Source organism: Pogona vitticeps, chromosome 2, assembly GCF_051106095.1.
Source record: "Pogona vitticeps strain Pit_001003342236 chromosome 2, PviZW2.1, whole genome shotgun sequence".
NCBI lineage: Eukaryota > Metazoa > Chordata > Lepidosauria > Squamata > Agamidae > Pogona > Pogona vitticeps.
The window spans coordinates 248,194,571-248,266,659 of NC_135784.1; the positions used below are offsets into that span (position 1 = coordinate 248,194,571).

A 72,089-nucleotide genomic window follows, 5' to 3' on the forward strand; every position below is an offset into this window, starting at 1 on the left:
GAAGTACCTCATCGTCCAGTGAAGATTGCTCATAGAGAACCGCCAATCAGATGTTTAAAATCGCTGTCTTCCGAAGCAGGGATCCAGAAAACAGCCATTTTGCGAAGGGAGGGAAGCCATTTTGCAAAGGGAAGCCATTTTGTGGAGCCAGAAAGAACATCATTTTGCAAACAAACGATTCGCGAAGCAGGGACCTTATTGACATAAAGCGGATTTCCCCCATAGGAACCATCGTTTTGCGATCGCAATAGCAAAAACAGTAATCAAACTCCTAGAAGCCTTCCATCCTGTTAAAATTCAAGACTGGTTGACCTGATGTTCCTGTGGGAAGCAGTCATGTGAGCCTCTGACCTTCATGTCATGAGTCTTTGCCGAGGCTTCTCCCTCTGGCTACTTGGGGAGGAGAATCTGGTGGTGATTCAGCTGTCTTTGTTTCTAATTGCCCAGCATTTTCCTCAGCTGTAATTAACTCCTCAGATTCCAGTTCTTCTTCGGCTGAACACATGACACTCTGGTAGGCTTTGAAGCATCAAGAACTGCAGAGGGCAGCGCAGGGCAGGGGGAAATGGTCTGCTGTGGGGCCAGGGCAGTTTCAGCACAACCTTGGCTATAGGCCATATAGGCGTACCTCAGTTTACGTATGCCTCGGTTTACATAATGTTTGGTTTACGAGCCAAAATCCATAAGAAAGAATGCCTCGGTTTATGGTTTTATGGGGGGGGGTGTTGTACGAAAAGGACTCATCACGCCTGGAGGTTTCCAGCACTGCACCCGTTGCTACAGCAATCCATGTTCCAGTTTAGGTAATTTCCGCATTATGTAACATCCCGGATAACGGATTACAGTGGTGCCTCGCTTAGCGAGCGCACCGTATAACGACAAATCCGTATAGCGATACCCTTTTTCGGGATCGCTATACGGAGCACCCAATCGCCGCACCTCGCATTGCGACGATTGGGGAGTCCAGCCGCCATTTTGGAGCCGCGTTCGGCAGCTCCAAAATGGGCGCCGGATGACCCGAAATGGCCCTGCGCTGTGTTTTCGCACCCTCGGCAAGCGAGGGGAGGGCCCGAAAACGTGGCACGGGGCCATTTCGGGTCTGTTTTGAAGCTGCAAAACAGCTGTTTTGCGGCTTCAAAACGGCCGCGGACGACCCGAAATGGCCCCGCGCCGCGTTTTCGCGCCCTCCCCTCGCTTGCCCAGGGCGCGAAAACGCCGCACGGGGCCATTTCGGGTCCGTTTTGAAGCCGCAAAACAGCTGTTTTGCGGCTTCAAAACGGACCCGAAATGGCCCCGCGCAGCGTTTTTGCGCCCTCGGCAAGCGAGGGGAGGGCATGAAAATGGCTGCCCGGGGCCAGGAAACTTCTCTAAGTGGGAAGTTTAGGGCCGATTTGGAATGCATTAAATGAAGTTTAATGCGTTCCAATGGCTTTTTACTTCCCGCTTAGCGAAGATTTCATATAGCGAAGGTTAATCCGGAACGGATTAACCTCGCTATACGGGGCACCACTGTAATTTCATAAATCGAGGTACTACTGTATGTGTATTCATCACACATCACAAGTCAACTAGACATATCTTACTTTCCATATCAAGCAAAAGTATGGTTTCAGTATATTCTGAGTTTATATTCCTAAACTATTAATTTAAGAATGCCAGCTTTATTCTCTTTTGTTCCCCAAATTGCTTACTCTTGTTTGTTCTGTGTATTGAATTACAACACAACACAGCTTCAGGCCTTCCTATTTCAGTTTCAGTTCTTGAAACATTCTAAATAGGGTCAAGTGTAAAATATGCAGAATGTAAGAATGACAAACTTTACTCATTAGATGCTTGCTGGATCACTAGAATTATTCCTAAGCAGTAATCATGTGACACACATCCTGTAAATTGTTGCTGCTACATGCCTTCAAGTCAGAAATCACTTAGAATGACTCTAATCAGGCCTTTAAGGTAAGTGAGATGTTAAAGGAATGGTTTTATCAGTTCCACACATCCCATGAGTCTCCATGGCTAAACAGGGATTTGAACCCAGGCCTCACAAGTCCTAATCTATCACTCATACACTATAGCAGACTGGGTCCCCATACTGTAAACTTTGCTTGGCTCAAAGAGCATTTGTACTGTCCTTGATATGGATACTGGATGTCTTGCCCAGTCCAGGTAAGGAGTCTCTGCCATCAGTGGTTCTTTGCCTGGAAGAACATCACACAGCCCTCCTGGTCCCTTTGGGTGGTGGTGGCAGCTGCTCCTCCTGGGCATCAACCCAGATTCCTTCTGCTGCTGCTGGGCATGTCCAGCAACCTCCCAAAAACCTCTTTGCATTTCTTCTTATCAGGCTCCTGGCTACCTCAAACAGGTGTTGATTATCAGGCTATTGCACCTTCCCCAACTGTCCTCTTTCCATCTTTCCCCATCCTGATGCTTTGCCCCCTGGCTGAGCTCTTTCAGCCATCTTAAAGGGGCACAACAGCTCACTGTGAGCATGCCAGCTACATGTCACAGGGCACAAATTAAGCAACCATATAGAATGCATAATAGGATAACCAGGCATGCTCCTAATTGCACCAAATACACTGCAGCCCCAGGACTGTGCCAGAAAGGAGCAGAACAACTCACAAGTGGGGCAGAATTGGATCGTTTGCATACCAACAGAGGATTCTGGGTCAGTGTGGAGTTGCTCACCATGAGCAGTAAAGCAGAGGGGCTTGGTGTTGTCTGACCAAGCTAGTGACCTCAGAACTATTTCATTGGGAGAATTTGCACATCAGCAAAGGAATCTGGGAGAGCAGGGAAGAGCTCACTATGACTGGTAAAGCAGAGGGATTTGGCCTTGTGGGATCAAGCTTACCCCCAAACATCTAAGTTGGGGCTATAAAAGAATATCTATTTGCAGTACACTGGAGTATCTGTTGTCCCTGGAAAATAGTGGGAGCCAAATCAAAGAGAAAGCAAAACAAATAGTGAGCTATATGTTCATCTGGTTGCCCCCCATAGAGAGTCAACAAATAAAAAATTCCATCTGCAGAGTGTGTTCTGTCATAGCTCAAAAAGATATCCATAAAAATCTGGAGTTGAAAGGTGGCCAGGGATTTTTTAGGGTCAAGCAGCTCCAAAGCTACTGGGCTGGGATACATATGCATGACAGTATCTTAGAGGCCATGTAAGTCTGGAAGCTGTACTAAAACTGCATTGGGTATTGACTTGACAGTTGTCTGTGCATTCTACCAGCATTATATGGAGCCAGTGAGAAAGACATAAAGTACAACATTCTAAACAGTCAAAATAAGGCCAAAACAACTTTATGTGCAACACTGAAACAGCTGTTTGTAAAGTAAAAAACTCTTGGGCTTATCAAGGACATAGAAGAGGGGACATAGAAGAAGCCTCCCTGATGAGTGGGAAGGCATTGTGATTACATTTGAGTATTTCCTGGGCAACATCACGCAACTGGCAAATCTTTCACTTCCAGAAGCATTGCGCTGGAACAACATAGAACCCACCCACTTCATGGACACTGACCCTCCTGGATGATGCCTGAAGTCAAGGAAAAGTTTCTTTTCCTCCCAAGTTCTAGTCACTTCTAGTCAGAAATAGTCTGACTGTCTTGACATTTTAATTAGTTCTTTATTTTGCCTATACTTTATCTGCATCCAGATTTTGAATTGTGCATACTCTGATATGAATAAAGAAAGACCTGTAAGTGAAAATATTGTTCCCTTCACTAATGTGCATGGTGATGGAATCTAGAGAAAATGACATCAGTTGACATCCATGTGATGAGCTCAGCACAATCTGATCCATGTTTACTCAGAAACATAACCCCATAAAATTCAGTGGGATTTAATTCCTAGAAAGTGTATGGTGTATAGTGGTGTGTGTCCCACTGGTTTAAATAAGACTAAAGCATATACTACATTCTTTGGATTTGTTCCATTGTGTCATCCTGTGGTTTTCTTTAGCACCAGTCACCAGACTGATTCCATCCATGTCTTTTGCATATAATAAAGGAATTTAAAATTTTAATTGTGCCAACTTTTATTTTTTTTCTGCAGATCTTTCTAGCCTGAAATACTAATATTGATAGCATACATTTAAAGAATGCCTTTTAAAATGTCTGCCATGTTTACCTGACTTATCAGATGATGGTTGCTTAACTTGTGTGTCTTTTCATTGCGGCCGTACATTACTATAGATCTCAAACATATTAAACATCCATTAAACCCTCGTTACTGCTCACCCAAAGCTGAACTTTCAAGCAAAAGCTAGCAAATCTAGCAAATAATTTTGTCTGCAAGGTCTGTTGCTTTTGAAGGGAGCTGTCTTTCCAGTCACTTCTTTAAAGTCACCATTTAGTCTTTGTAGGCTATTAAAATATACTAATCCTTAATGCTAACCACATGTTTTGGATCATTAGTTCAGAAAATTAGCTGCTTTAATTATCTTATTGAAATCTTTATTGAAGTAGAGATGTTCTTGTTTGCAGCCTACCAAATGCAAGTGTTGTCAATTGTTGCAAACCCAAAGCTTGAGATTCGATTGTGATGTCTAGTGATATCACAAGGTTGACAACTTATACATATAATAATAATAATAATAATAATAATAATAATAATAATAATCATCATCATCATCATCATCATCATCATCATCATCATCATCATCATCATAATTCAGTTGGAAGGGGCTTATAAGGTTATTGAGTCAAACTCTGCTCAGTGCAGGAATACAAATCAAAGTAGACCTGACAGATGATTGTCCAATTTTCTCTTGAATGCTTCCGTTGTTGGAGCACTCACCACCTCCCAAGGTAATTGGTTCCATTGTCACACAGCTCTAACAGTTAGGATGTTTTTTCCTGTTATTCAGGTGAAATCTGGTTTCCTGTAACTTGAGCCCATTATTACATGTTCTGTGCTCTGAGATGATCAAGAAGAGAAAGTATGACAAAATTTGATCCTGCTTTGCAATTTAGGCCATAGAGGAAGAAAATAGCTAAAGATGTGAACATCAGAAAAATTAGGGAAAACGCATGAAAAGGGAAGCCCATTTCTTTCTTCTTTCTGGATAATATATTTTTTTTTAGATGTCAAATAAAGGAAACATGAAATGGTTTGAGAAGCTAGGAATTAATGATTTCCAAAAGGTGCTATCATTCACAGTCGTGCTCAGGTCTTGAAAATTACAGGTCGTGGCTTTTTTGTAAGACTTCCATAAGTTCCATTGTTTCAAATGGGCCTACTCTACCTATGGCTTCGTTTAATGTAAATGCCCATCTCTAGATGAAATGAATACATGGGGGAAGGATCGTACTGTCCCATTTTATCATTCTTTGTGTGCTCCAGTGAACCTGCACTTGGAATATCTCTATATGAAGAAAGACTTTGATCTTTTAGGGATCCCCAATCACATGGAGAAGCTCCACATGTAGCAAACTCTCTCCTGTTCAGAATGTCAATCTCACACACTGAAAACAACAACAGATGAGGGATTAATATTGTCTCCCACCCCCACCCTCACGTTCAGTTTAGTCATTTTCGAAAGGCCTGCACAGGCATAAAAATGCAAAGAGAAAGAAAGCTAGTATTTTTTTTCTGGAACATACTCCGGGTGTTGCCTGGACAGCTTCCCTGGGTTCCAACGGAGGACAGTAGTAGATCTGCTGTTTGATAGCAGTGTTAAGGCATCTGCCTCCACTAGTATAACTCACTCTGTATGGTTGTAAATCAACTCAAATATTTACACAGACACACCCCAAAACACCTTATTTTCTTTCTAGTTTAGTCACGTCTCTGGACAACAAGAAACAAGTAAGCACTCTTCCTAGGACATTCTTCACTCAGAAAAATGAAAAGTATTTGAAAACGTGCTGCTTTGGTCCTCTTATGTCCCTTGCTATAGGGCAGTATTTCAGACCTGAAACTTTTTCTGTGCCTATGGTTAATTGCAGAAACAATGTCATAATTTACTTTCTTTTATGTTATTCTCCATTTTAGATGTATCAGAACAAATCTGTGACTCTATGGAAACGATCCAGTGGCAAAACTGTGGGAGCAATCCATTTTCCCTTGAGCAGCTCTGTGTGCTCCCAAAGCAGGTCTGAAGGGCTGAGAAACCCTCTGGAATTCAATTTTGGACATGAAGAACTACAATGGACAGTGAAAGAGAAGGTCCATTGCACTAGTATTAAAATTCCAGTCTAACCTTGGATTTAGTCCAATAGATGGAATTTGTCACAAATAATGTGTGTGCTTTTCAGCACTTCTGTTTCCAGCATTCTCAATCAAGGAGACTAGAAACTTGTGCAAGACATGGGAAACGGAAGGTAGCTCTCATTGACACTGCAAATCACATCAGTTTGCAAGGACAATTAAGTAGTATAAAGTCAGTTCACAGAACAGTGCCTCCCTCATTGGTCAGAGGTGCCCCAAAGCAAACCAGAGGTGTGTCAAACATGCATTCTTTAAGACACTTTCCGAGTGAGAAAAATATTCAGGAGCCACAGGTGGGAAAAGAAACTTGGTCATAATGAATCCACCTTTTTTTTAGAATATAAGAAGTAATCTTAAGTGACATTACAATTAGCTTAGCCCTGTCTACTATGACATGCTGCAGTCCTCCAACATCTTGAACAATGTTATTTCTAGATAAGAGTTAACATTTTCTAGAGGAGAGAAGACAAGGCTAAAACAAGAATATTAGGGAAGAAAAAACTGGAAATTTTGTAAAGCACAGAGAATTTGGGAGGTGTAAGTCAGCCACCATTCCCTCTACCCAGAATGCCTTTGGAGCAACGCTACATCTGGATTTGGGGGGTTTGCCCTATAGGCTGTCTGGATGAAGAAGAAAACAATAAGGATATTGACCCTTGTAGAAACAGCCAACCTCCTTAGGAGAAGAAATGACAGAGGGAAAAATATGCCTAGCAGTAGTTCCCAACCTAGGGTCTCTGAAAGTTCTTGGATTGTAGCTCCCAGAAACCTTAACTACTAGTTGTGCTCTCAAGAGCTTCTGGAAGTTGCAGTCTAAGAACATCTGGGGACCCAAGGTTGGGAATTACTAGCCTACAGCAAGGACCACTTACAACATTCGCAAATACTGATGCTATTTTTAATGCTCTAAAATCTATCACATTTCCCTCTTCACTTGCATCTGCCTCCCTGCAAAACCACTTTAAATTAAGGCAGCCCTCAATATTTCCCCCCCTCACTTTCACTGAAAGACCCCTTCCAACAAAAGTGAGCATGAGGGTTTGGAGATGTTTAGGAAGGAGAGTGAGAATTCCAGTCAAGGATTCATTTGAAAATGTAGTTAGGAGACAGCTTGAAAGCTGCCTTTCAAAATTTTTCCTATTTTTAAAGACATAAAACCACAGCCAATTCAGATTGCTAGAAAAGTCTGCTGTGACCAATACATCATCCTGTGAGAGTACAGGATGATTTGTTGGCATTCCTAAGGATATTATATGGGGGAAAGTGGCTGTCCCCCAAAAGCCATCCATCTTTTTTCTGTGCAGTGGTCTTGGAAGTGTCAGTATGTTCCCCATCACGCCTTGAACCATTTGTGTTGTTATTCTGAATGTCTGTAGCATGGGTGACAGCCATTTATACTAGCTTTCTAAGGAACAAACAGAAACAGACAGAAACAGGACACCATAACTATCTATTTTGAAAGTTAAACCCAGAAGCCCATCCCCATATGCCAACTCTCTCTCCCTTGCTCTGAAACAAACAAACAAACAAAACAAAAAAACTCCAAAAATACTCCACTGTGGTGAAAATTTTTCAATTTTGTTAATTAGTAGAAATCCTAGTAACAATAGCCCCAAAATTTCATAGGCTTCAGAATTAAGGGCATTTTTGTTGTTGTTCAGCGCTATTTATTTCTGATCATGTGCTACCCGATCCATTTCAATCTATTTGCCAGGATGAAATTGGGCCTCCGCTCCAGAAAGTTGGCACCCTATCCCTAAGCTAAGATCTTTTCCATATGGATCTCAGTGCATATTTCCATATACGTAATGTGCTACTGTTCTTTTGGGTTTTTCCTGTGCCTGAAAATAAAATGATATAATTCCAATAGGCAAAACAAACTCTATTAAGTCAGATGGCAGGATCTGTAAAGCTACTGCTGAACAAAACTATGACTCAACACAAGCCTCCACTCCTGGGCAGCATCTTTGGTTATGCTATGATTCTGTGATTCTCACTTGGTTTTTGTGGAATGGTAGTAACACTTTACCTCTCTACTGGACTGAACGGAGAGCCTGACACCCTGTCCTGTTATGTGGCTCATTTGAATACGCATCTGGAACAAAGAACTTCACTGACCGTTTTGCTCCAAATCATTCGGCTTCTAGCATCCGTTTGCATCACAAGCTCCAAATGCTGGTTCTCAGATGTAGAAATAAAACAGAAAAGAAAAAAAACTGTCCTGTGAGCCTCGCTGACTCATTCCAGGTTTACAGGGGGTCCCCCCCCCTCCATTCTCTGATCCATGACTCTGACACTCACTGCTTTGAACAAATGAGGCTTTATTGTTCCTAGAACAGAGGTTTCCAACAAGTTGTCAAGAGAAGATTTCAACAGGGATTTCTCTATGGGGCCAGTTATTTTCACCGACCCCATGTATTTGGCTTCACCTGCTTCCTCCACCCAGTTGACAGCATTGAGATGTGTGTGGCTTGAGTCAATCTCACAGGAGTGTACCATAAGGCACCAAAGCTGGAGGCACAAAGTAGCAAGAGCTGGTATGTCTGCAATGAGGCCAGAGGCCTCTGTTCTCTCATGCCCCTCTCTGGACTCCCAGGTGAGTTGGCTGGGTTTGCTATTTTAGCTTCCTCTAGCATTCTTTACCCCTCTTTGTCTACCAGCATTGGAGCCGCATAGAGGTTGGCTGTGCTCGTCTGTCCCTGCTCAGTAGCTAGGCCAATGTATTGATGCTGGTTGACAGTGTGTGACAGTGTGTCTCTCTCTTGCTCTTGGGCACCCTTAACTCGGCCAAGGCCCTGGTTCACGGAACTTTCTTGATCACATAATTCCATTCACCCTCCAGCTCTGAGGTTTCTTTATGTTGTAGGCTTCCTCTATGTTCCCTCAGGCATCACCCACAACCCCCTTCTTCCTCCTGCCAGAGTGCTCCCCCTACTCCTCTCTCCCTTCTCTAGCTAATTTCTCCTCTAACTTCATGGTACAGTGGTTAAACTGCAGTGCTGCAGTCAAAACTGCTGGCTTGAGGTTCACTCAACCTTCCACCCTTCCAAGGTCAGCAAGTCGAGTACCCAATTTGTTGGGGGTGGGGGGAGCCATGTGTAGCCTGCATAATTAAATTGTAAACTGCCCGGAGAGTGCTTTCACTGCTATAGGGCAATATATAAGCAGTACACTTTGCTTTATCTCTACTATAGCCCCTCTTACATCCTTTAATGCACTCCACTGGCATCTCCTTACTCTATAGCATAGGTCGGGAAACAGGGGTAAATTACCCCAAACTGGGTAAAAGTGAAAATCCTGGGGGTAATGAGCAGACTGCTACCCCCCTCCATCCCACTCACCCCACCCTCTGCAGCCAAAGCTCAAATTGTAAGCCTACTTCCTTTGTTGCAGCAGGGCACTTCTAAATGCTCCGTTCTTTCAGTAGATCAGGAGATAAGCCTCCCTAATTGGTTACAGGTGGGGATTAGCCTCAGGCAATCAATCAATCAATCAACTGGGGGCTTCTGAATGACTGCTTCCTCCGGAAATGACTGCAAACAAGCAGGAGGATAGAGAGGATCAAGGAGCAAGCAAGGGAAAGGAGGGAAGAAAGGTGCGAGAGACCCAGAGGACTTCATCAAGATTATTTAAATGTACAAAATGGAGGGAGAAAATAGAGGGAGGGAGGAAATGGAGGGAAGGTGGGTGGATGGATGGAGGTGTGTATGTTTGTGTGTGTGTGTGTGTGTGTGTGTGTGTGTGTGTGTGCGTGTGAGAGAGAGAGAGAGAGAGAGAGAAATGACTCAAAAATGTGAAAATGAAAAGGCAAGAAAAACTTTGAATTAAGGTGGGGGAAAAGGGTGGCTTTTAAATGTGCTGTCTAGGTTTATCATTACTTTCCTTCCAAGAAGCAGACTTTGAATCTTGTGGGTGCTGTCACCCTCTGCAGTGATCATGGAGCCCAAGAAAGTAAAATCTGTCACTGCCTCCATATCTTCCCCTTCTATTTGCCAGGAGGTGATGAGGCCAGTGGCCATGATCTTAGTTTTTTTGATGTTGAACTTCAGATCATTTTTGCACTCTCCTCTTTCACCTTCATTAAGAGCTTCTTTAAGTCCTCCTCACTTTCTGCCATGCTTTTGCGTAGTCAATGAAGCAGAAGTAGATATTTTTCTGGAACTCTCTGTCTTTCTACATAATCCAGCGCATGTTAGCAATTTGGTCTCTAGTTCCTCTGCCCCTTCGAAATCCAGCTTGTAGTTCTGGGAGTTCTGGGTCCACATACTGCTGAAGCCTGCCTTGGAGGATTTTGAGCATAACCTTGCTAGTGTGTGAAATGAGTGCAATTGTATGGTAGTTGGAGCATTCTTTGGCACTTCCCTTCTTTGGGATTGGTATGTAGACTGATCTTTTCCAATCCTCTGGCCACTGCTGAGTTTTCCATTGATGATTTTAAAAAAAGCACACTGGTCCTTTGATATTGGGCTGTGGCACCAGGGTGTGTGACATGATCTTTAGCCTGGTTTGTTCCTTTTTTGCACACCACACATAGAATGATTAAAGTGGTAGGGAAAGCCCCTGCCCCCAATTCTGCGTTGGCTGTCTCTAGCAAGCATGTCATTGCTAGCACCACTCTGGCAGCCACTGATGATTAAATTCTCTGTAAGCTAGCAAAAATTTAATGCAACTTGCTAGGAACGTTGGACACCTTACTACTCCCTATACCACACCATGGCTGGAGTGCAATGTGTTCCAGCAAAAATAGTGCACATCTTTATCAAATTTGGTGCATCCTGCTAGTTTGGTACACAGCCTGTGTAGATGCAATAATATTTTTAATTCAAATAATGTATGATTTCCTTCCTTTCGAATCAAGGGGGTAATATAGGCATATATAAATTTGGGGGGGGGGGGGGGTAAAAGGTAAAAAAGTTCCCTGACCTCTGCTCTATAGGGTTCTCTTCTTTCCCCACTCCCCACTTGCTGCTCTATCACTCTGATCTACCCTACCTCTGTTGGGTAACGCTGTCTTGTTAGTGTGTGTTTGTCCAGAGTTCTGCTCTCCTCTAGCCCTGTCTCCATTGGGGTCTCCATTGTATTGTGGGCCCCTGGGTTCAGGATAGGGCTAGATGATTTGCAAGGGCCATTCCTCTCAGCAATTCTCTCGCATGTCTTCTTCTCACAAGTGTAATATCCCCACTGAAAACTTTGCAAACTTTATATTAAAAGAAAGTTCATTTCTAGATGAAAGGTGGATTGTAGCAAAATTAATGAACTAGATAATATTTTGAAAAAGAAAGATTACATTCAATGCAATTTAAAGTCCCCTTTTCCCCTGACGACCACAAAAAATTAATTATCCTCAACTTAATGAAACATCAACTCTTCTGAAAAGGTAGGAGTAATTTTGACACACTCCCGTTGACGTTTCAGCAGTAGCTGAAAAGCAATTAGCAAGCAAGGGCTCCAATAGTTCAATGTTGTTGTTGTTTTGTTAAATAAACAAGTTGAGGTCCTCACCGTGTGTCTGTGTCCATGCATGGATGAACACACACACACACACACACACACACACACACACACACACACACACACACACACACACACACACACACACACACACACACACACACACACACACACACACACACACACACACACACACACTGGCCCATTACTAATGCTACCAGGACAGAAGAGATGCTTGATTATTTTGCCTCATTTTCAAGATGGACATGTCACAAATCCACAAAAATACCACTTTACATATAACAAAATCCATTAATGAGAGACAAGAGGAAACATTTCAGCTCTGTTAAAGGGAAGGACAGATCATGTAACCACACTGCAGATGGCAGGATACTGCTTTCTTCTTTTCTCTTCTTTTTATAAGCCAGATTGACAGCTTCATTCCCTATTTGCATAGCACATTCAGCCATCATCAGCATATCAAGTGTGTTGTCATTCAAGCATTAGAAAATCCTGAAGAGGCTTGCAAGATTGCAGCAGATGCATAAGGCAAATGTTCCAAGGGATGTTAACTGTATGTCAATGTGAAACGATGAAGAAGTGACTACGTCCGTGGAATACAATCACAGTAAATGCTCATCCCAACCATTTGTGCAATATGGAACCATGGATCTCTGTAAATTAAAATATTGCATGTTCAGCAAAGAATATATACAAGGTAAAGCTGCAACTTGGATAGGGAATGTGTGGTAGGGACATGGCCTTTGGGCTTTTGGGATTCCAGCTCCCAGAATTCTCCGAGAATTTCCAAGGCAAATGCTTCCTGGGGATGGCAGGTTAGCTGTCCTTTAGGCTCTAGAGATGGCACCTCCCAAAGAACTAGCACTTCCAGGAAGCATTGCATCCGATTCCCTATTTTTGTACTTTAACAACAGGAAGCAAAGTTGGAGCTTGGCCATGATCCAAGTGAGCAAAATGTAGGTGTCTATAGGTGTGGACCTGGGGGCTGGAACACTCAAAATTATCCCTGGGAAATTTTGAGAGTTGGAATTAAATTAAATTAAAAATTCCATCCTTAATGTGTGCCCCTCTCAATGCTGGCCTGCAATACTCACCAGTCCTAAGGAGCATACTTAATAGTGAGGGAAGTTGGGAGTTGTCATTCAGCAACATCTGGACAGTAATCATCACTCCATACCTAAGCTGCATGATACATTTGAAATATATCATGCAGATGGCTATTTCTTTCATACTCAGATGTAAACATTCTTGATCAGCACAAACAAGTATGAGGTGAGGTTGGTTTAAACCTCCTCTTCTCACCGCCACTTAAAAAAAAAGTACTGTAACTAGAAAGGTACATCAGAATCCTCCACTGGCACCAACAGAGTCTTCTTATTTTTATAGGGTAGAACAGTGGTTTAGGAGGTTTGGAGTTTGATTCCCCACTGTGCCTCCATGATAGAGACTCGATGATCCATAGGGTCCCTTCCGGCTCTGCAGTTCCAAGATTATTATAAGCTATTATTATTCAAAAAGTTTAAACTATCGTTACTCCAGTAGAATGCTCTCACATGCCTGCTTGTGAATCAGAAGTAGAGATGGGGATGAATTTTTAAAATGGTGATTCGTTTTGATCTGTTATTCGTCAAGGTTAACAAATCAATAAATATGAATATATGAATATTCTTCGACGAATCGATGAGTCAATCTGTTGATTCATCTGCATTTTAAATGACTATAACTCTGCTCTCCCCTGATGATCTAGAGACACCACATTTGCAGGAAATCTTCCTCAGCTGTTTTTTACAACTCCTGAAGGTTTGATAAACATTGGAACACAGAGCCCTGAGTTATATAGTCAAAAAGAGGAAAAAACCCCTGGAAAGCTCTCCTCAGGTACTTAGAGACTCCAGAATCACAACCAAGCTTCCTATGTCTTTCCCCAACCAGCCTGCCAAATTTGGTGAAGATTGGATATCAGAACTCCGAGTTATTCACCCACAAATTGGGTCCCCACAGAAGAGTTTACCACACAACACAGAAGCCCATGGCATTGAGGGAGTTATACTGCTCTGACATTAAAATGCACCAATATTGATGTTCTCTTATCCAAGATGAAGCAACATCATTTCTCCAAAACCTGAAGTTTTCAAGTGAGTTGAAGCTTTCAAAATAATTTTGAATAGCTTCAATAAGATTTTGAATTCAAATAATGTATGGTTTCCTTCCTTTCAAATCAAGGGGGTAATGTCGGTGTATATAATTTTTGGGGTTTGTGAAAGGTAAAAAAGTTCCCTGACCCCTGCTCTGAGGCAAGTGCCAAGATCACCACACAGCTCCAGTAATGTTGGCGGTAAATGGAGCCTTCACCAGGTGAAGTCCTTCCCTGTGGTTTGGGCAAAGCACCCTGCCCCTTATGGCCTGACGTTCCCATCACCCCACGCAAGCGTTGTGCCCCCAACGCTCTGCGGACCTCAGTGGAGAGCTCCGTTCTCCATTCCTCGAGGTCTGAGGTGCATGCTGCCAAGCCCCCCTTGATTCGAGAATCACACAGGCAGGCCATGTGGTAAGCTCTTTCACTGTAGACAGGATGGAGTTGCTTCTGCACACCTGCCTGCAACCTCTTCACCAAAGCCTTGGTCCATGGAAGGAGGGAGGAACCTGGTGCCACAGCAGTCTCCAGGGACCGATCGAGGGCATGAATCAGGGGGATGACCTGCCCAAGGCTTGCCTTATAACCACACAAGATGTCCATGGTTTCCAGGAAGGGCTTCAGCACCTCCACAATCTGGGATAGGGCCAGCCAATCCGTGGCACTGATGCCCACCTCTCTCCCCCTGGGTAGAATAGTCATGGAGGACATGATGTCCTCCAAAATGGCCTTCTGCTCCACCAGGTGGGACACCATGGTGTATGTGGAGTTTCACCTGGTGGGCAGGTCTGTCAGGAGAACATGGATCTCCTCACCCAACTCCTCCTGCCTCTCACGCAGCCAGCAGTCAGCTTTCAGGCTGCAGGAGAAGTGGCCCACCAGTTGGCGGCATTGCTTCACACACACACACACACACACACACACACACACACACACACACACACACACACACACACACACACACACACACACACAAATAAGTTTTTTGGAGAGAAGGAATGATGGATCCAGCCACCCACCAAATTGCCCCCACCAGATCACACACACATACACACACATACACACACACACACACACACACACACACACACACACACACACACACACACACACACACAAGCCTCCAGGGGAAAAAAAGGCTTGATTGATTTGAATTAGAAATGAAATTAAGCCCTTCCAAAGAAGTAGCCTAAGCTACCTGAAATCCCTCCCCAAATTCCCAGTAAAGTTGATGATGATTGATGAATGATGATGAAAAAGAAAAATATAAGTCTTTGCTTTGCTGCCGGAAAAGTGAAACCGCAAGAGCACCAGCAAGCCAGCGAGCAGCGACTATTCTCATTCCAGAGAGCACAAACAGAAGTGGGGAACGGCTGGACGGGAAAAGCTTATATGAAGCGTCTGTAAAAGCAGATACACCTTTCAGCAGTGCTATTGGCTGCCAGACATGCCAATCCAGGATCTCTTGGCTTTGAATTGGTGCCAGCAAGTTCAGAGAGGCCTCCAAAAGGGGTAATGAATATAGATGAATATGAACAGATTGATGAATAAAACTGAGGAACTATTTGCCAAGCCATATTCATCCTGATTTAAAATGTAACAAATACGGATCAACAAATATATGACAAATCAGCTATATTCGTCAGAAAAACTGATCCATTTTTATATTCATCCCCATCTCTAATCGGAAGCAAAGAGTGAATCAGCTTCAGGGTATGCCATGTATTTAACTTATTGTGTAGTTTGAGCCTTGCCTAGCACTAAATTTAGTGTATCAACTACCACTGCTCTAGGCCAAGAAAGGCGACTTCCCAGCTCTCAGGCCTAATCCAGCCCATGCAGAGACTCTCTCATCCCAGTTCTCACCCTCCTCCAAGCTCCACCGGTTCCCTCAATCCCTGTTCCAGTTCCTTTGCTGGTATTCCCTTGAGCAGTCCTCCCTTTTTCCGGGGTTAGGGTGGCCACTGCCATGCCAACAGAAAAGAAGACGTGTGATTGCTGAACAGCAGGATGCTGTAGGTGCTGTAACATATACAGTGGTGCCCCGCATAGCGAGGTTAATCCTTTCCGGATTAACCTTCGCTATGGGGAAACATTGCTAAACGGAACGGGGAAACCCATTGGAATGCATTAAACATCATTTAATGCGTTCCAAATGGGCACAAAACTCACCGTTCAGCGATGTTCCTCCATAGCGGCAGCCATTTTCGCGCCCTCGGTAAGCGAGGGCAAGGTGCGTAAACTGTGCGCAGCCATTTTGGGTTGTCCAGCGGCCATTTTGGAACAGCCAAACAGCTGATCCCCCGACGTCGCAATGTGAAGATCGGTAAGCAAAACGCTTACTGATCTTCACAATGCGAGTTTTGCCCATTGCAACCGTCGGTATGCCTTCGCATTAGCGATCCCAAAAAACGGATCGCTATGCGAATTCACCGTTATACGGTGCACTCGTTAAGCGAGGCACCACTGTACAATATCTGCAACCTTGAGAAGGTGTGATTCTTGCACCAGCCTGTGACTTGGTTTTATGATTGACTATGTCGAGGGGACCTCTGACAAGGCTAAGGAAGGAAGGCATGGCCAAGGATTGAAACAGGACCACATACTGGAAGAAGAGGGGCTGGGGAGGCTGAAGGAGGGTGTGTGTGTGCTCGGGAAGCATAGAAGGAGCCTAGATGTGAATCATGATGTCAGTAACCCCAGGAAAAGCACACACACATACATAAAAAGTCTGTTTGCTGCACTGATGTTGCCAGTGCTATGCTTCATTCCAAGCTAATCCTCCAGCCTAACTGACATGCTGTGAATTCAATAGGAGAACAGTATGCTAATTGGAGAGATGTCTGGCCCAAACTGACTAAAAAACAACAACAGACCTATCCCCTTTCTGTTCCAGATCAAATTATTGTCCATAAGACCACAAGAAACTGGCTTTAGATATTCACTGTATTGCTCCCCTCCCTATACAGTAAATTCTTTCTTACCTACATCTGAGATACAGCCATTTCTGCTAACTGAAAAAATTCCAACTCCTCACCTGAGTAGTATTTCGAGAAGGTACCTGTGGTGTGTTCAATAGCATTTTAAATTTAATTCCACGGTAATGTATATGCAGCTGTCCCTTGTGAACCAGATTTGCAACCCTCCTCAAACAAGGGTTTTAACAGCATTTTATTTGCATTTAGATAAATGTGTGAGAACCTTGAGCAGCAGCTTTTCATCTCTGCTGTAGAATTACATGCCCCAGAAATCCATATTACCAGAAGGCAATATGATTCAAAAGGAGTATCAGGAAAGATATTTCTGCACAAACACTTATTGAATTACGAGGCCTTCAAAACCAGTCCTAAGGGACAGATTGAAGATGCTGTTGCCTCTTTCATTTCTGAAGCAAAAATGTACCCATTCCACATGCCATGTCTATGCAGGTGCTTCCCTACTCCCAGTCTTACCTGCATTCTGTGTTCTGTCGATCACAAGCATTCCCAGTTCACAGTGTCACAGCCCAGTTTTATACATATTTACTTGGAAACACATGCTTCAGGGAGTTTTAGGGCTCTTTACACATACATCTGCTGCAACCAAAGACAACCCTATTTTGATTTGTATCCGAGGGCAGACTTTTTCTCATGTACAAGAAAAGCCCTAGGAGGAAAGACTGAAAGAAATGAGCATGTTTAGCCTTGAGAAAGGTCACCTACAGTCTGATCAGAAGAACACCATCTCTTGAAATATAGGATGAGGTTTCCCCCCTTTTTGGACCAGGAACCACTTCAAATACCACCTATGGCTTTCAGATCTCCAAATGCTATGTTTCATCATTAATTTATTTAGGGCATATCCAGACGGGGGAAGTTGGAGCGGTCTAGTTCACACTTAAAAAGTGATTATTTTTAGTGCTTAGTAGTGTAGATATCTGGCTGCAGAGGCAGAGTTTGATCCTGCACTGTGTCCTCTGCGAGTACAGCCACGTTGTGTGGCATTGGGGAAGTTGCATAGTCCAAGGATGCCCTCAGAAGAAGGGAAGGGTAAACCACTTCTGAGTATTCTCTACTTAGAAATCAGAATTGACTAGATGGCACATGAATTTTATTCAAATGTTAGTCAAAAGCCATTGAAATATTGAATCAATACGCAAAACCAATAACAAGTCAATAAAACAGCATCATAACCATATATAACAAGTTCCAAATTGGCTAGAATTTAAAATATACAGTATGTATACAAAAGACTCTTATAAAATAGAGAACTCTGTTTTTATACAGTATCGTCATCCTTTAGTGATCCTGAGGGGCTTTTGCTAGCCTAAATGGCTATGTCACCATACGCTACTCAATGGGTTTTTTATCCATTTGATTAATCCAAACTTGCCTTAGCTTGATGGCTAGACGGCCAAATTTGGCCACATTGTAAGTTGTAGCCTTATTTCTGTCTTCTAGCAAAGTCTGGAGACAGCCCTTCCTGTCACCTCCATCCCTGTCCAAAATAATTGGACTGATGTAGCTTTCCTGGATCTGTTTGTAAATTTTGCAGTCCAAGAGTACATGCTCCAAAGTCTCTATACTTCCTTCCCCGCATATACACAGCCGATTCAAATATGGAATTTTCTTATATCTGCCCTCCAAGACGGCAGAAGGCAACATGTCCATACGGATTAGCATAAGCACCCTTCTACTTTCAGAATTTTCAAGTTCACTTATGCAAGGCATTGATGTGTTTCTATTGATAGCGATGATATCCCTTATAAGTGCTTTAACTCTGTTCAGATCATGTTGCCTTTCTATGTCTAAGATCCTTTGTTTGATCAGACTTTTGGCTTGGTCATAACTCATAGACATTAGATACTGATGTGAGAATCCATAGTACCACAATTTGTTCTCCAACAGTTCCATCCACAGGGAGACAGAGTTGTCCTTTAATATCAAATGAGCGAGCCCAGAGTTAGTGTGGTTTACTTTTAACCAATATGACAGGACAACTATCCAAAGTCTAGCCTCTATAGTTACTAGTCCTGTTTCCAGATGAACCATTGCATTTGATGCATTGGTTGGCGGCCATAGGATGGCTTTTAAAAATTTAGTTTGAAGTTTTTCCATTGTGGATCTGTTTCCTACAATACTAAAAGTAGCACTGTAGATCAATTGTGGTAAAGATTTTGCCATAAATAGTTTGATGGCTGCTGTCACATTTCGCCCCCCCCTTTGGTCCAAAAGCATTTTTGTATTGCACTAGCACTTTTTTGTGCATTAGATACAACATACTTTATATGTGAGTTTTTCTTCCCATTTGCCTGAACAGTAACACCCAAATATTTGTATTGTTGTACCTGTTCAATGTGGACTTGATTTAAATACCAGGTATGCCTCTTTGGTCTATTAGCTAAGGATATGACCTTTGTTTTATCATAATTATTATCTTAAATTCACATTTTAACATCTTGGATTTATTGCATTGCATGTTTGTTGGTTTTATTGGTTTTACTGTTTTAAAATTTGTAATGTCGCCCAGAATAGACCTTTGGTCTACATGGGCGGGGTATAGATAGATAGATAGATAGATAGATAGATAGATAGATAGATAGATAGATAGATAGATAGATAGATAGATAGATAGATAGATAGATAGATAGATAGATAGATAGATAGATAGATAGATAATCTCCAATTGGTTTTGTTGGCAATATTTAGAAAGTGTCCGCAGCATTCTCTTAAGTCCTATCGGTGACCATGAGAGAAGCACGGCATCGTCCTCATACAATAGTATAGCAATATGTTTGCTTGCCAGTTTAGGGAGATGATGTTCCTGAAGATTTAACTGAGTTGCTAAGTCATTTATATAAAGGTTGAATAACAGGGGAGCCAGTATACATTCCTGTTTTACCCCTTTCTCATTCTTAATAGGAGCTGTAAGATAGCCTTGTGAGTTGGTTTTAATTTGTAGTGTTTTTATGTAGAGCTCTAATCGAAAATAAGAGGCATTTGTCAATAGTAGAACCTCTTAATTTAGCCCATAGAATATTCCTTGAGATTGAATCAAAGGCGGCTCTAAAGTTAATAAAAGCTGCATATAGAGACACAGGGTTCTTAGAAGAATATTTTGAGATTAAATGCTCCAGAATCAAACACTGATCCAGAGTTGAATGGCCCTCTCTAAACCCCTCCTGTTCTTCAGCCAAACAGTTATCTTGATCAATCCAATCTCGTAATTTCCACTGCAGGCGTCTAGCATATAGTTTACTTAATATATTAAGTAGGCTAATAGGTCTGTAGTTTGATGGAAGATCTTTGTTTCCTTTCTTATATATAGGAACAATTATCTCCAGCCCCCAGTCCTTGGGAATTCTCCCAGTATTATCGATTGCTTTAAATAAAGATGTTATAATTGGTACCCACCTGTCAGAGTTTTTCTAAATTAATTCTGAAGTTATTAGATCTGATCCTGGGGCTTTACCAGGCTTCAAGGTTTGAATAAGATCCTCACTTCTACCGAATTCACTGGTGGCCATTGAGGGAGACTATCCAGTTCATCAATTTCATACTCTGTAGATTCAGAACTGCTATACAGTCCTCTAAAATGTTGTTCCCAAACTTCTGGTAGGATGTAATTGTTCATGGCCATGGGGGAGCTAATTGGATGGTCAGATACCAGATGCCAAAAAAGGGAAGTGTTCTTAGTTTTAACTGCTGAGCTTAATTGACTCCACATTCTACCTTCAGCAATTGAGAGTCCCCTGGACTGCAAGGAGAACAAACCTATCCATTCTAAAGGAAATCAAGCCTGAGTGCTCACTGGAAGGACAGATCCTGAAGCTGAGGCTCTAATACTTTGGCCATCTCATGAGAAGAGAAGACTCCCTGGAAAAGACCCTGGTGTTGGGAAAGTGTGAAGGCAGGAGGAGAAGGGGATGACAGAGGATGAGATGGCTGGACAGTGTCATCTAAGCGACCAACATGAATTTTACCCAACTCCGGGAGGCAGTGGAGGACAGGAGGGCCTGGCGTGCTCTGGTCCATGGGGTCACGAAGAGTCGGACAAGACTAAAGGACTAAACAACAACAACAAAGATGTGTCAAGGCCTGGCTCCAATACTTTGCCCGTCACTACTACGTCCTTATTTATTTATTTCCTTTTTGGCTTAGGGACACATTGAGGGGAGCTTTTGTTAGTATTCCACTTCGTTCTATTATTATCAGTAGCAGCATCCTCGTCTAATAGTTTAAAGAGTGGTCTAAAATTAATACCTTTCTTTACTTTCTTTACCTTCCCCTGCAGCGGATTGGCCACCTTCTTACGACCAGACCTCACAGTGTTTTTCCTTCTCCCCTTCAGCCTAACTATTGATGCACCTATACCCAGGCCTTTTCTGCCACTGTTCACAGCTGAGCTTGTTGTTGTTCCACTTGGGGGCTCCGTGGCTCAGGTTGGTCTTTCCTTGTCATCCAACGAAGTCTGGTAATGGTCTTCTATACCTGCTGCAAAGGTTTTTAAGGATTTAGGCCCTTGATGCTCTACATTCTTAGGATCCACACATAGCAGTAACTCCTCCAGGGACAGACCGGCAATTCTGTTTACTGTGCTCAGTGACAGATTGTGGTAGTCTGTGTCAGGCTCTTGTGTGGAGTTGTCCTTTCTCTGCCTCTGCGGGAGTTCACTTTCCACTACAGGAAGCTGATTTGTTTTCATCAGGTAGCCTATGAGTATCATAAATTCTTTCATGTCAAATATGAAATCCCTGATTTCTGATAATTGGGTCTGGTTATGAACATAGGGGTCATCTCTTGTGGAGGTGTTGTTGTATAACCCTCTCACTTTGGTGGGCTGATCTGGAGTATTCTGGGCTTTCTCTGCATCAGTGGCTTCTACCACAGTGTAATCCTTTCCAGTATTCCTTGGCTCTTTGATGCATCCGACAGCGCTCTTCCACCTAGAAAAACATCTGGTAACGGGCTTAAGTCTAGTGATCTCATATGACCAAAATCCACACCCAATTTACTAGATAGGCATATGGTGTCCAGCATCTGAGAATTGTCGGCAACAGTCCAGGTCAGCAAAGCTCTCTTATCCTCCTCCTTCCTTCAGAAAGGAGCTGACAAAAGACAGTGAGTCCTCACGCTGTCTGTTTCATTTCCAAGGCCAGAAATTTTATAGCCTGACCTTATCTGCACTCTACCTGCATGAGGGAGCAAAACTCCAACGACAGGGAATTTGTCACCAACAGTAACAACTATGAAGCTTGTTTATAAGACTAATTAAAAATTTTGAAGGCTAAAATAGATAAAAATAATATAAATAGTAATACAATAGTGATTAAAATTAAAAGGGAGTGGAGCTCAGCACAATGTCCTTCTTCCAGATGGCACATGATTATCTGCTTGCTTGCTTGCTCAATTTGTATCCTGCTCCCATTAGTGTCACAGCATTACTCTGGGCCAGTTACAGTGGTGCCTTGCTTAACTATTGCCCCGCATTACGACGAATCTGCAAAACGATGGTCTAAATGGGGGAATTCCGCTTAGCGATGATCGGTTCCCTGCTTCAGGAACCAATTTTCGCTTTACGACGATCAAAAACAGTTGATCGTTGGGTTTTCAAAATGGCCACTGGGTGCTTAAAATGGCTCCCCACTGTGCTTAGGGACCGATTCTTTTCTATACAGGCAGCGTAAATGGCTGCTGTATTGAGGACCTTCACTGGATGGTGAGTTTTTACCCCATTGGAATGCATTGAATGGGTTTCAATGCGTTTCAATGGGTTTTTAAAATTTCACTTTACAATGTTTTCGCTTAACAGCAATTTTCCTGGAACGGATTATCGTCGTTAAGCGAGGCACCACTGTACAACTGATAAAATAGGGAACAAAGATAAAAATAGAGATATTAAAGCCAATAGCAAGACCGCCCCCCCCAAAAAAAACAGTTGGAATCAACTAATCCCAGAGCAGATTGATGAAAAGAGGGGAGGGAAGAAGAGGAGATGAAAGAAAAAGGGGTCGGTGTGGATCAGCTGGGGTCGGTGTGGAAAGCCTCCATGAACAGCAATGTCTTTAATTGCTTCCTAAAAGTCCACAGGGAGGGAGCTAGGTGGAGCTGCTCTAGAAACTGGTTCCATAAAGTTGGAGCCACAACAAAGAAGGCCCTACCTCTTGTAGAAAATTTATGCCTCCCTCAGGGTGGTCACCTGGAGGAACCTCAACCAGAATGATCTTGTGGGTTGGGCAGATGACATTAAAGAGAGGCACTCTGACAAGTAACATGGGCCCAAACCATGGAGGGCTATGTATGTGAATGTCAAAACCTTGATCCATGACTCCACAGACAGCTAGTAGAGGTGAGCCAGAACTGGAGTGATGTGGTCAAATGTACTTGCACCAATCACATCTGGGTGCCATATTCTGGACCAGCTGAAGTATCTGAATCAAGTTCAAGCAGAGCCCCATGTAGAGGGCACTGCAGTAAGTGATCTGGGAGATTACCAAGGCCTGTACCAAAGTCCCGAGGGAGTCCTCATCTATGTAGGGATGAAGTTGGGTGATTAGCCCAAACTGCTTAAAGGCTGATCTAGACACAGCTGCAATCTGGAACTCCCAAGAAAGAGATGGGTCCAAAAGAATGCCCAGATTATGCACTTGGTCCCTAAACGGGAGTGGAATACCATCCAGCCTAGGGACCATCTCCCCTAACCTATCAGAGCTTCCCCCACCAGGAGCAAAATCTCCATTTTGTCTGGGTTCAGTTTGACCCTATTAGCCCCGGTCCATTCCAGTATTGCAACCAGGCAATGCTCCAGCATTTGGATGGCATCCGCTGCAAAGGTGGTAATGGAGAGACAGAGTTGCATGTCTTCAGCATACTGATGACACCTTATTCCAAAACTCCTGATGACATCCTCCAATGGCTTAACATAGATATTAAACAGCATTGAGGATAGTGTCGATCCCTGAGGAACCCCATGCCAAAGGGTCCAAGGTGCTGACACCGCTTCCCCTAGCTGAACTCTCTGGACACGGTCCGTGAGGAAGGATCGGAGCCAGCGCAATGCTAATCCCCCAATCCCAACCTCAGAGAACCTGTCCAGGAGGATACCATGGCAGACGATATTAATAGCCACTAAGAGATCCAGGAGTACCAACAAGGTGCATCTGCCCCTGGCAGCCTCCCCTAAAAGCTCAACCTGCAGTGCAACCAATATTGTTTCAGTACTCTGTTGCTGCCTAAATCCAAACTGGAATGGGTCAAGGCAATCCTGCTCCTCCAGGTATGACTGCAGCTGATTTGCCACCACCCTCTTGATCACCTTGCTCAGGCATGGTATGTTAGTGATGGGACCAAAATTGTTAAGGTTGTGTAAGCCAAACAGCCCCAAAAGTAATCCAAATAGCAAGATATTCTGCCAGTGTGGACGTGCCCTGCATTAATTTTTGGCACAAAAGGAAAGGAAATTATTGGTTTCTTATCCCATCAGTCAAACAGGATATGGGCATTGGTGTTTGTGGCCTCTTGACTTACAATCCCAAAGCAGCACTGGTGAGAATCCAGCTATTTCATCCTTTCTATATACGTATATAATTATTTCTATAATTCCTTCCATTGCTCTAGATTTGCCATTGAGCAACAAGCTAAGCAGCAGCTCTGTCAGTATTTACTATCTTGTGACTCTCTCACTCTTCAAGAAAACAGATTTCTCTAGTTAAGCTAACATATCCATTAATCCAAGGAACTTCACAATATGTTCAGTCTTTGCCCGTTAATAGCTCTGAAGCAATCTCCCTCCACCCGCATCAACTTGGAGATAATAATTTTTTTAAAAAAAATGCACACTCATAATTGCTTTTTAACAGCAGTAGCTGTAATTGAAGCAATTACTGGTACCACTTTTTTCTTTTTCAGAGGGATCAAGCTGAGAATCTGGAAGAGAATCAGAAGCAAAAGAAGATGAGAAGATAAACAATAAGCACCAGGATGTGTCCCATTCCTCCACCATCAGGAGAGCCTCAAGAAAGTTACCTGCATGTGTTCCAATTCAAAACTGAGATATCCAGTGTGGTGCAGTGGATAGAGTGATGGACTAGGATTCAGGATGCCTGGATCCAAATCCCCACTCAGCCATGGAAACACACTGGGGAATTGGTAAAGCCACTCCTTCAATATCTCACTTACCTTGACAGCCCTATTAAGATCACTATAAATCGGTTTCAACTTGATGGCACATAACAGCAACCTCTATATACAGTGGTGCCTTGACCGATGAAATCGCTTTGCGATGGACTTTTGGCCATTGCTGGAGCGATCGCTTAGCAATGTCCTCTATGGCTAAAATTCGCTTTGCGATGATCGCAGGGGAGTGATCGTGGCAAAGCGAACTTTTTAAAACAGCTGATCGGTGGTTCCAAAATGGCCGCTGCAAAAAATGGCCGCCGCTGTTTTGCCTTGCTGTAGAGGCATCCAAAATGGCCACCGCTACGGAGGAATTTCGCTTTAAGGTAAGTTTTTAGCCAATAGGAACGTATTAAACGCTTTTTAATATGTTCCTATGGGTTTTTTAAATCGCTTAGCGATTAAATCACTTAGTGATATTTTTTCCGGAACGGATTAACATTGCTAAGTGATGCACCACTGTATTTCACTTCAGAATACTTCAGTAAGAGCAGCAACTTAAATCTCCAAAGTGCACAATAAAAGAGAATTACGTGAATTATGATTCTTATTTATTTATTTATTTTAAATCTCCATTGCTTCTTCTCCTAAATGTTGAATAACTTTTCCCCCACCTCTGTGCCCCTCAAAAAGAAGAAGAAGAAGAAGAATTAGTATTTGTATTATTAGTATTAGTATTAGTATTAGTATTAGTATTAGTATTAGTATTAGTATTAGTATTAGTATTAGTATTAGTATTAGTATTAGTATTAGTATTAGTATTAGTATTAGTACAAATTCCATAATCCTCAACTACTGGCTATGTTGACCGGGGATTTGTTTTTTCAGGTTTTTTTAAATACTGCAGTTCACTACATGTTGGTCGCCACCCCAAAAAACTTCTTAAAAGGCTGTTTGATTACTTGAGTACTTCAGAAATACACATTTAAAATATGAATCCCATCAAGTAATTGTAATTTTGCTAAAGGGGAAAGAATAGAATTTTGCTTTGCTTAGCCTTAGTGTTGGGGCAGGGCAATCAACAGAAATCAAAATTTCAATAGCCAAATTCATGGTTACTGCCTTCGAACAATTCCATGACAGAACAATATCTGACAAGTAGCAGTATATTTAATATATCCTGTGGTCAGTCCATTGTTACCTTGAGAACAAGAATTAAGATTTTGTAATTTCTTTTGAAGCAAGCTGAAACACACAAAAAATGTATTTTTTTCAAGATTACAAGTACTCAGGAGTGGTTTACCAGTCCCTACTTCTGGGAACACCCTGGGACTGCGCAGCTTGCCCATGACTACACAGGCTGGCTCTTTTCTTTGGGGACTCAAACTCTCAATCCCATTAAGCTATCTAGGCACCCCAGGTAGCATACAAAATTGTTAAAAATGGATGCCGCCAAAATGTGCACTAATTATTTACATGTAGCTAAATGTGTTATATTAAAACCACTCACTTAAACCACAACTATGACTAGGTTAAGTGTTTTTTAAAAGTCTCCTTAAGGACAAAGAGGCAATTATTTAAAGACAATGGTCAAAGTCCTATTGCAGAACTATGCATGTGCAACTCAAGGTTGCGTGCATGGTAGCTGTGCCAATGCTGGGAGGGAAGGGCTGTCCCTGAAACACTTCCACCAGTGCATTGCGCAATTGGTTGTTCTAGGGACAGCATAGATAGACGTTACAGCAGCATGAACAGGATACGAACTATTGCCAGGGTAGTTGTTCAGAGAATGGAAACACCTTCTGTTCATGGATCATCTACACACTTAGTCCCTGTAAATGATGACCTAGTTGCGATCAAGGGAATTGGTGATCACACTGCTCTTTTGAACACAAGCCATAAAACTGATCGCCTATTCAGGAACGGAATAATTAGCGTATTTGCCGGCGTATAAGACAACTGGGAGTATAAGACACCCCCCCCAACATTTCCACTCAAAATATAGAGTTTGTTATATACTCACCATATAAGACTACCCCCTCTTCCGCACACCTTCCACACACCAAATAAAAGGTGCTATTCATTGTCACCATTGTACGGCCGCAGCACGACTGCAGCACCTCTGGCCCGCCCCTGCATCTCCTGTGACCGGCACTAGTGTGTATGTGTGAGCTCTGCGTAGACAAGGGGTGGGCTGGAACGCCGCTGCTTCCCGCTGAGCAGAATGGGCTGGTCACGTCGAAAAGGCTGGCACCCCTGTCTCGCTGCTGATGCTTGCCACAGCCGCGCTGGATACCGCGCGATACTGGATGGTATGTAGAATGAGGTGGGCAGGCTTCAGGAGGCTACTATGGGCACCGGGCAAGCATCAGAAGGCCACCATGGGCAGCTATATCTATCCCAACTAAAGTGCACCCGGCGTATAAGACGACCCCCCCCCACTTGGAGGCATGTTTTTCAGGGCAAAAAAGTAGCCTTATACACCAGCAAATACAGTAGCAGAAGAGATCCGGTGAAACATACAAAGAAAAATCTAATGGGCAAACATAATAGCTTTGACTGTTCAGTTGAATTCAAAATAACACTTTATATCAATTTCTTCCAAATTCATGTGGTTGATCTCATCACACTGAACAAAGCTTTACTAATCCATTGAGGGGGGGGGAATTTATGTCCAATGATTGATGTGGTAATTGGTGTATTAGCCAATGATAGACAAATGATGTATATCAATTTAGCAGGTTCAGAAACGCAGGATATGTGGGATGGAATCAAACTGAGAATGACTGGTTTGCACTTGGAACTCAATAACAAGTGGCCTGAGAAGCCCCGTGGTGAAGACGTGTCTTGGCTCCATGGCCATAGAATTTCTCTCTACATTCACCCCAGTTGTCTCACAAAGGATTCACATAGTAGGAAATGATTCTCAGTTACAGGCTGGCCAGCACAAATTTCACCACATTAAAAGGACAGAGCATTGAGCACAATACAAAATTCCATCACCATTTTTGGTCTTATACCACCAAAATGGGTTTGTGGATTGAACACAGGCATTTAGACATTTATCACCATATTTTAGGGATAAAAACTATTCGTTATAGCAAGTCCATCATTACAACAGGTGATCCATTAACTTCCAAAGTATGAGATTGTCATAATAGGAGCTTTTGTCACCTTGTAATTTGTAAATAAGGATGCTTTCGGGTTTTTTTGTTTGTTTTGTTTTGGCAGTCCTTATGCTTTGTATGCAAGTCTGACTTCTGTGGGCCAAAACAGACGAATGAAATAATATGATCTCAGCCTTAATTATAGGCTACCTGTAACATGTGTGCGTGTGCGTGCACATGCATGTGTACGCACGCACCCACGCACATGCACATACACCCTATCTAGTCCATTCCAGGATTTTCTAAAAGTAAAGAATTCAAAAGTAGTTAACCCTTCCCTTCTTCCAGGGGCATCCTAGGACTGTGCAGCTTGCCCAAGGCCACACAGGCTGGCTGTTCTGGGATGCCCAAGGGGGAACTGAATTCCCAACCTCTGACTCTTCAAAGAGACACCTAACTTTCTGAGCTATCCGTGTAACATATAGTTTAGCTGGTATTCCCTTCAAGCTCCAGGCCCTTCCCATTTGGATGAACAAGCTGGCTAGAGGATATAATACTGGTTCCTGCTCTGTTCCTTCCCCCATTTCTGCCTTCTTCCTCATTCATATGAGATTTTCACGAGAATTGTGCAAAGAGAACACGAGGCATTCTGCATTTACAAATCCATATTTGTGATGCACTTACAAATGACACTTGACAAACACACTGTGCTCGTTGTTTCATTTCTGAACGATTACAATGTTTTATTTTCATAACAAATTTGCAGTTCTAACAAATGAGCAGTATAATATTTCTGGAAACATACCTGACTATCTACAAAATGAGCAGCTGCAATAGGCCAGTGCTCTTGAAGCATTTTCAAATGTAAGGCCTCTGAGCAAAACCATTATTATTATTTCCTGCTGTTTTATTTCAAACATTGCACGTGGCATTCAGTTTTGAAATGCAAAACCATTGACAGCTCACATTCAAAGAGAACCAACCCTTGCCAACATATTAGCAGACTATTTTCTTTTTCCAAAATATATTTTTCTTCCCTCTTTTAGAATATTCAAAAGACATATTTTTCCCCCTGAAGCACAAAAGGTTAGATTGATTGGGTGACATCTCCCGCACCTGAACCAAAATGAATAGCTAGATTAGCATTTTCCTAGCAAATGATGTCAATTATTCTTGCCTGTAGTTAAAATAGAACCCCCTTCCTTTTTTTTCCTGGTGTCTTTTTATAGTAAAATTGAGGAGTGCTACCTAGACCTTTGCAAATAAAAAGCATTCTATTGGGAGCTTGTACTTCTTAATCAGTGTTATTTATATCACTCCATGCAATTTGCATCAAATAATGCAATGCAATTGCCCATAACTCAAATTAGCTTTAAGTGGCAAAGCTTTTTAAAAATCAGGTAGTGGGTGGCGTAACCTATTAATTTCTCCTGGGGATCAAAGAGCTTTCCTCAGTGAAATGAAGGAGGGGCAATTTTCTGGCTATCCTGCACACCTTCAAAATCTGCTTAAAATGGTTGGAGGATACTCCAGAGCAGATTTGGGATAAGGGTAGTCTTGGGGCTCAAAGATGGGCCATCTCACTGCACAGGCTAAAGTCCATTCGTGGAACTATGGGTTTTTAAGTTGTGCAAAACTTGTCATGGACTTCATTCCCTCCAACTGACTTCCTCTGTATTGACTGGGAAGGCCTGCAACCCTGCTGCAACCATATCTGGCTGAACCTGTTTACAGAGCTCTGTGTGAATTGAAAGCCTTGGACTCCAACTGTACAGAACTCTGTCATACCTTTCGGACATATGAGCCTTGTAGACTCTCTCCATCAGTGCATAGATGCTTCTAAGAAGAGCTTGGGGACTTTTTAAAGGATGGCATGAGGCAGTTGCCCTGGGCTACACATACATGTCCAGACATAGTCAGCATTTTCTAGTATTTCAATTATTTATCTTCAGCACTTTCCCCTCCAAAGAACACTATATTGAGCCATTCTTCCCCTATTTATGGTACACTGGAAAAAGGATACAACAGCTTTCTTGGGAGCTTACCTAAAGGAGCTCTGAAGTAAAACATGATATTCATTTCTTGGACATTAAATTGCCCAGCATTTTCCTCAGCTGTAATTAACCCCTCTGATTCCAGATCTTCTTCGGCTGAACTCATAACAGGAGAAGACCTGGCAGTAGGTAGACAGAGTTGTAGGCATGCTACTCAAAGTGAATTTTGACTCCCACTCCCCCCACAGCATTTTGACACTGAAGACTGCCTTCAAACACAGGCTTTTGGAGAGACAGGTGGCTCTAGAGAGAGATGGCCTTTGATGGGTGGAGAGAAGACAGTGCATGCCCATGCACAACACAAGGTGTCAGGGTTGCTTGCTGGCTGTTGACCACCAATTGCTGCTGCCTCTTATCTTCATTTCAAGCTCCCTGTTTTTGGCTTAGGGGATAGGAGTGTGGAGAGCCTTTTTTCCTGTTCCTCTTCTTGCTGCCCCTTCCATCATTGCTATGCAAGGCAGCATGGGAAAATAGATGGTCAGTCATAGCTCCTAAGCCCTGAAAGGTCTCTTCTTCCTTGTGGAAATATGTTGCAGCTCAAACAGCAGGTGAGGATGAAAGGAGACAGATAGCTAAGGCCATGATCATCAGCAACAACATCCTAGAACTGCAGAGCTGGAAAGTACCCTATGGATCACTGAATCTAGCCCCCGTCAGGGAAGCACAGTGGGGAATTGAACTCCCAACCTCTGGCTCTGCAGCCAGATACCCAAACCACTGAGCTATCATTTTATGCACATTCACTTGGGAGTAGGTCTCTTCTACTATCTTGTGAAAGAAACTCCTTCACATCCACATCTTCCTTCACCTGTTGCACCACCACCATCAGAGCTTACAAAAATTCAGCTGGCCCAGAACATTGAGTGTCATGGATTGTAAGTCCTGAAATCCGCCAGTAAACATGGATTGTATTAGGCATAGCAGTATTAGGCATAACAGACAATGAGCAAGTGCAGGGAAACAAGATGGTGATACTACAGATGTAGGAAGGTGAGCCAGAAGATCAGTTCTGACCATCTACACCCCTGAAAGGAACAGCTGCCATGCTTTGTTTCCCTTTTAAAATCATAATCTGGTAGTGCTTCCCCAGGTAACAGTGTGTTCAGATCAGGTCTTGAGACAGACTGATAGATTTCGTAAGAGTATGCCTGTTCTAGCCCTAATCACGACCCCGTCCATGCCTTTTACAATCTCTTTTTAATATTGAGACTGAGAGGCATCTCCAATTCAATCTGAAAAACTCTTCCTGCATCCCAACTCAGGAACTTGTGTGTGTGTGTGTGTGTGTGTGTGTGTGTGTGTGTGTGTGTGTGTGTTCTGTGCTGATCCAACTTATAGCAACCCTAATAGGGCTTACGAAGTAAATGAGATATTTAAAGAATGGTTCCACCAGTTCCCCTCCCCCAATGAATTTCCAAGGGCAAGTGGGGATTCAAACTCTGATCTTCAGTGTCCCACTACACCACACTGGGAATCCCTATGACAACCTGTCGACCAGAAAAATGATTGTTGCTTATCTTTAGTGCTATGGTTTTCGTATTTGTTTTTCATCATAAATTATGACTGTAAAATTTGAAGGGCTGGAACTAAGAAGAGCTGGGTAGACATGACGGTTTCTCAAAAATCCACACCGGGGTGGTGGTGGTGTTCTGAGGTGCCAAAATGTTTGAAAAAGTCTCCTGCAAAAGGATGCAGTGAATCAGAAACTACTCCACATAGTAGTTTAATAATAATTTACAATAAGAATCTATTGGGCGCATTCCAAAATGTTATTATAGTTCTCCATCTTTGTCGGACTCTGCCAATTTCAAATTGTGAAGGAGAAAAAGTGTTTCCCAAATTAACCTTTATTACAAGTGGTGTAGATGTATCTCTTCTCTCCACAGAAAGGGATCTTCTGAGAAAAATATATTCCGATAATCACATACCTGAATTTGCCAACAATTGAGAAAACAGCATGTAGTTTGTCATTGTGTGTAAATATTTTCTTTAAATTTGCATATAAAATAGTAACCTTTTAATGTCAAATGCAGCTAGGCTTTGAGGTAGGTCAGTTCAGAAATTATACGCATACCTGTACTCCCTTTTTGCTGCAGATGATGGGAGGCGTAACACAAGGTGCTGTGAGAATGAGATGTTGGGGGGTGGGGGTGGTTTCAAGTGGCCATTTTGCTCCAGAGGGCTCCATGTCTTTAAAAGGTCCTTGAGGCCTACATGTGGATTTTCATTGCCCTCCATGCTTACATCACTAGGATGTGTGAACAGGGAGACATTTCTGAATTGTGATAATTCTGCCACTCACGCTAAAGTGTGCTACATGACTGGATGTTGTTTTTTCATCTGTAACTTAATCTGGTTTTAGTATTATTTGTTTCAACATTGTGAAGCACCTTGGGTGCCCTCATTGGGGGAAAGGCAGCCTACAAATGATAGAAAATTAATAACTAATAAACAAATAGTCACTACCCATTCTGCTTTTATTTACAAGTTCAGACATTTCAGCACTATTCTCAATATTTTTTAAAAATCTCTTCCTCCTACTGTTTACCATTCTTATTCCAATAGATTTACATTCTGTTCAAAAGCAATTTATTTATTTTAAAGAAGACATTTCAAGAACATTATTGTGCACTATGTTCAGAAGTCTATGTTACCGGTACTTGTACAGTGGCCAAGATGTCTGTGAGTGTTTTCATCTGGAAGTCAGGAACCTTCCGAGTTTCCTGCATTTTTTTTTAAGTCCGGGAAAAGACATTGTAAGTTAATTCTTTCCACAGGGCTTTTTCAGACTGGGAAGTGTGGCGGTTAGGGAAGCTGCAGGGTGATGCCAAGGTGTTTAACCAAAAAGTAGGGGTGGATGGAACAAGTCCAGCAGCATTGGCCATCTTCCAGTGCTCCAGAAAGGTCAGCATCAACACCAAAATAAATTCTCACAACACCCCTATCCTTAAAATGAGGGAAAGAAAACTTTTGGGAAACAGGAGAAAAGCCTTGTTCCAGAGATGGATGAAACTGTGACCTGCCTCATACTTGCTATAGGACTAGAAAGGAAGAAGCTGTATTATACATTAAAGACAAGGTGTGTCTATAATGATATATAATTTAATATTTGTGTGATTGTGAAGAAGATGCCCAGTCATGAAGAACATCAACAAGTGCTGATGCTAGTTAGAGGGCATTGTACAGGGTGCAAAATAGCGGAGAGGCTGCCAACACAGTTATTATTAATGCCACTTAGAATGGCAGTGCAGAAATCAAAACCCCATGTGGGGGGGAGGAAGAGGAGAGACTAACAAAACCTCTACTTTATATTTCAGTTACCTTGAAAGCCCTCTTAGGGTCACTATATGTCCATTCTGGCTATATAGCAAATAACATAACATGTCCGCCTTTGGACATATCATGAGACAATAGGATTCTCTGGAAAAGACGATCATGCTGGGGAAGGTTGAAGGCAGCAGGAAAGGAAGAAGACCAAATGTGAGAGGGATTGACTCCCTAAAGGAAGCCACAGACTTGAGTTTGCAAGAGCTGAGCAGGGTTGTGGAGGACAGGACATTTTGGAGATCGTTGATTCGTGGGTTCGCCATAAGTCAAGGGTGACTTGATGGCACATCACAAGAACAACAAAACATATCCAAAGAATCTGCTTATGGTGCCCTTTCCTTGCCTCTGCAGTCTTCTCTTTCACACATAAGCAAAGCCCTCATGGGAGTGCGTGTGCTGGTGGGTGTTCTTTTCCACATTTCAGAGGAACCGAGCCCAGCCTTGCCCTATAAGTCCCACTAATAGGAAAAGGAAGTGAAGATCCTCAGGATTTGTATGAGGGGTTGTGGTGTTATTTGCAGGGCATGTTACAAGTTGTCATTCTGTCCATAAAGGAAGGAAGGAAGGAAGGAAGGAAGGAAGGAAGGAAGGAAGGAAGGAAGGAAGGAAGGAAGGAAGGAAGGAAGGAAGGAAGGAAGGAAGGAAGGTTGGGCCATGTACATAAGGTGCTCCTCACCCTCAGAACCTATCTATGCAGCCTCTTCTTTTCAACTCTTTAATAATGCTCAGCAGGCACCTCTTTTCAAGGGGTGGACATATAAAAACAGTGGAGGAAGTGAAAAACAAAAGAGGTAAAGCTCAGCCCAGCTCAAGTATGTCATACTGTTTTTGTGCATTTTATGTACCAGAAATTCAGTGATGCAATTGGCCCTTCTCGAGCACTTAGGAGAGAAGGTGGCCATCATGTCAATTCCCTCCACTTTTTAAAAATCCCAATCAAGAGTCATCAAGCTATTTTTGCAGTGGTTTTGTAAAAATCAGTATGTAGAATCTTAAGTAAAAACGGCGTTCTATCCAGATTAATAGAGTGTGATCGTCCATTAAGCAGATGGCACATGTGTTCCAGATGCCAGGACTGTAGGACAGCCCAAAAAAGCAAGGCTGCTGCTAATAAATAATGATACTCTGGAGAAGAATGAGCAATGGCAAAATATTCTTCTGTAAGCCTGGCACTTCCATTAGAAGCTGTAGGGCAGACATTCCAGGCAGTGAGAGTATTGAATACTGTGCACATGTGTGTGCATGTGTTTGCATACACACATGCAAACATGTACTCACAAATTGTTCAGACCCCAAACACCTTGCTCTGAGTTGTCCTCACAGCTGGTAGCCTTGCGTGAGGATACTGTTCTTTTTGCATTAGGCTCCTTCAGCCTTTCTGGGATCAGATGGCAAATGTTGGGATGCCTGAATGGCCCTTCCTGTAGTGAGGTCATCTGGTGTCCCACCTCTCTCTGGCACTTCCTGCAGGTGAACTAAGAAGGAAATTGTTTACCAGAAAGCAGACTGATGACAGGTCTCTGGCCTGATGCTGCACCAAACGTGTTAGTTGTAGCCAAAAAAGCTGTGGCTGTATTCAGAACACTTCCTGACCCAGTGTTGGCTGTTCTCCCAGCTTAGTTGCCTCCCCTTTCCCCACCCCATATTGGCATTCTTGGTGCAATCAACAGCTTGTGTACTGTCTTGTGCTTTTTTTAATGAAATAAAATTAAAATAAGTAAAATTAAAACTAAAAAATAATTAATTAGAAAGGCATTCATAATGCAATGTAACATGTGAAAAACTCTTCAAAATCAATCTGATGTCCATGTGTATATCATTTTAATAAGCATAAAAATGAACCAAAGACTGATGGCAAAACAAGCTTCAGTGGACATTATCAATAAATACATGCAGAAGTGACGCCGATGTGAAATGGCATGATCTCTCCAACTCAGGCCTCCCAAGGCAGGCAGTGCGCTTTACACAAACCTAGCCTTGTAAGCATTACGCAACTAGGGCTCTCACAGGGAAACAGGGAAACATTCCCAACAAATTCTAATCAGCATTTGCCAATAATTAAATCTGTAGAAATGTCCATCACACTAGAACCGACAAGGTGGAAAAAAGATGGAAAAAGAATTCAACAGGGATTAATTCCCACTAGTCACTGTAAGTACTGTTCCTTCCCATTCTGTTCTCTCTCTCTCTCTCTCTCTCTCTCTCTCTCTCTCTCTCTCTCTCTCTCTCTCACACACACACACACACACACACACACACACACACACACACACACACACCTCTGTTGTCACTGCCTATTAGGAGCAATTCACAGGCTCCAGAGACCTCTGTCAAACAAGGATACACAAATGAATAAAAAATAGAATAGCAAAATTTTCAGGCTGTTTCCCCCCTATCAAATGTGCTAGATCCCCTCCCAAAGGGCCACGTGGCCACTATTGAGAATGGCTACTCTAAAGGAGCCTCTCATTAAATTCCCTACTCAGGGATTACAAACTAAAAGGCATGGCTTCCTTTAGTGAATCAAACCATCTCATGTTTGGTCTTAATCTTTTCCTACTCCCTTCAACTTTTCCTAATGTTACTGTCTTTTTCAGTGAGTGTAGTTGCTGGAACTCCGCTCAACCTAGGGATGTTGAAGATGTTTAAGATTACTCTGGTCCTGGCTTAACTTTGTGCTAAGCTGAGAGTTTAGATTTGATGGTGGAATCTGACAGCATCACATTACCTGCTGAGGCCCATTCTATCATCTGCCTCCTGCCTCCTCTTTCACAGCTAACAGACTGAAGACAGGCCTTTCTCTCTCGCTTCGCCCTGCTTACTTCTGTAAAGGAATGCTAATCTCAGAATAATGCATACCTTTTATGCCTTTTTGGTTAGTTTAATAAAAATTAATGAGTACCTTTAAACCAGAAACACATTTTACTTTCATCTCGCTTTTATTGTGAAATTTCAGGCTGGCTGATAAGCTGTGAATTAAGAGATCCCAGCTATTATCAGACCCAAAGAGGGTGGTTAGAAATGATGGTACTACTAAGAAAACTTCAGTCGGAACACGGCAGGTCTCTTTTCCCCTTCTCCAGCACTAATGTTCTAAACGAATGCACACACAGTGAAGATCAGCAGAGACTAAGGACACACTGGGTAGATAAAGACGGCACAAAAGGGCCTTTGGTCTGATTTATGGCAAGCCTATTCAAAGACACTGTGAAGCAATTATTGGTAATGAATCAAAACAGCTTCTGACTAAGCCACACGAAAACTCCCATTACTTTAAGTAAGGATAAAATCTGGATCTTAAGAAGTAAAGATCTTAATAGGTGCCAAGACAAGTGGACAGATTTAAGCGTATGATCAGCTCCAGTTCCCACAAAAGAGCATTTTACCTTTCAATGACCTTTGATGTGTTCGACCACAACTCTCATGATCTCCTGCCAGCACTACAGTGGGTTGCTGCCATTGAACTTAAACCGTCAAATAAGTGTTTTCCAACAGGTGCTTCTTCAGATGTGTTGGAGCTATCATCCCCAGCTGGCAGGATCATTGTTGTGTTGCCTGGGGATTATGGGAGTTCTAGTCTAACAGAACTAGAGGACAATCAGATGGGAAATGCTGATTTATTGGGAAGAGTACCAGAGACTGGGTTCAGCAATGAAGATGACCTGAAATTATGCATGCTACCCACAGCAAAAAAAAAAAGGTACAGTGGTGCCTCGCATTACGATGTTAATTCATTCCAGCGAAATTGCTGTAGAACAAAAACGTCATAATGCGAAAATAAAAAGCCCATTGAAATGCATTGAAACCTCTTCAATGCGTTCCAATGGGCTGGAAACTCACCGTCCAGTGAAGATCCTCCATAGGGCGGCCATTGTTTGTGCCTGTGCAGCGAGGAATCTGTCCCAGAAAACAGCGGGGAGCCATTTTATTTACCTGGTGGCCATTTTGAAACCACCGATCAGCTGGAGGAAAATCATCGTTTTGTGAAGAATTGGTTCCAGAATCAGGGAACCGATCATCACAAAGCGAATAAACCCATTCAGACCATCGTTTTGCAATCGCAAAAAGATCGTTGTAATGTGGTTTCGTCGTAATGCCGGGCAATCGTAAAGCGAGGCACAGCTGTAAACATTTTATTGAAAACATTCAGTCTATACTTGGAAACAAATCCAAACTGTGCAAATATCACTACAAGCACAATTTTAAGAGACCAGGAACTTTATTTTTAGAGGCATGCCTTTTCAACTATCCTTCTTCCTCTTCCTCCTCTCCTATTGGAGGTTGGACAATGTCATGGCTGTTCTGACTCTAGATGTGGTTGTTCTAAAAATGATGTGTTGCATCTAAATTAGTATCCTAGATTCTCCGAGTTCTCTCTCTCTCTTTTTCTTTCTTTCTTTGAATTATTTCTTTGTCTTGAATAATGAACTGCAATAATCTGTAGTTGTAATGAGCTATAACAATCTGTACCAATCATGACCAAATAATTCCAAATTTCTGAATTTTGTGAGATTTTTTTTTTTTTGGCCCTTTCCTCTTTGTAATTCATTGGCCACCCTCTTGCTCTGAGAAATTCTTAGAATGCTGTGATAAATATTTTTTTATAGTAGCCTGATGATTCCACGCTATACAGGAGAAGAGAGAGTGCATAGCACTGTAAAATGCACATTCTTGTAACCAATTTTAAGGCAATTCATGCATAGTATATTATACGGACTTATCTAAGATAACTGCTTTGCAAATATAGTGTAGATGGCCCGGGATGATATCTGTGATATAATACCTAAGAAGTTGTGATGTGATACTCATAAATCCTCCATTAAACTACAGTGGGGTCTCTACTTAAGAACGTCCCTACTTAAGAACAATCCAACTTAAGAACAGCTCCATTTGCTAAATTTTGCTTCTACTTGAGAACAGAAATCCAAGATAAGAACAGGGAAAAAAAACCTTTCCTGCTCTTTTTTAAACCTTAGGTCATCTTAGGTTAAAAAAAAATTCTCCCCCTAGTGGTAGAGTACGTATTAACCAGCTTTGCATTAGTTCCTATGGGAACTAATGCTTCAATGTACGAACACACCTCTACATAACAAAAAAAACAGCCAGAACAGATTAATTGGTTTTCAGTCCATTCCTATGGGAAATTTTGCTTCAACTTAAGAACGTTTCAACTTAAGAACACCATTCCAAAACGGATTACGTTCTGAAGTAGAGGTTCCACTGTAGTTTCTATGGACGGAAAAGAGCAGATACGGATTAAATGGTTTTCAATGCATTCCTATGGGAAATGCAGATTCAACATAAGAACTTTTCAACTTGAGAACCACCTTCCAATACGGATTAAGTTCTTAAGTAGAGACCCCACTGTAACTGCTGGAGAGACTATGGGCAGCATGGATCATACTATCACACACAACTGTAACTAGGGCAGAGTGAAAGCCGCTTTTGACCTAGCATGCTCAATTTTATAGGGTGCAAAACTGTGTTGCTGGAAGAGTACAGACTTCCCCCTACCTCCGGCATATTAGAGGTGTGCGATTTACAGTTATGGACTGCAACTCCGAGAATACCCCAAGCAGCACAGCACTGTTGCCTGGGGAATTCTGGGAACTGCAGTCCAAAAAATACAGATCTGTATACCGCTGTTACATATACTGCCTCTAACCCTCCCCACTAGGTAGAAAGAAACATGAAACAGTTGAGATCAGCATACGGAACCAAGATGGCTGCTGAATGCTGAGCCCCTTTCCCATTCCTTCATCTTCTCCCTGCATATGCCAATCCCAAGCTTAACCAATAGGGCAGTGCTGCCCTATATGCCACTATGGTTAGTTGCAACTCGGCTATCACATCATGCCCAGTCATTGGCAAGTTTTGGGCACCAGTTCAGTTGGAAGTAAAGGTTTTTACTGGGAAGGCTTTTGATTCCTGACCTAGCCTGGGTGAGGCTGTTTGCTTTTAGCACAACAACGTGAATGCATGTGTATTCATGCATGTACTGTATATTAAAGGTAGCAAAATGATGGAAGGAGGATGGCTTTTTATTGGTCAACATATACTCTTAAAACGTAGCACTCTTGAAAAAAATGGCCTACAAATGCAACAAGTCAAGTCAATTTTGACCATTGTTAAGAAATATGGCACATAGACACACCTTAATAATAATAAAACACTGATACTCCCACCACATCATCTTCAGTCCTGTTGCTATAACTCTAAGAGCAACATTAGTAATGCTATATACTTTACAAAAAAGCACTAATGCCATGATGCCCAGAACATATTTTAAAAGACATTGTTGGTGGTAAAACAGATAGAAAAGTTGCTTGAGAAAAAGTTGAAAATGACAACCGTAACAGGTGCGTTTCTCTACACTGTCAAAAGTATCCTTCTTTGCCCAAGTTGTTTTTTTATAGCTGTCAAATCTGCAATTAAGAAGAGTGCTTGCAATCTGCTCTCCTCCATTAGTCGTTCTTTTGTAGCCTTCTATTAGCAGTGACTCCCAAGCATATTTTGTGTGCTCTACATGCAGTACAATTTTTCTCCTTGTTTGTAGTGTACTAAAACTTGATGCAGCTGTGAAGGAGAAAGTGGAAAAAAGGGTCAACTCAGACATTATGGGAAATATCATTTTCCTGCTACTACAGTGGTGCCTCACTTAACGACAATAATCTGTTCCAGCAAAATTGCCGTTAAGCGAACACATCATAAAACGAAAATAAAAACCCAATTGAAATGCATTGAAACCCGTTCAATGCGTTTCAATGGGGTAAAAACTCACCGTCCAGCGAAGATCCTCCATATGGCTGCCATTTTCGCTGCCTGTATAGCGAGGAATCCGTCCCTAAACACAGCGGGGAGACATTTTAGTTACCCAGTGGCCATTTTGAAACTGCTAATCAGCTGTTTAAAAATCATCATTTTGCGAAGAATCAGTTCCCGAAGTAGAGAACCGATCATCGCAAAGCGAAATTCCCCCATTCAGACCATCATTTGATCCTATCAAAAAGATCATCGTTAAGCAGTTTCATGATAATGCAGGGCAATCGTAAAGCGAGGCACCACTTGTATACTATTTTCTCTTCAAACATACAATTACTTCAAAGCACCATTCATCTTGGAAATGAAGCTCATGTTTGCCACCTAATGACCAATCACAAAACAAAAAGAAGCTGATTTGCAAAACGCCAAATGAGGCAAGCACCTGAGGCACACTCAGGCATCTTCAAGGACCTCTACTTCTAATGATGTGCTAATTGAATTTTCTAGTTTAGGCCTAAGGGGTTTCAGTGAAAGGATTCCAGCAGTAGGAGAGAGACAGGGAGCATAACTACAGCCATCCTTGGGAACCTAAAAGGAGAAAGAGGTTTCACAGCAGTAAATTAAAAAGAACACTACTCTGCATTCTTTTTAAAGATTATTTTAAAAAATGATCCTATCAATAATGTTCACAGCTTAGAGTGTTATGTTTTAAAAGTAACTTGTTGCAACTACTCATTACTTCTCAATAATCAGGTTGCTGTTATCATAATTATTGATTTTATCATGAAACTAATTTGTTGTGTTGTGTGTTATTAACCCATTGTGTTGTCGTTACCAGTAGACCAGAAAAATACCAAGAAATACTGTCTCTTTCTCCTGATATGATGTAAAAGTCAAAACTAAAGAACATTTCCCTGGCTGCTTAAGATGGATAAGAAAAAGGCCTAAAACCTGGGGGTTGGTTGAGGGGGAATCCTGTCAAAATACCTCTAAACATCTTAAAATGCTCTTAAAAATAACTTGGTTAGACTTTTGAAGCAACTTTTCTTACACCTAAGTAGGAGTAACATCACATACCTAAAAGTAACTACAACTATTAGCTACATTACCAATTTCCCCACTATTAACTAGTTGCATTGTCATTTGGAGCTAGTTAGCTTCATACATTGTGCTAAACAAAACAATATAAAAACCACTTTCCTGGTACAAAGCAAGTGCGTCTTTATAAGTGACCCGACTGCTTTGTAATGATGTATAGGAAGGACAGAATTTCATCCTTACTTGAGTGTATTGATACTTAAAGATAATGTATTGCATTCAATACAATTTCCAATCTGCTGATCATGTCTCCATGACCTCAGAGTATCCTAAGTAGGAAGGAGGGACCTTGCCCTGCACAAACAGGTGATCAGAGGGTTGTGCATGTTGGAAATCCACAGAGCTTGCATGTGTGAAATTTAACTTTTCTTGAGGTGAGGTGGCAGTACTAGACTTTCACAAACCAATAACAAAACTGCTGAGGTGACTGTCCTATCCTGTGCATTTTTCTATGGGGAAAGGATGATTGCTCAGTAGTAGTAGAACACATGTGTTTCAGGCAAATGATTCATATTATCTTGGAGTAAAATCTGGGGCATCTTGTTAACCAGGACATACAGTAGAAGCAGGTGGCATTAAAAACCTCTTTAGAAATGCTGCCAGTCACTGCAGACAGAGGAAGGTGACTTTGATGGGAAAAGGCAGCATCTCATTCTCCTATGTCCTCTTCAGTGCCTGTCCCTGTTAAGTGTGCATAGAGATGGAAATGTGTGGGAAGATGGACACATTTATGTTGCTGCAGGAATGAGCAGATCTGTCGGCCCATTTCTGAGTCCCGGGACCCTATGGGAGCAACACAGACACTGCCTCTCCCGCCCCCATGCCAGACTCCTCTCTCAAAAGAAACAGGAGGTAGAACTCCATTTCCAGTTTTGATTTTTTTTTTTTCCGTTAAGCAGTACAAGGTTTCTGTGATCTACTTAAAAGGTGAATTGTGATTCCTGGAGGCTCCTGGTGGGAGAAGCAGTTCATTCTTTTGGCTGAGAAAAAGGATGAGGAAGGACTTATGGGGGGGGGCGGATCACAAAAGTGGCCTTAGAGGCCTGTGTGCAACTCCACGGCTGCACTTGGCCTCACCCCACCTCGGCGCAAGTTTTGGGATAGCATTTAGATTTCAGGGTCCCAGGATTGCTGCTCAGCTGACTCTTTCGTCAACAGTTCTGCACCTTGACTGAGGGTGTGGTTTCAATGCCAATAAGAACCACAGTTAAATCAATTTAAATCAACTTATAAGTTCCTGGACCCATGGCCTATGGGTAAAATCAATTTATATGAGTTGCAAAGTGATTTTTTTTTTCAACTGCCTAGCGGGGGGCTTTTTAAAATCGCTTCTAAATTGATTCAATTCAATGGAGCTGTGTGAATGTGAACACTGTTTTTATTTGTGCCTGTGCAGATTTTGGTTGGCAGGGGCACCATAATTTTTCCTTTGATATACTGATTTATACACTACGTGACTTGAATCCAATATCAAAAAGGCAGAACAGGAATTGATTCAAATGGCCGGTGGGACCACACCGGAGAGCTCTAATGTTTCCATAAAGTCCAATGATCACATCTTCCTCTACTGTTGTTTCAGTCACTGCCTCATCCTCCTTTCTGTCATTCCTGAAACCTCCGTCGTCTTCTCCCTTTTTGGCCTTAACTGTTTCTACATGCGTCTATCATCCTATTCTCATCATCCTGTATCTATTAAAAAGTTACAGTAAATAGCACGTCACTTAGTGTGTTGATCTCATTATACCATAGCAAGTAAAGCAGGTGACACCATAATTTATTGCCAAGAAGCTTAATGATATTTTCAAAAGTTGGATCAGACTTTAGCCTGCTGTCAGGAGAGGCTAACAACACAGTGAAAAAGGATCGCTACATCCTGCCAGCAATAAACTGGCTGCCATCCTTCCTTTTGAACTGTTTTTTATTCTGGAAGTCAGTCCTAGGTAATTTACCAAGGCATTCAGACAAGCTAAAGATACCTTGTGAGAAGTTGTGTTCAGTTAATAAACATAATTGTCCTTGTCAAAATGATATGCTTTCTGTGATCTACTGTCAATTAATAAAAAATAGTTTTATGGAGAAAGTCTTATAAAGCAATTGAAGGTTATCAAAGGCCAGGCAGGTAACCTGAGAACAAACCTTTCCTGTTAATTGAAATTGATGATGGTGAAGGTGGTACAAAGTTTCTCCAGGGAAAAAGATGACGCTTTGAAAGAAAAAAGTCTTGATGTATCATTGAAAAAAGTCTTGATATATCCTTGAAAAATGAAGACTGCCAAATTGCATTTCCATCAATTAACACTAATGTTGTGACCTGTTTTTTCTTCCTCCCACACTTTGTTAGCTAAAATAAACGGTCAGCTACTCCTCAAGTACTTCTCTGATGGCACAAGAGCCTTATCCAGTCATTGGATTATCCTGGTTTGTCAACACACTTACAGCCTTATCCGTACACTGCATTTGTCTAGAAGACCTTCAGTTCACAGAATAGAGATTTATTTCTAATACTAATTGATGCTGCTATTATTATATCACACAGTCAGTGTTCCTGATATATTGCATCAGGATAGGCAATATGATGCAGTAGATGTTTTGGACTACAACTCCCAGCATGGCCAAAGGTGCAGGGGTAAAGGAGGTTGGCAATATTTGGAGTCCATCATGTTCCCTGCCCTTGCCTAGGCAACATAAATGTGTCCATATTCCCACACATTTTGCCATCTGGAATAGACAGTACATAAATAAAAATTAACCTACCTTATGCTGAGTCAGACCATTTTCCCATCTAGTCCAGTACTGTTTCTGTATTGGCTAGCAGGTTCTCTCCTGTTATTTTCAGACAGCAGTTTTTCCTGGAGATGCTTTGGACCATGGAAATACACCGTATATGTTCATACATCTTCTCCCCTAAATTGAAAGGAAGAGAGAGAGAGCGGGGGGAAGAAAACTAGGAGGGAAGAACATGTACTAATCCCATTAAATGAACTTGATTACAGTTGGAGATGAAGATTCAGAGGATAAGCATGCAGGAAGGATCAGAAGTGAGATTAGCGGCAACTGTGGTGCTACATAAATCCACAGCTAATGCTTCCTCAACGTCTTCTTCCTGGGTTTACTTTGATATTTCAGGATCAGGAGGGGAGTCCACATGATACCATGGAAAGTGCTATTGTGATGTCACAGAAGGAGAGCAGGCAGGGTTTAAGAGGGTGGCAAATACAACACTCATGCAAGCATTTTTGCTTTGAGCTAGGAAAATCTAAGAACAGCTGGAAATGGGTGGAAATGTGTCCCCAGACAGCTTACCTTATGGTTTCTCTCCTTGCCCATCCTGTTTCCCCAAAAATAAGACCTAACCTGAAAATAACCCCTTGTAGGATTTTTCAGGATAGTCGTAATATAAGCCCTACCAAAAAAAATAAGCCCCAGTTAAGTGAAACCCCACCCTTCACCACTGTGCAGCAACCAGAAGATGACATTGAATCAATGTAGATTGTTGTACATGAAAGAAATTTTGAATCAATGTAGATTGTTGTACATGAAAGAAATTAAACATCCCCTGAAAATAAGCCCTAATGCATTTTTGGAGCAAAAAATTAATATAAGATCCTGTCTTATTTTGGGGGAAACAGGGTAGAAACCAGAGAATAGCAATTCCTTGAGATTTCAGCAACACTCTGAGAGAACTAGCAATCCAGTTCTCTTCCATGTCTCTCAATTCATGCACTTACAATTTATTTTGCACCACAATGTCCCAGGCCCAACCCATCTGGTTGTTCACCTGCATTTTAAAGATATATACAGAAAAATAGCAGAGGAAGCTTTTTTGATCCAGATCAACCAGAATATAGACAAACCATCAAAGGCCAATTTTGAAAATAATAAAATGGCTAGTTAGAAAGCTGGAGTCTGTATTGTTGCAGAGTTCTGAATTTATGGTAAAAATTCCTTTTGCTAGTACACAGTAGAAGCAGAGAGGCTCACAGAGGAGAATAGCTACAAGTTCCCTGGATAATCTTCCTCTTTCTCCTTAACTGATACTTACAGTCTCAATCGAGACATTAGTAATAGGAAGAATTAAAATGTTTCATGACTTACAGTTGCGAAGAGCAAAATAACAAATAACTGACTGCTTCCAAATAGATTCAAAAGAGGAAAAAGGCACTCAGGAGAGGGGTGAGGCATGTAGGAAACACAACTTGCTGTTTAAATCTATACCACCTTTTTGAAAGAAACGCCCCCTTGAGCCACTGAGGAAGTTATCATCGCCCCCCCCCCCGCGGTGATGATATCTTATTTATTTATTTATTTATTTATTTATTTATTTATTTATTTATTTATTTATTTATTCATTCATTCATTCATTCATTCATTCATTCATTCATTCATTCATTCATTTAAGACATTTACATCCAATGACCCCTGAAAATAAAATAAAATTCCAAGAAAATGAAATGCCCCCGCCCAAAAGTAACATTTAATGATTTAGTTGCAAGTGATTTTTAAGACACAAAAAGAAATATAAAAAGGGCATAAAAACAAATGCAGGAACTAAAAATTTCCAGACAAAAAGTCTGAAACTAAATTAAAATTGGAGGAAAATATATATTCATGCACACTGTAAAAAGGCTGCAGCCATCTTCACAGGTTTGGCTTGCTCCAGCGCCCCCCTACCGCCCCCCTTCTGCTCCAGCACCCCCACACCACCCCTTTTTGTTCTACTGCCCCCTTGAAAAATGAAATCGCCCCCTAGGGGGCATTATCGCCCACGTTAAGAACCACTGATCTATACCACAGTGAGCTCAAGGAAGGATACATTAACTGTCTTCCACCCCAATTTATCTCCATAACAACTCTGTCAAGTAGGTCAGATTGACACACTAACTGGACATCTTTTTCCAAGTGAGTTTCATGGCTCAATCAGGACTTCAGCTTTGCTCTTCCACTCCCAGTCCATCACTCTAACCACTATACAACACTGGATTTCATGAATGAGGAACAGACATGTTTCATACAAATGCTGAGTAAACCCACCTCCTTCCCCCACCATTTTCCCGCTCTGAACTGTAGGCTCCTAAGACTATTTTTTCACATTAGTGTTGTCTTAGACACATTTGGGTGCAATGAGATGTTTGTCTTTCAGAATCTGAGGTCAAAACTGTATTGGCAGAGGCCCACGGAGCTGAAACAGTGGCTGTGAAAAGCGGCTTGGAGCTGAGCTGTACTTGGAGTTACAGCGTGAATCATATGAGCTGTGCTGATTTGCCCTTTCCTAGAAGATTACTTACATATCTTAATATTGCCACAATGAAGTGAGAAACAAAAGGACAGAAAGAAAAACATATAACTCCTTCAATGCAAAGAAGACATTCACATGGAGGAAAATTAACTGATTCCTCTGGACTCAAATAAGCATTATGAGAATGGATTACCACATGGGAGGACCAGCGTGATTCACTAATGTCATTGTTGTACTACTTGGAGTCTTAGAGACGTAGTACATCAAAATTATTTGTCATCTCGGATGTGGTTGGACCATATTTTTGCATCACTGCATATAGGAGAATTCTTATTTTCTTAATGCAGTGTTGCTCTTTTGACAATATTAAATTACCAGGCATATTCAGGATAGGATAAATCCGTAACTCAAAGGAACGTTAGAAGCTGCCTCATAACAAACCAGGCTACTGGTCCACCTACCTCAGCGTGTGTTGTGCTGGCTGGTAGGGGATAGACAGTTATTTCTGGCCGAGCAAATGGCTTCTTCTGAGGAAAACACCTCCTTCCCCAAAATAATTTGCAGGTGGCAAATTGTTGGCTATTCCAGCAATTAAAGGATGTTTGTATTTACTGCATATTTGCAGCTAATGTGCTCCTTTTCTTTTCTTTTCTTTAAATCCCTTTTTACTGCCGCCACAGGTGATAACAGAAAATTCATCTGGGCAGCGGCTACTTGCCAGTGGCCAGCATCACTTTCTGCGATGTAGGGAACATCAAGGACAATGCTATCTTATGAGGCAGCATTGCCCCTGGGGCACTGAAATAAAAAGGGTACTTCTCTGAATCGCCACCATCTGTTACTGACCCTCATGTTAGGAAACCTCTTTGTTAAACTGGGTCAGAGAAGGAAGTGTACGTATTTGCTTATTTTGGCTTTTAAAAATACTCCACAGGACCAGTGGAAGTCCAGATGTCTTTTGAGGTGAGGGGTGATAGCCCTCTGACATAACCAAATGTAGCATGTTGTCTCCTCCTTACATCATACACAAAAACTTTTTCTTTATTTTGGTTATGCTGTCTTCAAAAAACAAACAAAAACACACCCTGCTGTCAGGTGTAATATTTTCTTCCTAGTATTCTTTTACAAGTCAGAATACTGAAGAAGCTCTGGGGGACTACATAAAATAACATTCCTTCCCCCCCCCAAAAAAAAACCATGTCTTGTATAATCGGCTAGTTAATATCACTCAAATGACATTTATCTTTTAGTCTTTGCCTTTCCCCCATAAAATTAATTAAGAAGAAGAAGAAGCTAAGATCCAAAGAATTAGTGCTAACAGCAAATATTGATTTTGCCAAGAAAAAGATGAAACTGTGTCACATCTCATCTGTGAATGTCCAAAGATTGCACAAACAGATTACAAAGTTAGACATGATAGAGTGGCAACGTTAGTGCACTGGTCATCATGCAAAATAAAATATAACTTGCCAGCCTCCAAAAACCCGTGGGAACATCAGGTAGAGAAGGTGTCAGAAAATGAGGAAGTCAAGATCTTTTGGGATTTCCAGATCTAAACAGACAGACACCTTCAACATAACACACCAGACATAGTAGTAATAGAATGAAGAAATATCCAGATCGTTGATATTGCAATTCCAGGGGAGGCCAGAGTTGAAAATAAAGACCTGGAGAAACTAACAATGTACAGGGACCTGGCAATAGAAACATCTTGCCTCTGGAAGAAACACACTTGAGTGGCCCCGTAGTCATTGGGGCTTCGGGAACAATATCAATATATTTCACACAGTACTATAAGCAGTTGCAGATCTACTACTGCTGCTGCAGCTGCTGCTACTGCTGCTACTACTACTACGAATAAGAATAAGAATAATATCATGCATGGCTACAGAGTTGCTCTTCCCAAGTGGTGCCACTCTAGCTGGCAAACACAGAGAGCAAGAGAGAACTTTCCAGTATGGACCAGCAGGTGATCCAAGAGACCTGGCAGAAAATCAGTGCCAACCCTTTGGAGCCTGGCATGCCCCCCCCCAGTCTGATCTCTGAGCAACAATCCTGGAGTCCAATTGTTTCACCTGAGAGGTGTGAACAGGAGAAAGAAGGGGGGCTGCAAGCGGGATTGTGGATCACACCATAGTAATCAATCCAAGGGCCCTGTGTTATCACTCAAAGTAAATGGAAGTGGAAAAGCAGGAAAGCTAAATTACACCAATTTGGTTTGCCAGTGTAGTCACAAGTTTAGTCTGGATCAAACCCTTTTGGACTTGTCTAGATGTGGAAACAAGTGGGGCAGAGTGCCTAGCAATGATGCTTCCAATTCCTTTCAGTAGTGAGCTCACTTAAGTTCTACATGGCCTCTTCCTGTACAGTGCACAACTCACCCTGCCTCCTTTCTGTGGAGGATACTGATTCCTCCCTCTGAGTTAACAAAGGTTTTGGGAAGCCACAGAAGCCCTACTTGGACAAAAAAGAGGGAAAGTTCAGCAAAGGTAAAGCATGAAGAAGTGGCTCACTAATCTGTTTTTTCTTTCAAATTTTGGGGGGAGGAATAGACGAGGCACAAGTATTAAATTTCAAGGCATAGTTTACTCCTGTTCCTCTCCTCCCTACCCTTCTCTATGTGTCTTCCATGTTTGGATTGCATTGCCCATGCTACCGTTCACTGGAAGACAAGGTTGAGGTTTTGAGTGGGTGGGAGCATTGGGAATCATCTTGCGGCTGGGTGCCTTCAGGATTCTGGAAAGACATATGTTATTCATTGGATATCTAGTTTGTTTTTCTGGGATTGGCAGGGTTCCATTGCTGGAAGACTCCCCCGCAGTGCTATGATATCTCTCTGCCACAGCATGTCTGCATGTGCAAAGGGATTTATATGGGGTCCTATCGTAGTCAGTGGGCCCAAGTGAAGCATAACTTTGTAAGTTGTTCTTAACTCTTTGGTATTTCAGCTCCAATCTGAATATTGTTCAATGATATGAAATGTACAGCTTGCATTAATACACCAGCTCTTCTTGTTTTAATTATAGGAATTTTTATATGACATTCTAACAGATGCTGCATTATTACTAGTAATCTCAGCGGTTTCACAAAACTGTCATTACTGCCCTTTTTATTTGTTTAAAATGCCATTAGTGATAATGTTCTAATTAGGAAAAAAACCTCCTTGTTCATAATTTCCGTCATCAGTGTTTGGTGAGAGTGTGTGTTTTGACTCCTCTGTTGATGATTAATTTTGACACCCAACCTTTGCAAGTAGAAAGTGAAATTACCTGAACTACTAGAAGTGGCCTATATGTGTTTCCTACATTAGTCTGAAAATCAAATTAGAAAATCAATACAGAGTCAGAGATATGTGACAGAACCTGAACCTATATTGTTAGCACAATGCTAATTCCATTAAACGGAACTTTAACACCTGAAAATACTGTTGTAAAGAAAAACTGCAGCACGGCCAATTCTCCTGCTGTCAAAAACAAGAGTGTACACCTATTGTGACAGGCCCACCAAAGCTGAGATGAGGACAGAGAAGGGCCCTGCAGATAGCAGCGCTGGCTCTACGATACAGTTAGCATTCCTTTCCAGAAAGCTAGTCAGGCCTAAAGGTCAGTCTTTGAGGGGTCCTTCCTCATAGCTAGACTTTATGGGCAGAGTGCCTTGGGAGGTTCCCTGTGCTATTGTGACACGGACAGTGCCCCATGGAACCAAACTCACAATGCTTTGTTCTAAGTTTCCTTCAATCAAATCATTCAGGGCTCAGCTGACTACAGGAAATTGTGGAGCAGTTGTTTCTCTACTGTGACATTATCACATCAGGAATGTGGCTTGCATGGTTTCCTTAACCATCCACTTCTTGGCTTTGGCATTTGTTACCATTAGATAACAATCAGAAAGGCTCCAAAGCAATGCAAGGACTTGTCTTAGTGAGAGGGTGGGCAGGATTCAAAGTAATCCTTATGCACTGTTTCTGAGGTAGATTCTGAGGTCACTGTGCCAAATGGAAAGCTCAGTCTTGTGAAAAGAACACAATAATTATTTATTTAAGAGATTATTTCTCCTGTTTTTGCAGTTATCAGCATCCAAGCAATTTATTACAATTTATAAATTATCTATTGCCGAGATGAAATGGATAATTATATAACACAAAGACTGGAAAGCAATTTCTGTGCTCGCCCAGAGTCACAGGTGACAAGACCATCTCTTGGACTATCACTACTTCTAAATTTGTAAGAATAACTTCATGTCACTGTGGCAGGTAAGGGCCTTGAGACTATGATATCTGCTATATCTACCGTTCATTATGTGTCAGAATTTATCATTGGTTTAAAAAATATCGCCATATACTTCTGTAATTTCCCTGACATTGAAACATTTTACAATTGCTCAGTTTTGTACTGTTGACTAATCTACTTAAATGAATACTGAATGCCTCTAGAAGTTTCCACAGACCTATATGGAATTCAGCGAAGCAGGTGAAATTGAGAGAGAGAGAGATGAAGGGAGGGACAGAAAGGGACAGAGACAGAATTTTAATTAGGAGATTATTGGAGCAAGTTACTGGAAATAAAACACCCACAAATCTGAACATTTTCTTCATTCCTATTACATTTATATGCAACCTCTTTTTTAAAATGGTGCTGTGAATGTATGCACAACATAATATAACAAGGAGCTGAAAAATAAGATAAAAATATTTGAATGGATCTCAGCTTCACAGAAAACAGTTGCCTTTTCTCTCAGTATAATATGCTGTGAGAAACACAAATGTACCATCACTGTTCAATGGGATTAGATTTGGGAGGAGTATGACGTGCGCACATTTTATGGTTTCTGGTGCTACCGATGCATGTAACTCCATTAGTATTAATGGGAGCTGTGTATAATCCCCTCCATGAGAGAACAGCCCTTGAGGTGAGATTAGGCTATGAAATACTTGCAGTAAGTTATGAGGGCCAGCACAGAACAGAAGGAAGAATGCACAGTGTGATGCCAAAGCAGAACAGCACTGAGTTATTACTGTCTCATCAACAAGCAGCTTATGGCGTTGCTAGAAGATGCAGTTGAATCTATCAGACAATCAGAGATAAGTGGACCCATGCCTGTATCTTATGATGTCAAGCAGATGTCAAGTCAAAAGATTATGCATGCAGTTATTTTCCAGTAAAGATGCATATTTTTTGTATTTGATATAAGCAGCCTTGTCACTGGAAATGTGATCACGTGCACATGCTGAAGACACAATGCATAAACAATGCATTCTGTGGAAAGTCACTTTGAGAGCATTCCTTGCAAACTGAGTGTTTAAGAATGCCTTGACCTACCTGACAAGGAATGTGTTGTTGTTGTTCAATGACAGTTTTCTAACTGGAGGATAGATTTGTAGTAGTTCTGTCTCCAACTGTGGGATGACTTCCCCTAGATTTGTTTGATACCTTCCTAATTAGCCAGAATCCTACTGCCAATTATACTTGCATAAGGGAAATAATCTCAGTCTTGGTATCACACTGCCATCCATTAATGAGGTGCCAGCTGTGTTCCCAGATGTGCATCCAAACAGGCACATGTTGAAGAATGCACCAGCATCTCATTAATAAATAACAATTGCCTGCCAAGGATTACTTGATCCCCTTATATAAGCATAAGCTATCAATAGGATTTTGGCCAATGTTTGGAAGGCTTCAAACAAAGTTTGTCCTGCTCACCCAGATATTTTGCTGATTTTGTATTTGCAATTTGGCACAAATTCTTACTGCAGTTTATTTGTATTTGAAGGTCTTTGTTTTGCTTCAGTCTTTAAACGCTTTTGTTCTAAGGTTGCTATTTACACTGTTATTAGCTTTCATTTAACTGACATTTTCTTCTCCATTAGTTGCCTTGAATATCCCTAAGGCCAAAGGGTGACATATAATTAATTAATGGATTAAATAAAGTAACTGTTGGCAAATACACAGAGGCCTATTTCAAATACAAACATTTTACTCAAGGCCTAGCAAAAACCTCAGCTGGAGCCAGGCTTATTTGGCTTTGGGAGCCTTTCTTGTTAATGGGAGCTAATTTGAGTGAGATAGTATCTAGAAAATGGAGTGGAACTTTATGCCACAAGAACCATGAACTAGTGACGTGTACCAACTACAAGATCTGGTTCAGACCTCAATTTGTGATCCAGGAAGCAACTCAGGTCTGCTACAGTTTTCTGAATAGGCACAGATAGTTTTCTGCAAAAATGTATTTAATTATCTAGCTTTTAGTGGACAGCTTTGCAGATTCTAAACAGAACAGAGGTGATCCAGCATTCTTCTGACAAGCATCTGACCCCACACTGTCCCAGGTCCTAGAAACTCTTCTGAAACACTGCTAACATTCCTACTCTTAAGAGAGAAAACTACAAAAAAGGATTGAACGGTGGTTTCATACAGCAATATATTACTTTAGCATCCCTCTTCCAAAGCACTGGGATTGGGAACTCTGGTGAAATTATTCACTGTGATTCAAAGCTAGAGTTGACAGTCACACAACTGCCTTCTTCTGACTCTGTCTCCCTATGTTGGTGTTTTCATAGCAACAACTTGGGAGAAGATATACCTATGGCAGAGGACATGCTGTGTGGTCCTTCCGTTGGTCTGAATCAAAATTTGTAACATATCTTCAGGAACATTTGTAGCTAGATTTGGTCCACATCAGAAGAACTACTCTTTGATCGAGATATCTCCCAGATCTCCCTGAATCAGCCAAATTCAGTCTGGGATTTCAAATTTGTCCAGTTCCAAAGGACCTCCCTATGGTCAACATACAGTAGGTGAGACTATTTTTATCCTGTTACTTCTCAACTGAGGTTGAAAGTGCAGATACAGCTGAAGAAGTGGAACTCCGAGTTCTTCAGGTGTCAGGAAAGATGTTTCAAAACTATTAGCAATTGCCCTGACAACTCACTCTGTACAGGCTTTTTGTCCGTCATGTTATAAGACAGTGGCACAAAAGCACCCAAATTGATTGCCGTTTACAGTTTTATAAATAGCCTTCTAGGTGCTGAGAAAAGATAGATTATCTGAGATTTATGTAACACAGTGTGAAATTGGGTACATTGAATACCAGCACTGCCTACAGACCACATTCCTTCCTGTAATCAAAATGAAGCTATTTTATTTCCTGTTCAGTATAAAGCTAGGTAGAGCACCCTTTTGTCAAAGTCTGCTTTCCTGATAAACAGTCCTTGTCTTTTAGGAGGACATGTGACAGAGGAAAAACTGTTTGGATATGTAACAAGGCAAAACAGTGTTCTGCACGCTTGGTAAGCAAAGAGGCAATCCCTCATTTCTTCTCATACAGTAAGGATAAGAATGAGAGCTGGTGTAGTACAGTGTATAGAGTGAGAGACTAAGACTCAAGAGGCCTGGGTTCAAATCCCTGCTCAGCCATGAAAATTCACTGTGGGATGACACTAGTAAAACCCTGCTAGAGTCATTGTAAGTCAGATGTGATTTGAAAGCATATATCATATGATAATGGGGTGCAGTGAAATATTCACCCAGCATGAGGAGAGGATGCCATGCAGGAATATATTATCCAGTCCCCATTTCCCTGGAACAACATTTTTTTGGCTGCCCTTAAAGGTGATGCTACATAGCCAAATCTAATTGGTAACATAATATCATCATGATCTTACCTCAAAAGAAAGGGACGACAGACTACAAAGGTTTATGTCAAATACAGTGGTGCCTCACTTGACAACGTTAATTTGTTCCAGCGAAATTGCTGTAGAGCGAAAACGTCGTCAAGTGAAAGAAAAAAACCCACTAAAATGCACTGAAAACCGTTCAATGCGTTCCAAAGGGCTGAATACCTTTGTCCAGCGAAGATCATCTATATGGTGGCCATTTTCGGGTGCCTGTTAAGCGAAAAATGCCTCCTAAAAACAGCAGGGAGCCATTTTGAGCAGCCGGTGGCCATTTTGAAAACCCAACGATAAGCTGTTTTGATCATCGTAATGCGAAGAATCGGTTCCCGAAGCAGGCAACCGATTGTCGCAAAGCGAAAAAAAAACCATTAAAACATTGTTTTTCCAATCGCAAAAACATTGTCGTGAAGCAGATTTGTCGTTATTGTTAAGCAGGGCACGCCTGTATAGTTTTGTTGCTAGAGTGTCATGATATCGTCTTGTTCACTGAAATATCCCTGATTGGTAAAGGTGACACAGTGATGTAGGAGAAATTATACTGGCGAGATTGAAACTGGGATTATTGCTGAAGATACAAATCAGTTACAAACTACAAAATTATGTATGCCTACATTAAAAAAAATATTGGTGAAAATTTTATTCTCTTTCCCAGTTTCAGTGAGTAAATATTGAGCACAGCATTAAAGAAACTTGTCAGTGTTATTGTTGTAAATTGTTGCTTAAAAGAGTTATCATCACTCATGACATACAGATTTTGGTCTAATAAATTTACTAGGCGTCTAAGGCACACCAGAGTCTGTGAAAGGCTGTAGATGATTGTGCACATACGCTTCCAGTTTCACCTTACACTCTTGTCTTCTGTTTTTGCCTGAACGTAAGCACCAAATTTGCATTCAGGTAAGCCTCTGAATCACATTAAGCAGCACCAAAAGAGAGAATTTAGGTAGAGGGAAGTATGAGTCAAAACTGCAGAGAATTATAATGTAGGTCAAAGGGACTGTGTAGATGGCTATTTGAAAGGTTACACTCTAAGCATTAGCTATGCTCTGGAAAGTCAAGCCAGCCAGAACTTCTCTCTCAGTTTGGCACACAAGGGCCCTTAGATATCAATCAAATTTTGAAGACTTTATTTTAAAAAGTTTTCTTAATATGAAAATGCAAAAAGGAACACATCATGTTGGCTCAAATAGTCACCCAACTCAGATTAAAAGCAATGATTGACTGTGTCTTGACTTAAAATTGTTGACATGGTTCTCTTCACATTTTTTTAAAGTCTTAAATCCCTTCCCCATTAACTACAATAGGAGGGTTTCCCATAGCCTTTCTACTTTGTCATGGGATTGCATGTGTAGGCAACTTGCAAGTTAGTTTTTTTTTTTTAAAGAGCAGAGGACCATAGAGTAGACTATGTCTAGATGGGCGGCATATAAATGCAATAAATAAATAAATAAATAAATAATATTTTTCTATGTATAATATAATACGTTAGTCTAAAATCTTTAGACTAAAAATCGAGGGTTGTCTTATACAAGGAAGTAAACTGAGCAGAGAACAAAATGGCCCATACCTTGCCTCTGCGAACAGGCTGCCTCCAATCATGAGGCTTAGCTTCCTACAGTCAGGAGGCTTAGCTTATTCCAAGCTTCTTCCTACAGTCAGGAGACTTAGCTTCTTCTTCATGAGCCTTGTGTAACTGATGCTGTACAAACCAACTGAAACACACCTCATTAGAGGTGGAGCCTGTAGGCAGTGCGCAGATGCAACAGAGACTCGTAATGTCCAAGCGTTCTGAGCCCAGAGGCTGAATACTCAAAGCTAAGTTAAGATTTCTTAATGTTGGGTTAGAAAAGGGGGTGTGTCCTATACATGGGGGGGTCTTATACATGAAAAAATACCCCCAGCAGGACCACTGATGTCTTGTTTTCCACATGGACCTCACAAGGCCTGACTAAGGATGTGCATGGTGAACATCATTTTTTGTGCTCTTTTGGGTGGTCCCTCTTTCATGTTTGTGTCTTTTGTGCACATTGAACATTCTTTCAGATTCATTTCATTTCCCCTCATTCATGCTTTCTGGTGCTAATCAGAAAGATCCATAAAGGATCTGTAAAACCTTCCTAAATGATAGACCTGGCAAAATTTATGGAATCTAAAGATCCAGGGGCTGAATCTCTTCTACTTTTTTCTAACAATTTATAATTAGTTTACGCTGGTTATGTGTGTGCATGTGCATGCAGACACTTGGTTTAATATATACTTCCAGACATAACCTGGGACATTATCAAATTACAACATTCCTTTTCCATGTAGACCTGGCTTCTTAAAATACATTTTATGGTGATTTTTTTATATTGCTCACATTTATTCTGGATTGCACACTGTGGTGCACAAGCTTCCCTAAGGAGGTCAGAGAGTTCCACGGGCCACTTACCTACCACCTTTGCGCTGAGGCAAGTCCCAAGACCTCAGCAGTGTGTAGCGTAAGTACCTTGAACAAGTCTGACCTTAAACAAGTACATTACTTCATGCAGCACATCTCCAAATACTGAAGGACAGGTTACTTACCTGTAAACATGGTTCTTCAAGTGGATTCTCCATGAATACACACTAATGGGTTAAGTCAGCACTTGTGCTGGCCTCTCGGAATCTTCTAGAGCTGCAAGAGAAAAGTAACAATGTTCAGGTTGCCCTGCACTGAGCATGCTCAGCCCGCCAACGGCTCAGTTCCCCATGTCCGCCATATGAAGAGTTGGAACCCAGAACACTCCTCAGTGACGAACAAGTGGGGAGGCCGGGCGGGACGTGTGTATTCATGGAGAATCCACTTGAAGAACCATGTTTACAGGTAAGTAACCTGTCCTTCTTCAACGTGGTTCTCCATGAATCCACACTAATGGGTGACTAGCAAGCACACTTACAGGATGGTGGGCCGTCACTGAAGCAGTGAAGTCAAAACAGCCCTTCCAAAATTGGTCTCAGCTTTAGCCCGAAGGTCCAACTTGTAGTGGGTAACAAAGGTAGAAGCATTGGACCAAGTAGCAGACCGACAAATTTCTTGGATGTCGATTCCCCTTAGCAGGGCCGTAGATGTAGCCATGGCCCTAGTGGAATGGGCTTTGAGACCTTCCGGCACAGGTTTCTGCAGCAGTTCATATGCCAGAGAAATGGTAGAGACTAGCCACCTGGAGAGGGAAGAGCAGGAAGCAGGAGAACCTTTGCGAGGCCCATAAAAACAAAGAAACAGTCTGTGGGCCTTTCTGAAATCTTTAGTCCTGGTAACATAATAGGCCAGTGCTCTACGAACATCTAAAGCATGGAGCATGCGTTCAACTTCCGTAAGTGCATTGGGAAAAAGGGTTGGTAAAATTAATGGTTGGTTAACATGGAAGGTAGAGACAACCTTAGGCAGAAATGTGACATCAGGATGAAGGACAACCTTATCCTTAAAAAACTGTAAATAAGGAGGATCTGCACGTAGTGCAGCTAGCTCACTAGCCCTCCTGGCCGAAGTAATGGCCACCAAAAACAGCGTCTTGAAGGACAAGAATTTCAAGTCACAAGAGGCCATGGGTTCGAAGGGATGCCTCGTAAGACAATGCAAAACAGTCTGTAGCGACCACTGAGGTATTGGTCTTTTAGCTGGGGGTCGCATGTTGTCAAGTCCCTTGAAAAAGGCTTTAAGGGTTGGGTGAGAGAACCATCTGGATGACTCTGAACCCGTAGGTTGAAAAGCCACTATAGCTGCTGCGTAAACCTTCAGCGTTGATTTAGACAGGCCGAAGTCAAAAAGATGCCTAAGGTACAACAGTAGAGTCGATAAGGCCACAGGTGAGGGGTGTAGGCCACGCTCCTGAGTAAATCTAAGAAAGTTTCTCCACTTGTAGCTATACAGCAACTTAGTGGCAGGTTTCCGTGCCTTGTCGATGATCTCTGTCAATGATGGGAAATCCTCCACGCAGTCAAGTGGAGTGCATCGAGGTCTGGATGGAGAACATTCCCTCCGCTCTGAGTGAGTAAGTTGGGCTGCAATGGAAGAGTCACCCTGTCCACTGACGCTTGAGATAGAGTGGAGAACCACGGTTGACGTGGCCACCAAGGGGCAATTAGTATTGCTTCTGCCCTCGTCTGTAGTAGTCTGACTATGACCCTCTGAAGGAGTGGCAGAGGAGGAAACAAGTAGATGAGGCCTCTCTTCCATGGTACCATGAACGCGTCTCTGAGGGAGCCTTGTCCTCTGCCCGCGCGGGACGCATAGAGTGGACACTTCGTGTTGTATTGCGTGGCAAACATGTCCACCAGTGGATGCCCCCATCGTTGGCAAAGGGTGGTGAACACCTTCTGGTCCAGTTGCCACTCGTGGGATTGGAACGGGCGACGACTGAGTTCGTCCGCCAACTGGTTGTCTGATGTGGCCACATGGATAGCCACTGGAAAAATGTGCCTCAGGTAGCACCATTCCCAGAAATGTACTGTGAGAAACAGCAGAGACTTGGACCTCGTGCCCCCTTGCTTGTTCAGGTAGTACATCGTGGTGGTATTGTCCGTTACTACCTGCACAGCTGTGCCCCTGAGAAGAGGAAGAAATGCCCTGAAGGCCTTTATCACCGCTAGCATCTCTAGATGGTTGATATGCAGGGATGCTTCCTGCGGGGACCACAGAGCATGTATCTGGTGATGTAGACAATGGGCTCCCCATCCCATCGGGCTGGCGTCCGTTGTCACCTGTATGGTGAGTTGTAGAGGACGAAAGGGTCTCCTGATTAGCAGATGTGGAAGAAAGAGCCACCACTGTAACTGCCTTGCAAGTTCTGGAGTGACCCTGAGGCGCTTGTGATGACTGTCTGCCACAGGGTTGAACAGAGCCATCAGCCAAGATTGTAGAGAGAGCATTTTGAGCCTCACATGGGGCAAGGTGGCCGTTGTTGAGGCCATGAGGCCTAGCAGGTGTTGTGCTAGCTTTGCAGATACTGTCCTCCTTGGCTTGAACCTCAGAACTGCTTTTCTTATTTTCTGGACACGTTCTGGAAGTATGAACAGGCGGGCTTGCACGGCATCCAGCCTGGCCCCTATGTAGTCCATCACTTGAGAGGGTCGTAAATGAGACTTCTCGTAATTGATGGATAGGCCTAAGGCCTGTAGGGTCTGCAGAACTTGATGAGTGTCCTGGTAGGCTTGGTGTTTGGACTTTGACACGATCAGCCAATCGTCGATATATGGGTAAATTTGAATCCCCTGGAGACGTAGATAAGCTGCCACCGGGGCCATACATTTGGTAAAGGTCCGTGGGGCGGTGGAAAGGCCGAATGGGAGAGCTACAAATTGGTATATGGTGTCCTGGAAGATCAGTCGAAGGTACTTTCTGTAGGCCTCGTGGATTGTTACATGAAAGTAAGCATCCTTCAGATCCACCACTACAAACCAATCTCCTTTCTTGAGCAGGTGGACGATCCCTTCCAGAGTAACCAACCGGAACTTCCGAGGATTGAGGTAGGTGTTGAGATCCCTCAAATCCAGTATGGGTCGAAGACCCCCGTCCTTCTTTGGAACAGCAAAGTATCGGGAGTAGAACCCGTTCAGGATGTCCCTGTAAGGTACCTTCTGGATGGCTCGCTTCTGTAGTAGAGTGAGAATCTCTTCCTCTAGGACGGGGTCGAAGGATGTATGCCTGACCCATCCTAGAGGAGGCAATTCTATAAACTCCAGGCGGTAGCCGGAGCTGATAATTTTCAAGACCCAGGTGTCTCGAGTGATCTTGTACCAGTTCTGAAGGAAAGGAGAGAGGCGAGTCAGATGGTGGTGGATCCGGATGCTGACTGGGAAGTCAAAGGTATTGCTTGAACTTCCGGCCAGAAGGCTTGAATGACTGGCGTTTGCTGTGTGTCTTGAAGCTAGAGGCGGAGGAAGAAGCCTGAGAAGATCTTGCAGGCGGTTGTGGCCTGAACTGGCGATAAGTGGAGGTTGTACCCTGCTGGTACGACTGCTGTTGAGGCCTGGAACGCCACTGAGGTTTTGAAGGCCTTGGCTGTTGTTGTATGGCATAAGATTTTGCCGTTTTCTTACTCTCGTGGAGGGATTTCAAGTTCTCATCTGTTTTCTCACTGAAAAGACCAGTGGCATCAAAGGCTAAGTTCTTAATCCTGGCTTTAATGTCATCCATGATGTTGGCAGACCGTAACCAGGCGTGCCGCCGCAAAGTAATGATAGATGCCAGATTTCTAGCATTGGCATCCGCCACATGCCGTGAAGCCAGACGTTGGTGCTTAGACACAGTCTGTGCCTCAGCATAAGCGTCAAGGCATACTTGCCTGATGTCTTCCGGTGCCACTTGGAGCGCTGGGAGCACTCTCGCCCAGAGTTGTTTTTGATAAGCCCCCATGGCCACCAAGTAGTTGAGGGCTCTGAGGGCAAAGGTGGTCATTGAGTAGAGCCGCCTTCCAAGCACCTCTAGGTCTCTACCTTCTTTGTTAGTTGGCGTAGGATGACCCTTAGTGGGCAACCGTCCCGCACTAGATTCCACCACAAGAGAATTAGGGGCTGGGTGTTTTAGAAGGCACTCTGTCTTTGGACCATGGACCCGATACATGTTCTCAGTCCTCCTGGAAAAGGTGGGAGAATCAGCTGGATGGTCCCAATAGCCAGTGATAAGATCCATGAGTTCTGGCACATAAGAAAGGCTAACTGGACGAGACCTGTCCTTGTGAATGTCCCCAAAGATGAGGTCATCCTCACGAGAAGGAGATTTCTCCACCTCCATCCTCAAGGTAGCAGCCATTCTTGCGACCATCTGAGGATAAGACGAAAAATCCTCCGATGGAGATGAAGGATGGATATCTGCCGCATCAAACCCCAGTGGTTCAGCCGGTACCGGTGTCTCCAAGGAGGCGTCTGATGTACCTTCGTCCTCGTGTTCAGAAGAGGAAACCGAGTCAGGTTCATCCTCCTCCTCCAAAAGCCGAGGGGCGACAGGCTGTGGTATGCCCTCTGTAGGCTTGGGAGGTTTAGTGGGTAACGGTCTACTCGGGCTCGGTAAGGGCGCCGAGGGCTTGTCAGCAGGTGTCGGCGTCGGGACACCGTGCTTGGTAGACCGACCCTCCGCCGGAGTAGCGCGGTCCTCGTCATCTGGGAGAGGGCGCTTTCGACGTCGACCCTTTTTTGGAGGCAGCGTGGTGGAAGTAGACGAGGAGGAAGAGTAGGTCCTCTTTCGTCGACGCCATCTATCCCTCGACGTGGAAGAGGAATCAGACGTATAGTCCCGTTTATGCCGATGACGGCGGCGAGACCTCCGTCTCTCATGGCTGTCATCGGAGTCCGATGAAGAATAATCCCGACGTCGATGTTTCCGTCGTCTATCGCCATCCGCAGTACGCTTTCGCTTGCGATGGCGCTTAGGCTTCTTAGGGATAGTGTCCTCCTCAGTCTCGAGCGTTGGGCGTCGAGGAGGGACCGGTAAATTCGGCTCCCCCGGTCTCCTCGGAGAGGGTGTCGGAGACTTAGTAGCCGGCGATCCCGGTGTAGACGACCGGGATCGAGACGCCTGCCCAGGTAGAATTGGGCTCCGAGGCGCATCGGTCAAGCCAGAGATGATTTTGTCAATCTGGCTTGCCGTGGGAGACCTCTCGACGACGACCAACGGTTCTTGTCGTGGAAGCAGAGAGGCTCCAGGCTCCGACGCGGACTCGCGGTCTCTCGAAGAGTCCTCCAGGAACGGAGAAGGGAGTGAGGAGGAGATGGGAGGCACTACCAGTGTAACCTCCTTCGATGTCGATGCTCCCTTCAGCTTTTGTTTCTTCTTTTTCAGGTGTTCCGGCTTCGGTGGAGATATGGAGCCAGTCGACGCTGAGGTAAGTACCTTCTTGGACGAGGTTTTCGCCTTGGACTTGGTTTTAGCCTTTTTAGGAACATCCAGGATAGTATCCGATGAGGTGGATTGGACTACCCTAATCTCTGACCGTACTGAGGAGGAGGATTGGGCTACCTCCATCTCGGATGGTTGCGAGGCTGACAACGTTTGCTTCCACAGAGAATACCGAAGACGTTGTTGCCGAGCCTTCAAAGTCACCTTAGTGAATCTTTTGCAGTGCCGACAGTTGGAGACCGAATGGGATTCTCCAAGACAGTAGAGGCAGAGAGAATGTCCGTCCTGGAAAGGGAGTTTCCGGGAACAGGCGGTGCAGAGGCGAAAGGGTCCTCTCCTCGGGGATGGTTTGTCCTTTGGAGGCATAGACTAAGCGGTAAATGGAAGTAGACCAGGAGTCCCGAGTAGCGGATCGTTTGTTGGGCTTGGTAGAGGTCGGTAGACCGGGAGTCTCGAAGGCTCTGGAGCTTTCGACTGACGTAGCGAAGGGTAGTAGACCAGGAATCCCAGATAAAGGAAGGTAGGCCAAGGCGCCGGATACCAGAAGATTGAAGAAATCCGGCAGGCGCGTGGCGCCCCGCAGGTGGCCAATTACCGTTGATTGGTAAGTTCAACTGGCGCGTGGCGCCTCAGAGGGTGGCCTAAAAGGCCAAATAGGCCAAAAGAGAAGTAGGCAAAGCCGCCAGAAGCAAAAAACGAAGTCAAAATCCAGTCCAAAGTCAGGGCAACAACAGGCAGATCAACGATTTCCAGTCCGGTCAAGATAAAACGCGAAAAATAGCCAAAAAACAGGAGCTCAGTCCGAGAGGTTCCAACTTTCACAAGCGGAAAAAAGGAACTGAGCCGTTGGCGGGCTGAGCATGCTCAGTGCAGGGCAACCTGAACATTGTTACTTTTCTCTTGCAGCTCTAGAAGATTCCGAGAGGCCAGCACAAGTGCTGACTTAACCCATTAGTGTGGATTCATGGAGAACCACGTTGAAGAAACATGGGTTTTGTAATTCTTTAGAATTCACAACAGCTCAGTAAGGTAGGACTCTCATTGATAGCTAGTTTGTGGCCCTCTCCACTCTCCTGGATTTAGCCAGACCCTGCTGTTCAAGAGACCAGCAGGGTCTGGCAAAATTTTTATAATTCTTTTTTTTATAATTATAAAATAGAATTATAAAAATTTAAGAATTTTTGTAATTATTTTTATTAGAAAAATAGAGTTTCATAGAATCAGTTTATATTGCTCAAGCTTTAGCATAAAGAACATATTCAAAGAGTATTACAGTTAAATAAAATAACTAATCCCTATTAAAATAAGCAACACTACTAAGCTAGCCTAAGGTGGGCTAACCCCACCTCTTCTGGGCAATTACATACTTTACCATCCAACTACATAATGCATTCCAGAAAGAATCATAATCTCTCTGAGACTTCAGAAATCAATTAGCTTGTAACTTAGATCTAACACACACTTCTCCTTCCATCTTTTCTACATTCTCTAACTCCTCCCTTCTCCTTGACACTTCATGGCTGTTAACCAATTAGCCTCAAGCGGATGTAACACCTTCCTCCACCCTCAATTCCCATGAAGATCCAGGTGTGTTATCTCTTCTCCAATTAGCTCGGAATGTTGAGTCTTTTCACGAGCCTCTTTGACCTTTAGCTTATCACGAATCATGTTGTACCAGTCTTCAGAAAAACACTCTCACACCACTTAGAAAAATACATTCCAAAGTCTCTCAAATCATCTTCACACAGAACCTGTCTGACTCCATTTTACATTTCTCTGACTACATATTCCACACTGCTTCAACTCCATCACACACACCAGATTAGAATGACTAAATTATTGCATTTTTGTAAAACAAATAAATAAAACCAGCAAGCACATCTCATCATATTTTGTCATATGTGTTGTGAATTGGACTGCATGCGGATATATGGGCATGCACACGTACAGGCTCTTGCTGCTGCAGTCCCGGGAGTGTTTTTGTCAAAATAGTCTTTACCCGCACTTCTGGTTTAATAGAGATCCGATCAAAACATACTAACTTGCTACAGAATAACTTCAGTCACAACTACAACAAACTAAATTATGTAATGTAAAAATGTAATGGATAATTCAACATTGGGGGGAAGGAAGCTGTCTCTTCCCCCCCTTTTTTCCTTTTAAAAACAAAAATATTAAGGCCAATGCTGTCATTTACCCATTCCATTTCCAGTGACTTATATAGTTCAGTAGCACAGTCAGACCAGACCAGTAAAGCTAAATAAATCTGGTGTGAAATGTTGACTTTATTCTGTGGTTTCCATGATTCATGCAATTACCATGTATAAGCATGATGTAAGAGTCCTGAGATGTTGCTGAAAAGAATCAAGAAACTGTTCACCACTTCCTGCACACTATTGCAAGAACAGTGCAATATAAGGGAGATTTTTTATTTTGTTTTCTTATAAAGCAGTCTCTGGTGTTGGGGATTTCTCCTCCCGCTTTTGCTACAAGGAATTTTAGTGACAGCCACACCAATCTACGGGAGCCCAGACCATATTTTGGCTTCTTTTCTGCTAGTAAAGTATACTATTCCTCTGTTCATAATTGAACATCAGATGAATTTCAAGAAGTTTGCATTATAACAAGCCGGTAACATGTCATGGCAATTGGTGGGAAGGTATGGAGGACCTCTATATTGTACATAGTGACAATTTGTGAGAAACGTTTTGCTCCCTCAAACAAAGTGACAGAGAAGAACATAGGAAGATCTCTGCCAGGTGAGCCTAGAACCTATATAACCTGGAATTTGGCTTCCCACAGTGGCCAATCAGATATTTGGCATAACCAATTTATCTTACAGACCTGTAGAAGAATCACTGAAAATTGACCCGTCAGAAAATGACACAGGTGTATTACCATTAATTCAGTTAGCAGTTCTGCTGGATTTTTTTTAATGCAATTGGGCAATTTAATTAGTCTTTAACTTAACTTGGGGCTTTTGTACCAACATCTCTTCAATGATAAGTTGATCAGGAATGGAAGAATGTAGAGAAAGAGAGCTGTTCCCAAGTGACAGGATCATAAATGAACTACCGTATTTTTCGCACCATAAGACGCATTTTTCCCCCACAAAACGGGGGTGGAAAGTCTGTGCATCTTATGGAGCGAAGAAAACAGATTATATTTTCCTGTTTTCTTCTCCTAAAAAATTGGTGCGTCTTATGGAAAGGTGCGTCTTATGGAGCGAAAAATACGGTATATAATGATTCAATTCTTAAAAAAACCTATAGCTTATGAATGTGGGATATTGTGCTTATCTATCAAGAATTCAAAAAGCCAGGAAATGGCCCAATATTGCTGCACAATACCATATTGCCAACAAGAAAACAGATGCCAAGCTTTACATAGCAAAGGGCAGCCTGAATGCTGACAACACCAACGACAGCAATCAAGATGGTCTACAGGATACACTTGTTACCCCCAATGGGTTCTTGTTCTTTATATCCTGGGGAGAGGGACCATGAGAGGAGAGAGACAGCCCAGCCAGACTACTGACAAGAAGACCACACACCAACAATTTTGGGTTAAGCACTATTCACGTAACATTTATTGATGAGACATAAGACATAGGATATAAGACAAAAGGTACTAAGAGGTCTCTCTTTCATACTTCCCATTCACACAAGATACTCATCCAGAAGGCCCTTCTCTGGGCGTGATCACTCCTCAGAAAGGGTGATGAGGGTCGTTCCAGCACTCTTCCGAAGCCCACCTGTCTCTTCCTGGGTCATCCTTCTTATAGGTCTTTTCCTTGTGGGCTGTGCTAATGAGCTAAACCTGGCCTAGCACAAGTACTGGCTTCCTTGGCAGGTATAGTCTGTTGCCGTGCAGGAATGCTTCTTTTCATGTGTACAGTTTGTTCCATCTGCCACAGACTTGGCTTCAGCTAGGCTGCCTCCTCTTTCTTAAGCTTGCTTTCTCCAGTTTTAGTTATATTTGGACATTTTGCTCCAGCTCATTTCCCTCTTGTCTGGGCACAACAATTGCAAAAGTCCAAACCATACTGCAAAAACACCTAGATTGCTTTTTAAAAAGCAGAAAGCACCTTACCTTACCAGGCAGCCTCCTCTGATCGCACACTCTCTAACTGTTGGGGCAAAAGAGCTACAAAGAAGCAGCCTCTTCACCACTAACCGTTCGCAATTTGAATTTCCTGCCATTCCCCCCACCTTTTTGTGTTCGTAGCTGGAAGCTCCGGCCGCAAGTCGAAGGAAAATTTTGCGGCCAGAGCTGGTTGTAACTCAAAATGTTTGTATATTGGGACATTTGTAAGTTGAGGCACCACTGTACTTCTGTTCTCCATTTCTCAGAGTGGTATTTGTTTGTTCCTTTTTAATTTTTGTATACTTATGAGTTTTTCAGCTTTAATACTGTCTTCTAATGATGTAAGCTGCCTCTTTATACTCACTGTTCTTAGCTTTTAACATTGTCTTTCAATTATGTAAGCCACCTTGGGCCCTTTTTAAGGAGAAAGGTGGAGTAGAAATAAATAAATAAATAAATAAATAAATAAATAAATAAATAAATAAATAAATAAATAAATAAATAAATAAATAAATAATTCATAAAGTGACACAATGCAAGCAAAAATCCCAGAAGCTGAATCCTTATTTCATCAGTTAACCACTTCTCATCCAAATGCAAAGTAACTGTTAGGCTATTTTTCAATAAATGTGAATAGTAGTGAGCAGAAGATGATATCCTGACTACTGCCATGGGTGTTGACAACATTCAGTTTGTATTTTGCTATGTAAAGCTTGGCATCCTTTTTGAAATAGTGCTATTTTTTAGAAACTCATAACTTGAAATCTCTTTGCCCAAACTTCCCCAAGTCTGGGGACAGAGAAAGAGCAGACTGTCTGCCACATCTGTGCCAAATTTGGTGCTGATCCAAGGTCATTTCAAAGTTAACTTTTTTGTTAAAAAACAACAAGCAACCACCCCCAACCCCCATTTTCCACTTGGCTTATGGAATGTTGAATTCTGCTGTCACACAATATATATTGGTGCATTCCCATGCACCAATAATAATAATACTGTCTCACCTCCCTCCTCAAGATGTACATTGCCAAAGCTTATGTAGAGGCATAATGTAAGCTAAAGAAAGGACAAGGACAAGTAGGTGAGATTACAAGGCAGGGGTGCTTTATTCAGAGGGAAAAGTGGGCATTTGCGCATGGACCACTATCTGTAGGTACCCACATGAAGAGGGGGAATATTCTGCTATGATTATTTGATGCATTAAAAGGGGCTTAGCAGAGTTTACAAAATTGCTTTACTCTCTGTTGGACCCCTCTCTAAATGGCAGGATACCCATATCCTGCTGTTTATTTTAAAAATAAAAGTAGTCTAAAGAATTGATAACTAATTTATTAACAGCAGCTAGACTGATTATTGCTAGGCAATGGAAATTAAAAACTGAATTGCAAATTGAAGAGTGGTACAAAGAAATATGGAATATAGCAATAAATGATAAATCAACTTGTAATTTAAAGATTAAGAAAGGAGAATTAAAAAGAATAATTTTTACGAAATATGGGGCAAATTTTTGAAATATGTGGTAATAAGGGGGAAAGGGAAAGCTCCAAATCAAAAATCTATGCAGTTTTGGAGAAGAGGACAATAGAAGAAGAAGAAGAAGAAGAAGAAGAAGAAGAAGAAGAAGAAGAAGAAGAAGAAGAAGAAGAAGAAGAAGAAGAAGAAGAAGAAGAAGAAGAAGAAGAAGACTTTAAAAAAAATAAGAGTAGTCCTTAATATGACTTGCCCAACATGATCCCCTCCTGCCAACCAATCAAAATAATGATGCTGGTGAAGGGTATTGGGGAAAAACAGTGCTGCAAGCCTGCTGGGAATTGTAGTCTCTCTCCTTTCCCCTGGCCAGTGGTGGCAGGTGGTGAGTCAATCCAATCATATTAAATAAATAAATAAATAAATAAATAAATAAATAAATAAATAAATAAATAAATAAATAAAGAAAGAAAGAAAGAAAGAAAGAAAGGAAGGAAGGAAGGAAGGAAGGAAGGAAGGAAGGAAGAAAGAAAGAAAGAAAGAAAGAAAGAAAGAAAGAAAGAAAGAAAGAAAGAAAGAAAGAAAGAAAGAAAGAAAGAAAGAAAGAAAGAAAGAAAGAATGAATGAATGAATGAATGAATGAATGAATGAATGAATGAATAATCCTGGTGATCAAGAGGCATTCTGGGAGTTAGAAAGGGGATTTTTAGCACCAGGCAAAGAACAATCACCATATCATCATAACAGTGTTCAAATAAGTTGCATTTTGGAGGAAAAGAAAATACAAGGATACATGCTCTGTTGCAACCTTGCTGATGACTGGATCATCTCTCACCTTCTTAGGTCCCACTTGCCTGTTGGTTGGTTGATTGATCAGTAATCAGAGCTTTCAGAAGAAACAGCTGTTTTTGATGACTTTTTGAAGCTTTCAAAAAAGACAGAGGAGTTATAGAAGGGAGGTTGTGTAGATCAGAACCGACCAGATTGGGAAGGGTTGTTTATGGCACTGGTGAATTGGATGGAGTTCCTGTTTGCTGTCTCTTACGCTGGCTATGTGACCTTTGCAAATTTAGTTTCACAGTACTGAATGGAAAACAATTGCTTTTGTTCTTATTCTCTGTACTTTTGTGATTTTTGAGCTGGACACTTGTTCCTTGTATGGCTAAAACTCTAAAAATTCTCAATCCAGTAGAGCCACTGGTCATGTTAACTCTAGATTCTGGGACTTATTATCCAAAAAAGTAACTTTTCCGAGCTTTGATTATTTTTGGGTTTTGTGGTGTTAGTAAGTCTTACAGAGTTTAATCTTCTAGGCAAGTTATGTGTTTTAGTCCTTGACACTTCCTTCTCCAAAGTAAACTAATTGGATCTAGAACAGTAGGACCCCCATATCTGAGGGGGATTAGATCCAAACCCCACCACCACCATGCATGCTGTAAAACATGGATTATTGTGAAGATTACTATAATAGCAAATGCGATACATACCATGCTCTCTTGCTTCCTCTTGTGGCCTGTTCTGGTAACTTGATTGTTAAAAATATATATTTTGGGGATTTTTCTTTTAGTATTTTTTGATATTTTAGGACCATGGATAAGTGAATCAGTGGATACTGATCCTGCGGGTAAGGGGGTCCTACTGTATATAGTTGGAAACATGCTCCATAGGGCTCCATAAGATTTTCTCCTTTGCACCTGTAGTGAAGCCTTGCCTTTCCAGAGCCTCTAACTTTCAGCAAAAGGAACAAAGAATCTTGTGGTACCTTGACAGCTGTCACATTTTATTATGGTATACCATAATAAATCCAATTATAATCCAGCAATGGGCAATATCTGGGCCCACAGATGTTACAGGACTGCAAGATACATCATTCCTCATCATTGATGAGGCTGGGCCGACTGCAGTTGTTCAGTAACATCTGGAGGGCTCTACATTTCCTTTCACCAAAATGTTAAACCATGATAGAGCATGTGAGTGTTTCATGAGTCACTCATCGCACTTCTTGACACAGCTACTCCTGCCTGATAGTGAGTACGAAAGCTGTAATGGAAAGTGCAAAACCTTTTGTGATGAGGCAGGACTGAAAATGTTGTATAGAAGGAAGCAGAAAGTTTCAAGTTCGAGCTCACAATATAATTATTGACTTGTCAATTGTCTGCATGAAAGAGGGGAACCATATTCTTCAATAAACAGCAAGTCTGGCTTTTTGGATGACTTGGCTTTCATATCAGTTCAACAGTTAAGAAAACATGCATTTACTCTATGAGGATGATTTGGAAAACACATTTACAGATTAAATTGTTGATTTCCAGAGTTTACTATAATGCTGCCTTCCCAGCATCAGCATCAGCAAAGAGGACAAAGATCATCTAAATAGCTGAAGAAATTCTTGCAAGAAAGAAACATCATCTTAGTCTACCTAAATGTCAATATAGCCTTTTGTCTCTGCTTGACTTTACATGTCTCTGTGGCTGAAGGAGAGTGTTCCTTTTCAAAACTAAAGCTTATACAATCAGTGTTACTTATACAATCAATGTTACGCTTTTCAGTGCAAGAACAATGCCTTAACAGATTAACAACAATGTCAATAGAGAGTGACATTTTGAAGCAAATTGATTTCTAAGACATCATTAGCAAAACAGAAACAGAAAAAAAATTGTAAAAATTGTTTTCTATTTGAAACCTCATAGTATTGCCTTTAACCTATTTGTAGTAGAGCAGTCCTAAAAGCAATCTTCCCTGCACCTTGTGCAGTGCATTTCTCTGCATGATTTATCCAGAGTGTCTGTACTGAGTGGGTAGACTATCTTATCCCTGCTGGATCCCCAATTGCATTTTGAGCAGCAAATTGACATATCCAAAGTGTTTATTTTGACACTGTAATAGGAGGTAGCACATTAGCCCTTGGGCACCAAGACTCTTATTTTTATTACAGGTTTTTCTTTAGATACAATTTTGGTTTTCTAGTACAGAAAGCTTGCTTATGGTCATAAGCTAGACTCTCTTTTCATTGTTACGTTGTTTGTTTGTTTACATAAGCATTGTTCACATTTTTACTGCTACCAAGATTACCTGAGTGAGTCAGTCTTATTGACGCTATATAACATTGTTCATGTTGTGTGACCTATTTAGGAGGGAGGTAAGGGAGAGGAAGGAGCTGCGGGTTAAACCGCTGAAGCCTTTGTGCTGCAAGGTCAGAAGACCTGCAGCCGTAAGATCGATTCCACACAACGGAGTGAGCCCCTGTCGCTTATCCCAGCTCCCGCCAGCCTAGCGGTTCGAAAGCATGCGAAATGCAAGTAGATAAATAGGTACCACCTCAGTGGGAAGGTAAACGACGTTCCGTGTCTAGTCACGCTGGCCACGTGAGGATTGTCTGTGGACAAATGCTAGCTCTATGGATTGGAAACGGAAATGAGCACTGCCGCCTAGAGTTGGACACAACTGGACAAATTGTCAAGTGGAACCTTTACCTTTACCTTTTTAAGGGAGAGGGAGGGAGGAAGAAGGCTCCCCACTATTATATTGTTTTGCCTAGGGCCCATCAGAGCCTTGAATTGGCAGTTACAGGGGCCCAATGAGGAGAAAGCAAGAGAACGTTTTTTGGGTGTGTGTGTAAGAAATGAGATTTCAGAAATTCTTGCAACTACTTCCTTCTCTCCAAAGCTTAAGCCAGAGGCAAAGGGGCAGGGAGAGTAAAATCATAGATGAGTTTTCCCACCTTCATTCTGGTAACACCTTTACTGTAACAATGTAATGTAAATTTGAAAGTCAATTTGAATGCCTATTTTTAAATGTAAACATAATTTACTCATTAACTTCCCAGTCTCAGAGTCCAAGACTATTTGCTCCAGCATTTGTTACTTTGATGAAAAAAGTTAGAACCCCGGACCAAGCTTTCTAATATATGCAATTGTGTCACTTATGCAGCGGCAAAAGACACATAGCACATTTTTGTGTGCTCTGTGCCAATGCATGGGCTTCTCTTTTCAGTGGCAATAAGGATTCTATTTTCAAGAATTAGGGTACCATTTTCAAGTAATTGCCACATCTGAAATCATCTGTTCAAATACACTGGAGAAAGTACAGAGGTGCAATCTGGCTCCAACCCATTTGGAGTCAGCCCGCTCTTGATGTCAACAAGCCCAAACTGAGATTCGGAAATCTGAAGGTTCATGCCTCCAGTTGTTCTGAATGCAGAGTCTGATTACACGTCTGGTATAACCAGTTCCCATAAAATCAACACAGCTAGGACAATTTGTCACACTTTCTAATGGGGCATACAGGAATCCACACACGATGAGAGAGTCATGACAGAAATTTGTTTGACTCCATCTACATCTTTCTTTCTCTTCCAGAGCCCAATAAGATAAAGCAGCCTTACAACACTGTGATTTTGATCAAACCAGTTCTACTGGGGGTGGAGATATGTCATCAATTTTTCTAACCTCACCTCTTCAAAGGATACCTTGCAGGAAAGAAAGAAAAACAAATATGGAAGTGCACTGTGTCTGTGT

The 72,089-nt window shown here is 42.2% G+C and overlaps 1 long non-coding RNA gene across 1 annotated transcript; it reads right to left on the reverse strand.

Moving 5' to 3' along the window:
* Positions 1–29,045: 29,045 nt before the first annotated feature.
* LOC140704895 (uncharacterized) lies at positions 29,046–55,524 on the reverse strand. Its single transcript, XR_012084379.2, has 3 exons — positions 44,014–55,524; positions 40,181–40,243; positions 29,046–39,975 (listed from the first exon to the last, which is right to left on the reverse strand). It is a non-coding gene; the product is annotated as an uncharacterized LOC140704895 (long non-coding RNA).
* Positions 55,525–72,089: the final 16,565 nt, after the last annotated feature.